The sequence below is a fragment of the Caretta caretta genome, chromosome 1 (assembly GCF_965140235.1).
Source record: "Caretta caretta isolate rCarCar2 chromosome 1, rCarCar1.hap1, whole genome shotgun sequence".
Lineage (NCBI taxonomy): Eukaryota > Metazoa > Chordata > Testudines > Cheloniidae > Caretta > Caretta caretta.
This window is the reverse complement of record NC_134206.1, coordinates 319,589,623-319,661,711: the sequence shown is the minus strand read 5'-3', so window position 1 is coordinate 319,661,711 and position 72,089 is coordinate 319,589,623.

The window sequence follows — 72,089 nt, the reverse complement described above, 5'->3', positions numbered from 1 at the left end:
TGTGATCTCATCTCTCCTCTTAATGTACTTCACTGTATAACAAACTGCAGGTTTTTAACCAAAGGAGCTCAGGATTGAATAAGCATGAGTGCTAAAATATCTCCTCATCTCATAGGAGATCTGCTCCTTCAGGACACATTGCCTTTCCACATTGTACTTTGCCTGTAGTTAATTTAGCTGTAGTCTCTAGTGCCTTGAGTCATTCAGTTTTCATGAAAATTCATATAAGGATGGTGAGGGAAAGAAGCCTTGGGATTTCTGTGACAATATCATTCAGATTTAATCAATGCATATAAATATCATTCTTGTTGAAAAACTATGTTTTCCTTTTCTTATTGGTTGCTGTTCCCTACATGTTATTCACTGAAAATTCAATTCAAAATCTGTAAAGTTTATAATACAAATAATGCTATATCTAGCAGAATATATATAGCAGAATAAGATAACCTTTTATATGTTTTTGAACCACCTTTCCATAATTTAATTAAGAATTGCATTCCTGCTGCAAAATTCTATTGAATGGTCTAAATAAAAGCTATGGAAATGGAGCTACTCTGATCTATACCAAATGAAGACCTGGCCTTCCATCTTTATATATTAAATACTATAGGTTTTTAAGGTACTTTCAATAGAACCCCATAGACCCCTACTGATTATTATTAATAATAATAATAATAACAACATTTAACATTTATATTGCAGTACCACAGAGAATTCTCAATAAGCTACTGGCCTTATTGTGCTAGGCACAGTACAATCATATACTCCCTGCTCCAAAGAACTTCCAATTCTTCATCTTCATTATGACAGCTGATCAGAAGGGTATTTTCCCCTCCTCCCTGGAAAATTTTGATGAAAACTTGACATTTTTAAAGTGTTCAGTTTAAAACCAAAAATTTCAATTCAAAATTGCTGCTTCAGTGCCTCATGGGAGTTGTATTTTGGGTGCCTAATACTCCAATTTTCTTCTATAGTCTGGGCTCCTTGGCTAGTGCTGACACAGACAGGAAAAAAGAAGACTATCTTTTGCCACCTGCATTACAAAATCTCCCAAGGTGCTTCACTGTCTCTCCTCTTGCTCTTAGGAGATGTAGTCTGGATGGAGAATTTGGCCCATAAACCAGGCTTACTTGTTATTTTCTATATGACTTTTCCATATGAGTATATCTGTATATAGATATATTTAGATATAGACATGATCAAACTCACTGGTTCTGACACAGAGAGAAAAAGAGGACAGCTTCTTTGCCACCTACATCCCCAAGTACAAGATAGATATTCCATCCCAGGAAGGAGTAGACAGTGTTACTTCGAGAAGATAACTTTAATTTATAGCAGTGGCACCATAGCAACAGCTGGGGGGTGTCCTAAATCAATGTATGGTCCAGCGGGCTTGACCATATCCAATCATGAGTCAGTAAAGCCACTTGACTCCTACACACACACACACCAGTAATTTTTCACCACTGAAGCCACTTCCCTGTGATTCTGAGCCAGGATCAATGTCAGTGTGGATCCTTCACTGAATCTGGCCTGTAGTCCATTTCTTTTCTTTTCTTTTCTTTTTTTTTTCTTTTCTTTTCAAGTGCTTTACAAACTGTATTTAGTTAATTTTTACAAAGCCCTCTGTTGTGCTTCCAGATGAAAAGAAATGAGGCAGAGAGGTCACATGACTAGCTCAAATCCACAGAGCTCAACAGTACAACTATTAAAAAAACAAAAACAAAAACAAAACAAAAAACAGGAAACCAATTCTGAATTTTTTCTGTCAAATTGCAGAGTTTGAAACGAACCCATTTTCTGTTTTTTTAAAAATCTTTTTATAGAAATTTCTATCAAAGATTATCAGATTTTTCCGTTCTTTGAGAAATTTATATTATAAAGGGAAGAATCTGGAAAAAAAACACCTTGTTTTGATTTTCAAAAATGAGAAGATATTTCTCTAGGTATTTCCCTACTCCACTGTGTACAGCCGTTTGAATCTGAAAGTCTGCCCAGACTATCTTTTAAGCCAATACCCTTAGTCGCTAGCGTGGGTTCATGCAGTAGTTGCCATTAAAAAACTCACCATTTTGCACACAGTCATCACAGTGGTATCAGACATACCACAGATTTTCCTTTGATAAAATAGGAAATAATAATGTTAACTGGTGGATAATAATATGCTATTTATTATCAAATGCTGTGTTGTAAATCCATTGTATTCCATCGGTCCCTTATTTGAACTGTGTAAATCATATCTGTGGAAATGGCATTGTAGAGGTTGAGAAAATTACACTTGCACACAGGCATCTGTCTTAGGGAAGGTTTGCCAATACCAACAGAGTCTGGCATTTTGTAGTGGTTTGCTTGTGACCCATATTGTACTTTTCCTATTTATAGTTAATTTGCTCTTCAAGCATGTACACTGTAGGGGATGAAGGGATGATGGTTTTTCGATGCAGGCAGCTGGCCATGCAGCAGAGACACAGATGGATTTTTTTTTACATCTATTTTTAAACTGAATTAAATGCAAAAAATGTTCTTCTTTATCAAAAATTTCTGCATAGCCATGACCCCTAATTCTTTTGGGCTTCTGGAAAGGGGGAAAAGTTAATAGTCTGACACTCTCAGTCTCTAGACTCTTATGGTAGGAATACATTTCAGAGACTAGTCCGTACATTTAACTATGCTGTTATATTACAAGGAATAATTATAAGAAAAATTATCTGTGACATGGGTCACTTCTTCCTATGTCTGTGGTACTCTGCAGTTAGACAGGTAGGTAGGTAGGTGCTGTTGTGTTTTGGGTTGTTTTTCAGTTACCCATTTTAATTGTATAATAAGGTTCTAGCAATACTTCTATTTTATTCATATCAGAATTCAGATCAGTTGCCCTGTGAGTAATAATTTTGAATTTTTTCAGAAAAAAAATAAGGAGCAAGAGCCAACATGTAGCTTTAAATTTCATACAATAATATGAGTGACTCTAGGGACTTGCTTTCGTATGTTACTGAGTCTTTCTCTTGTTGAAACAAAACACCAAAAAGTAGCAGATCAGATCAAGGTGACTTAAAGTTTGCTAAGAGTAAGAGTGCTTTTGCTGCCCGGCTACATGATGTTTTGTGCAAAGAGAATAATGTAATTAACACATTTCAGCTTGTGTCCCAGAAGAATGTTTGTGAATGTTTCCCTCACAGTTTCTTATGTATGTATTTTTTCACATCTCTATCTCAGATCTGAAAAAAACAGGAGAAATAACATACATAACAAGTGAATACAGAATATAAAAAACCCACATTATGTTGTAAGCAGACAGCTGTATGCCAAATGAAAAAAATGAATATGATTCTTCCTTCCTCCAGTTTAACAACAGTATGGCGTTTTGTTCCCTGAAATTTTCAGTTTGCTGCTTTAGTCAATCCACAGTTTTGACGGTGTGCAGAGAATAAAGAGGGGAGAAAAGGAGAAGCACATTTACAATGTCCATGTCCAGTCTTGATCCAGATGTCAACAGGATTTCATGTTTGATATTATCTCTAAGAACATAAGAACAACTATACTGGGTCAGATCAATAGTCTACCTAGCCCATTATCCTGTCTTCCAACTGTGGCCAATTCCAAGTGTTTCAGAGGGAATGAACAGAGCAGGAAATCATTAAGTGATCCATCCCCTCTTGTCCATTCCCAGATTCTGTAATCAGATGCTAGGGATACCCAGAGTGTGGGACTGCATCCCTTACTATTTTAGCTAACTCCATGACCATAACTAATTCTTTTTTGAGCACCATTATAGTTTTGGTCTTTACAACATTCCCTGGCAAAAAGTTCCACAAGTTTGACAGTGAGCTGTGTGAGAAAACACTTCCTTTTGTTTGCTTTAAACCTGCTGCCTATTGATTTTATTGGGTGACATCTGATTCTTGTTTTATGTGAAGGAGTAAATAACATTTCCTTATCACTTTTTCCACTCCTTTCATGATGTTGTAGACCTTCATCATATCCCCTCCTAGAAGTCTCTTTTCCAAGATGAAAGGGCCTAGTATTTTTAATCTCTCTTCATATGGAAGTTGTTCTATACACTTAATCATTTTCATTGCCCTTCTCTGTATCTTTTCCAATTCTAATATATCTTTTTTGAGGTGGGATGACCAGAACTGCACACAGTATTCAAGGAGTGGGAGTACCATGGATTTACATAGTAGAATTATGGTATTTTCTGTCATATTATATATCCCATTCCTAAGGGTTTCTAATCCTAATATTCTGTTAGCTTTTTTGACTGCCACTGCACATTGAGCAGATGTTTTCAGATAACTATCTACAATTACTCCAAGGTATTTTTCTTTAGTGGTAAGGGCTAATTTAGATCCCATCATTTTGTATGTATAATTGGGATTATGTTTTCCAATGTGCATTACTTTGCATTTATCAACATTGAATGTCATCTGCCATTTTGTTGCCCAGTCACCCAGTTTTGTGAGATCCTTGTGTAACTCTTCGCAGTCTGCTTTGGATTTAACTATCTTGAATTATTTGGTATCATCTGAAATTTTGCCACTGCACTGTTTACCTCTTTTTCTAGATCATTTATGAATATGTCGAACAGCACTGATGCCAGTATAGATCCTTGGGAAACACTGATTTTACCTGTCTCCATTTTGAAAACTAACTATTTATTCCTACCCTTTGTTTTCTGTCTTTTAACCAATTACTGATTCATGAGCAGATCTTCCCTTTTGTCCCATGACTGCTTAGTTTGCGTAAAAGCCTTTAGTGAGGGATCTTGTCAAAGGCTTTCAGAATGTTCAAGTACATTATATCCACTGGATCCCCCTTGTACACATATTTGTGAACCCCCTCAAAGAATTCTAATAGGTTAGCGAGGCATGATTTCCCTTTACAAAAGCCATGTTGACTTTTCCCCAACATATCATGTTCATCTGCGTGTCTGATAATTTTGTTCTTTACTGTAGTGTCAACTAATTTGTGTGGTACTGAAGTTGGTCTTACTGGCCTGTAATTGCCAGGATTGCCTCTGGAGCCTTTTAAAAAAAATTGATGTCACATTAGCTATCCTCCAGTCAACTGGTACAGAAGCAAATTTAAATAATAGGTTACATCATTCTGTTAGATGTTTGGCCACTTCATATTTGAGTTCCTTCCGAACTCTTGGGTGATTATTTCTTGTTCTACCCCAGTGGACATGGAGAACAATTGATCACTGTTCTGTATATGACGACCTTTTACCTATTTGAAGACAATTCACTTTCCCGCCATCTTCTCTTTTCTAGACGAAACTTGTCCAATTTTTTCAACCTTTCCTCATTTTTTCTAAACTTATTATGTGTATTGCTCTCCTTTGGACACTCTCTAATTTGTTCACATCTTTCTTAAAGTGTAGTGCCCAAAACTGAATAGAGCACTCCAGCAGAGGCCTCACCAATGCTGAGTAGAGTGGAACAAGAATCTCCCGTGACTTACATACAACACTCCTGTTAATACATCCCAGAATGACATTTGCCTTTCCCCAGCCGTGTCATATTGCTGACTTGTATCCAATTTATGATCCTCTGTAACCCTCAGAGCCTTTTCTACAGTACTACTGCTTATCCAGTTATAAACTGTACAGTTGTACATTTGATTTTCCTTCCTTCTGCACTTGTCTTTATTGAAAGATTGAAGAAAAGAGCCTCAAAATGACCAATAATAATAAAATCTGTTATTCAGATGTTGTTATGGACACTGTGCTATATAATCTGTGATATGCACCTCAGCAGTGAACCGTGTATAACAAAATACGTATAACAGGACCAGCTATATAAAGCAATCAGAGAGATAGGAATGGGTTTGATCAAAATGAGAAGAAGGCACTGTCATGACAAGAGAAGTATTTTCTTGACTAAACCCTTGCAGCATTTGTTGAGTATCAAGGGGAAAAAATAGCAACAGATTTTTTTAAAATATATAATTTACTATAAAACATTCTGCATAAAACTGTTTCATACTTATTGTGCCTCTAACACAGAATGGTGTAAGGAGATAAAAGAAGATAAAGTAATAGACAATCTTTATAGCATGCATTGGTCAGAACAATATTTAAAGAATTATAGTATACTTACTGTATCCCTGATACTTAGGGAGATAAAAATGATGAAGTAAAAGACAACTTTTATATAGCTGGCATTATAGAAAACATTCTTTTTGAAGTTTTATGGAACTCCCTCCAACCCTGATCATGGTATAGAGTCAAACTGTCTAAAAATATGAATTCATGGTCTAATTCTTTTTGAGATGATTCTTCTATCATCTCTGCTAGGGTTTTGTTTAGTGGCCTTTAAAATATATTCTTTTCTTCTGGACCCATGACCTGGAGACTTGGCATAAAAAAGGATTGCAGCTTCAAAATGTTTCCTAGTGTCCACCTTTTTGAGTGGTACTAAAGATTGCCAATTGACTTATATACCAGGATTTAAGAAGGGATAAAAGTAGCACTTGTTGGTATTTTTATAGCCAGGAGCTTTTTTGCTGATGCCAGTTATCTGAAAAGCCCATCATTTTGAAAACCATTGTCCTATGCTCCCGACTTCTTGATGTAAATAAAATTATCTGCAACATTTAGCTTCAAAACACTAGGCCCCAGCCCTCCAAGAGATTGATTAGATCCTCTTCTTCACCTTGGTGGTTGAGAGTTGAAAGGTTGTTGCTCTGTCCCATTATAAATCTACTGTTCCATCCACACCAGCACACGGGTAATAGATTACAGTAAAAATAGTTTGCATGCCAAGCCCATGCATATTTATCTATGGTTCACTGGCCTACCAAAAAAAAAAAAATGTGCTTATCTGAAGATCACACTGTGAACACATAAAAAAAAATGGCTAATGACATGTGTTATCTCACTGGTGACTTGCTTTCCAAAGTAGCTAATAACAAGATTGTACAATATGATTAGGGCTTTAGAAACATTACTTGAGTCAGATCATCAACTAGTATAAATCAATGTAGCTCCATTGACTAACTAGACTGCAGTGACCTTTTCTGAAGAGATTAAATTCTGGCTCTTTTTTGAGAACCTTGTAAACTGAGGCCTTGTCTACATTACAGAGTTAAGTCAACGTAAGTTACATTGATGATCATAAGCTGCTTTAATTATATTACTTGTGCACATCTACACAATGCTTCGTGTGTTGGCAGAACACGTCCATATTCGATGCTCTTGCATCAACAGAGAGAGTGTTGCTATCGTGGTTAGCTATCCCACTGTGCAACTCGCCACCCTCTGTCACCCTCTGCTGCTGGGAACTCTGGGAATGGATTGCAGTGCATCATGGGGGCATGCTCACCATCCCATGATGCAGTTCTTTTCCATCCCATCATTCCCTGATCTTCTGACTTTGTTTCACAATGTTTTTCAACAATCCTTGTAAACTGTGTGCTCTCCCTCTCTGCCTGACAGCATAGATAATGAACTGCTGGCCAGTCTGGTGATGAGCATTATGAACACAGCATAGCTGGTCTTGCAGTATTTCATGAGCTGTGAAACAGAGAATCATAGCATCATAAGACTAGAGGGGCTTCAAGAGGTCATCTAGTCTCGTCCCTTGGACTCATGGCAGGACTAAGTATTCTTTAGACCATCCCTGACAGGTGGGGGATGAATTTCCTCCCCCTTCTCTATTTTATTCTGAAATAGCATAAGTTTGTTAACCTTCACTGTGTACTCTAAGGTTCATCTCTTCTTGTATCTAGCTAAATGGCATGATGGAAAATATCAGAGATAGCTGAAGCTGAAAAGTGGGGTGGGAATAACTGGGTGGAGAGTCTCCCAGAAGAGGTTAAATGAAGTTTTTTGTCATAGTTTTGCTGTTGCTAGGGTTTTAATTTGGGAAGGTAGACTAGAGTTTCTTATTTAAATTTAGGATGATAGTGAAGTGCAATCTTTTATTTCAGACAGAATAAATATAAAAATAAAAGTAAAATATATAAATAACCTTAAATAATACCAGTAGCAGGGTGGTCTTCCCCTTTAAACACCTGCAGGGCCATGGAGCAGCTAGGCTTGGCCTAAGAAAAAACCCAGCTGGCAGGTGCTGGGAACCAGCTGATTCAGCTGAGCAGTAGCTAATGATTGGCTCTAATTCCCAGCTGGAAAATAGAACTCAGGACCCAGCTTTGTAAGGGTCGGTGGGAGAAACAAACATTTCCCTGAGCAGAAGCAAAGGCTGCAACAGGTCCCAAGGGTAAGGGAGGGTCATAAACCTTGAGCAACTCAGGAGTGGAGGACCCTGTAGTGTCAGTCCAGGTCAGGACTGTCACTTTTGATACTTTTTCATATTGCTTTCCTGTGTGTGGAAGAAGAATAAAAGAGCCTGCCTTGAAGTTTAAAACAGAGTTGGGCATGGCTGACTCTTTTGACTGCCAAGCTGGTACAGCCCTGCCAGACTACATGTTTTGGAGAGCATGGGCAACACCTGCCATTGCCCATGAAAAGCATGGCTCCCAAAGCCCTATTGAAATGGATGGGAGAAGAACAGCAGCTACAGCATCAACAGCTGCAGCAGATTCTGACCCAACAGCAGCTCCAGCTACAACCGTTCCAGCAAAAGCAGCAGGAGGAACCACAGCAGTCCATGCCTTGCATATTAACCCCAGAAAAATGGTGCTTACAGGTGGGTGTGGGGCTCAGATCACCTATGGGAGAGGGGAGAGTCTTCACCAAAATGGGGCCAGAAGACAACCCTGAGGCATTCTTAGGGACTTTTGAGCAGGTGACTGGCATGTACCAGTCACCCCAGGAGAAACAGGTCACTCAGTTCATACCTTACCTGACAGGAGATGCCCAAGCAGCATATTGTGCCATGGGGGTCGAGGCAGTAAAGGACTATGGGACATGCAAAGATGCCATATTAGACCACCTACAACTTAGTGAGAAGGGCTATCATCTGCAATTCTGATATGAATCATTTGTTCTAGATTCCCAGCTGAGGACTGTAGCCTGATGTCTCAGTGGCTGAAACCAGAGACTTATTCTCCAGTCCAAATTGTGAAATTAGTACAGTTTTACTGAATTCTTCCACCGGGCCCAACAGAGTGGATCAGTTGCCATCAGGTGACTCATATAGAGGAGGTGGTACGCCTTGTAGAGAACTTTCTGGAGGTTGAACTAGAGCTTGAGCCTCCACAAAACCCAGGAAATCTAACATCCATGGTCCAATATGGAAGACAGTCCAGGGTCCAAGAAACCCTTAGGGAAGGGCTGTATTGGGTCATGGGTGCACCCATTACCCCAGGGACTGAAACTCAGGCCCAGCCCCAGTGATGGACCAGCTGTAATGACTGAGGGACTAACCACTGAAGGCATCCCAGCTGGAATAAAGGGGGGGGGGGGGTTGTCCTAATTTGTTTTACCTCTAGGAAGCAAGGCCCTAGGTACAAAGACTGCCCCCTTATGCAGTGTGATAGCACCTATACCTGTGCCTCTGAAACGCATGAAGAACCCCTTGGGCTGAAGAACCCCTTGGGCTCATGTATTCCTGGGTTATAGTAGGTGGGACTGAGGTGCCGCACCTAGTTGACTCAGGTTCAGGGCAGACATGCATACAATAGCAATTAATAGCCCCTGAATCTCTAAAGGGGCCAATGGATATATAGGATGTATTCATGGGGATGTTCAGCCCTGTTAAAGTTGGTTAACACTGGGGAATCAAGAGATTAAAATTTCAGTGGCCAGGGCCAAACACCTAGCATATCCAGTAGTATTGGGCCAGAAATGGGAACATGTAACCAGTCTTCTGAGAACAGTCAGGAAGGCAGAGTTGGGACTCAACCTGTGGACTCAAGGAGAGGTTAAGCTGAAAGAAATTTTCTGCTTTTCTGACTCCAAGTGTTTTGGTCCCAAGCAAAAAGCTAGGAACAGTGTCAGGCCTGAAGGGAGGCATTTGAGGCACAAAGGGTCCCTGAAAAGATATTGGGGAAAGGCACTGGTGTGCAGTGTAATTTGGAGCTCTCTGAGGTACAGCCACGTGAACAGCCTCCCCCTAAGGACAACCCACCTGTCTTAGATAGGGGCCCAACTTCCTCCAAAGCCTGAGGGAGGACCCAATATTCAGGACCCACTATATGGCCAGTTGGCTAGAGCCAATGGGATGCTGGTTGACCTCACAGGGTGCCCAGTACCCACTTTGAACTAAAAGTGGATCTCTTGGTGAGGGTGGTCTGGGACAAGTACACTGGCACCCACCAAATCCAATTCCTGATCCCCAAGTTGTGTCGGAACCACATGTTAAAACTGGTCCTTGATGTGCTTGTCACTTGAGAGTGGAGAAAATCCAAGAGAGGACACTGGCCCAGTTCTTTTGTCCCAGGGCTTATCACGACATCAAAGATGATCATGCATCCTGTCCAGAATGCCAACTGGTGGTCCACCAGTCAGTCCACAGAACCTCCTTATAACAGAATTAGGGTAGAAGTCGTGTGGCCTTGGAACCAAGTACAGGTGAGTATTGGTTTATTCTGGTGGTTATTGATTATGCCACCTGGTACTCCGAAACCCTAGCCCTGCACTCAGCAACATCACAGGCAATAGCTACTGAATTAATGAAAGTATTCACTAGAGAGGGGCTTCCAAGAGTTATCCTGAGAGATCAGGCCACAGCCTTCACATCCCATTTAATACAAGAGATTTGGGTTCTCCTGAAAATTCCCTTGGTTCAAAGCTCTATCTCAGGCAATAGCTACTTGTTCACAATCGAGGAGTTCCCACAATCCTTCACCAGCTTTTTGCCCTTTCAATTGCTGTACACCAGACAGCCCTGGAGGGTACTTGTTCCTGCCAGGACTCCCATAAAAGATCCAGTACCCACTTTTGTATCCTTGATTGTGAACAAATAGGATAGAATTCTGTCCCAATTCCAGAATTGTTATAGCATTTTGCAATAACTCCTTTAATGTCTTTTTAAACTGCTCTTCTAGGCCATCTGTTTGTGGGTGATAGAGCTTCAAATCCAGGGAATTTTCAGGAGAACCCAAATCTCTTGTATTAAATGGGATGTGAAGGCTGTGGCCTGATCTCTCAGGATAACTCTTGGAAGCCCCTCTCTAGCAAATGTGATCCAGTATGTCCTCAAGTTGAGAGAGAGAGAGAGAGACTGGACTTGATAGGGGTCTTTTTCAGGGAGAACTTGTGAGTGGCACAGCACTCCCCGGAATGACAGTATAATAGAAGTACCTGTTTCCAGGTCTACCAGATGGGGGATAGTGTTTGCCTGCTGCTCTGCAGTGAAAACTGTTGGCAAAGTGGCAAGGGCCTTTTTAGATCCTCAGATGAGTCACAGAGATGTCCTATAAGGTTTGATTGGTGGGCAAGTGACACAAGTCCCAGGTATATCATGTCAACCTCTTGAAACCCTGGCCAAGAAGGTGTGTTTTGCCCATGGCCCAAAGCCAGAAGCAGATTTGATTTTGGGCCATGCGGGTCAAACACTGGGTCAAACATAAAGATATCTCCTGGGGAAAACCTTTCCCCGGTCCAATGGGAGGAGTCTAGAGAAATGGTCCAGCATTTCATGGATATCCTTAGTACTTATTCAGGGTAGACTCACCTAATTGAACACCACATACATCTGAAACCCAGGAGCAGTGTTTAGAAGAGCCACTTCCAAATACTGCAGCAGTTAAAGGACACGATCAAGAAGGAATTGCAAAGTATGTTACAATTGTCCGTTGCAGAGGAGTCAAATAGTGAATGGTGCAGCCAAATGTGCTGGTGCCAAAGCCAGACCACAACCTTTGCTTTTGCATTGATTTTTGCAAATATACTGCAGTGTTCAGATTTGATACCCATCCTATGCCCTGGATTGACAAGATGCTAGAAGGCCTGATACATCACCACTCTTGACCTTACTGGTAAATCTCATTGGCAGCAGATTCTAAGGTGTTAACTGTATTTGCTATGCCTCTTCTGAACCCTTCTGTTCAGGCTCTGTGGCTCTCATGCAACATTTCAGAGTCTTATGGACAAAGTATTTCTGCCCCACCAAGTGTATGCTGCCACATACCTCAATGACATAGTGGTCTACCCCACCATCTGGACAGAGCACCTCCAACTTGTCAAAGCGAGACTTAAGTCCCATAGGGTTGTGTGTCTTGTAGCAAACCTGATCAAGTGCCAGTTTGATTGCAAAGAGGTGAAGTATCTAGGATGTATACTGCGAATGGGAGGATAATGTTTCATACCCCACTTTTCCATGATTATGGCCTGCTAACACATCTACTGTACAACCAGGCACCACGAACGATGTGATGGAGCTCCATGTGTGTGGATGCATTTGGCAAAATAAAATAAATCTGATACAGTGCCTGGTACTTCACAGCCCAGACTTTAATAAACAATTCATCTTAAACAAATGGATGCATCCAAACAGAGGTTGGAGGAAGTCCTCTCAAAAGAATTTGAGGAGGGACAGCACCCCATTTAGTGCTTGAGAAAGAAGGTGCTGCCTCAAGAACAAAAATACAGTGAATGAGAAAGAATGCCTTGTGATAAATTGGTCCATCGAGGCCCTAAGATGCTATTACTAGGGTGCCTTTTACTCTCATCACGGAACATGACCCTTAAAATGGCTACATACCATGAAAGCAATAAACCCCAGACTGACCTGGGGGTACCTGGCTCTGCAGCCTTATGCGTGTACTGTTCTCCATCAAGCCAGTATCACACATACAAATGCAGACTTTTTTTTTCAGGAGAAAGTGGGGCCTGGGAAGAGTGCATCTCTGACTTTTGTGAGCGAGGCATGTAGCAGAGTAGTCTGCCCCTTTAAGGGCCTATAAAGCCAGGGCTCAGCAAGCTCTGGCCTAAGCAGAAGCCCAGAAGGCAAGTATTGGGAACCAGCTAATCCAACTAAGCAGCAGCTAATGATTGGTTCTGATTCCCAGCTGGAAAACATAACTGAGGACCCAGGTCTGTAAGACAGAAAAGGCCAGGAGAGACAGACACTTTCCTGAGCAGCAGTAGAAGGCTGCAGTAGGGCAGGAAGGACTTGAAGCTAAGTGAAGGCTGTGAAACTTAAGCTACTGGGGGAAGTAGGCCCTGCAGTATCAGTTCAGGGCAGGACTGTCACATTTGTTACTTTTCCATGTTTTTTGCTTTAGTGTGACTGAAGAATAAAATAACCTGCCTTGAATGGTAAAACAGAGTTGTATGTGGCTAACTGTTTCCCCCCCTGAGCTGGTGGACAGACCCAGCAGACTACAATACCTTAGATAACTTAATAAAGTTTTATCAGCAGAAGCTGAAGAAATACAGTGAATACTGTAGGTAGGTATATAGAAACACAGGGAATTATGGAGTACTGAGGTAACCATATCACTTTACCAAAGAAAAATTTGGCACATTTTTAAGGGTGTCCATTGTACCTTTTGTATATCCCAACCCAGGTTTGAGAAAGTTTCCTGAACTTGGGCAGATGCTATTTCAATAGCCTAATCCTATCTCATGTCTTCATCAGCCACCCTTTCACTACAAGTCATAGGACACCACTGTCATATTTTCAGGGCATAGTTGGGAGATGGTGGCATGCCTCTTTCCAAATCAGTTTGTGAAGTAAGTGGCCACTCCCATCTTCTCCTGATTCTTCAGGACATGTTGAGTGCTCACTTCTATCCATGCATCTGTCCAACCAGCCAGGCATGTATACCAGACAGATCACATGGTATCTGAGCACCTTACAATTTCTAAAAGTCATATAAATTGTGAACAGACCCTGACATAGTCTCCTGACTATCCAGGAACAAAAGGAGGACAAGCTGTGCCACCACATACCTTCCTAAGCCTGCCAGCTAGTTCTCTGCTACAATGATGCCATGTAAGCCATAGCAACTTCACACTAAGAAAGAAAAATGCCATAATACCTAGTGTGTCATCCACTGCCAACTCATGCAAATAGACCCTGCTGGAACTAGTTCATATCCTCTGTCAAGTCATCTTCATTCTTCACCAATTCAGTATATTCTTCAATGACTTAAGCAACAGAGCTTCCACTAGGAAAGTTCTCTACAGTCTAACAGACCTTATTGTCAGGACATTTTCCCTGCCAAAAATTTCAGTTCCATGTATTGTTGGTTTAACACCTCCTTGAAATGCCTTAAGTAATTCCTTTTCTCCCTTGATGTTGCACCATTTAAAGACTTAAAGAGTGTTACCAAATACCTAATTAGTTATTGTTTAGCCAAGTTACATATATTTATAGTAGTTCATTTAATTTTTCTTCTTAAATCAATCCTCCAATCCCTTAATCATTTAATTGCTCTTTGGTGGATTTTTATAGAAATATTTTATTACTAGCTATTGAGATCTAGTTTGTTATCCGCTATAACCACCAGGTCTTTTTTGGCATCATAGTCAGGTATCTCCAGTTCACCGAATGTTTATGTCATAGGGAATTCCTCACCCACTCCAGATGTGTTATTTTGTATTTCTAAGGGAACCCTTTTTTTCTGTAGTACTTCTAAATTTTTTAGGCCCCTTTGTATTTTTGTTGTTGATGCCTTTATTGTATTCACAATACCCCCTAATTTAGCATCATAAAAACAGTACTTGGTACCTGGTGCAGCATAACATTTTACATCCTTAAAGAGCTTTGCAAACATCCATTAATTATAAGAATAATTTATGAATGTAATTCATGTACTGTTCATTCCTTCTTCCAGCTCGTTAATAAAGCTGTTAAATAAAATGGGTGCTAACACTGATTCTTGCAGCACCCCGGTGTACACTTTACTCTGCAACTCAATATACTGTTACTTATCACACTATGTTTACAGATTTTTAGCCAGCTTTCAGTCCATGTAAAAGTGCTCACATCTTAAGTCAACATATATTAATATTTTCAACAATTATTGGATGAGACGTACCAAATGTTTTACAAGAGTCCAGATATATTGCTCCTGTTTCATCCAATAATCTTGTAAACCTTTGAAAAAAGTTATCAATTTTTTCTTGCATCTTTTGTTCTTTTTAAGTTGATGGGGTGAAATCCTGGCCTCACTGAAGTCAGCTGCAAAACTCCCATTGACTTCCACAGGGCCAGAATTTCACCTATTATATCATAGAATATCAGGGTTGGAAGGGACCTCAGGAGGTCATCTAGTCCAAAACCCTTCTCAAAGCAGGACCAATCCACAATTTTTGCCCCAGACCCCTAAATGGCCCCCTCAAGGATTGAACTCACAACCCAGGGTTTAGCAGGCCAATGCTCGAACCACTGAGCTATCCCTCCCCCCTCTTATTTCAAAAAACATTCATGTTCTTGCAGATCCTGTCCTTTTTCTGTAATCTTTATCACATTATTTTACTAGGGATTGAAACTGGTTTATTGGAAGTTATCAGGCTTGCACTTTTTTAAAGAACAGCAAGGCATTTGCATTGTGTTCTATTTATATCTATTGTATTTTATTTCTAATCCACTTCTATAAGATTTCAGTCTTATACAAAATCTTATCTCCTTGTGTGTCAATTACTTTCCAATAATAGGTTTCAAAGTAACAGCCGTGTTAGTCTGTATTCACAAAAAGAAAAGGGGTACTTGTGACACCTTAGAGACTAACCAATTTATTGCTCAAATAAATTGGTTAGTCTCTAAGGTGTCACAAGTACTCCTTTTCTTTTTCCAATAATAGTTACCTGTGGTTCAGTGAGTTAATATATTCAAAAGTTTTCAACGTATTTCTTATCAGTTCTTTGTCCACTGCTACTGTTTATTAATATTTTCATTATTTCTTTAGTTTTTCTTCATTTTTCTTCAGACAGATTTTTTGAACAGTCATTTTAGAATATTTTTTTTTATTTCATTTTCCTCCTTATTCCCTTCACTCTGCTCGAGAAATAGAACAGCTTCCTTGATGTCTTTATCACACTATAGCTTCCAGCCTCTTCCATATGGGCACATTCATACATCTTGAACTCACTCCTCCAGCCTTTGCCCTTCAAGGGAAACTCTGCATTTGATTTTAATGGGCATTGGAATCATCCTCAAGTTATTTTTTCTAAAAATTGAACAAACAGGAGGGGTGTTTATTTTTCAGCTCAGTTGTACTGTATGTTGTTACTTTCCAATGTTGCAAACTGATCAGGACAGGGGCTTTCTCTTCAGGCCTTTCTATATAGCACCTATATTTTATACCATTTTAAAGTAAGTGTTTTTAACACTGATGAAAGACCTAAAGACACAAGTGTTCCATTAAGACCCAGAATCAGTACAAAACAGATAGCAGCTATGTAGGATAATTCATAGAATAATTCCACTAATACATTTCAACTTTCACCTGGAGTAAACTTCTCAGGGGTGGGGTTGGAGGAGACAGTTCAGATCACTTTTACTTCGTATCTTCTTCTTAGCCTGTGTTTCAAGGCTTCCATAAAAGGTTTAAATTAATATAATTTGGGATTGACGTTTCTTGGGACACAGACACCTGCCTGGCAGCAACTGGTGTGAGAGCAGTTATTCCTTATGGACCACCAAACAACAATCAGATGGTACTGATTTCTGGTTATTATTGAACTGGGTTGGATCAGGACTGGCAAAGTAAAGATGAAAGGCTCTGTATCTAATATTACTTGATTTTAGCCTTGTTTGGTAATTTGTTCTAGATTCATTATTATTTTCAGAATATGTTTTTTTTATCCTGTGTATGAGCTTTAGTGAGACAAAGAGAGAAAAATGGTGATTAATTCTGATTCACAATATACACATGCGTACATAGGAAAACACAAAGAAAAACCTACACATAATTATCACTACTAGCGGACATTTTTCTGACTCAGCCCTACCTACAGAATAATTGTGTGGAGTGCAAGCAACAGGGAAAAAGGTTAGAAAGCCATTGTGGCCGAGACCAAATTTGGTCTGATCTTCTAGAATACATCAATACTCACAAGTGAGAAAACAAATCCTTGGTCATTCTAAGTGCACAGCCCATGTATATTTGATTCCATCTTGGACCATGAATAAAATAGCCATAGGTAACTGCATCAGCATATTTCACAGGTCTTTTTTTTTTTAATAACATAGTAGCATAATAGGTGTAGGTGAGTACATCTGCATGTATACCATGGTCCTTCTACTCTCTTCATCTTCCACACTATTTCTCATGTGAAAAGTTACAAGTGTTGTCCCCACTATCTTATATATGCTTTTGTTAGCCAGCCTTAGGACATATTAACACACTCGTATGATGGCACCTTTCTTCTGCATTGGACATGTTCTTCTCTGCAGGGAGCTATATTTTGTCTTGCTGTGTAGCCTTTTAGCAAAGGGGAATTTTTAAAATTGAATTGTATTTTTAGGCCAGATATGAAAAGAGACTATTATCCAAGGCAGCAGGCCTATTTCTTCTGTCTTTTAAACCAGTTTATCTCTACTGACTTCAAAGGAGTTAATCTTGATTTCTATCAGTATCAATGATGTGATAATTAGTTCCAGCATTTCTAAATATTCTAAATATTACCTTATTAGAGGTTGAAATGTATTTTATCTGTTATGAAAATGAGGACAGTTCAGGAAAGGGAAAGAAGTCTAGGAAAAAATATCCCAATAAAGCCCTTATTTATTTTCTTGGCGATTTCATTAATAACTTTAACAGTTCCTGCAGTTCATGAGTTGGGAGGTTCAGATTTTACATAGGATATAGCTATGTTAGGATACATCACATGAAATAGTGGCGTACGTTTTCATTCAAAAATCAAAAGGATCTTGCCAATTAGTTAATGAAGTGCACAAATTCTGAGTTCATTCAAAACATTTAAAACACAATGGTGACATATGATTAGGACTGAAGGTGAAATCTCCCAGACTCTGTAATGACATTGTATCCATCTACAGTTACCTGTATATACAAAAGTAACAAAATAATCCTTAATTAGCCAAAATCTATTAAAGTTCATTAATAATAGTTACATCATTACAATATATCCATAATTATCCATGTAGTTAGAAGCAATTACTAGCATCATCTGATACGTTTTGAATATTACAATTCAGCTTTGTCCTTATTATACAAAGACAAACACAGTATGTAAAATCTATGTTCTTCAACTTCACGTGTCACAGAAACATAATAATAATAATAAATAATAACAATAAAAGTATCTCACAAAATCTGTAATTATTTCTCTCTTTCCTCCAATCTAAAGGGATTGGACTTTGTTTTTATGTTTTCTATTTGTGTTGTTGTGAAAAAAGCTAAGTCAAAAAAGTAGGTTCTAATGTACCTCTAATATTTTTACTTTAATTACTATGCATGTCTATTACATATTTGAGGAAACAAGTAAAACTAGAATAGTCTTATATATGGAAGAAGGGTTTTTGAAAATTTATATTAAAAGAGGATTTTGCTCCTGCTACAAATGTGACCTTAATGTTTCATGTTTGCATAACTATAAATTACAATACCTCAAAAAGAGGATGGAATTTAATAATATTCCAGCATCAACCCCTGTCCTGAAGTGTTTTAATTTTTCTCAATGGTAAATCTTAAATGAGAAACTCTTTTATATTGTGACCTTGAATATTAAAGAGAATAGAGGGAATACAACTGGATTTTAAAATGAAAATATGTCATATTTAAGTGTCTGCAGTATTTGTAGGTGACAAAATATAATTTCGGTTAGTCATGTCAATAGAATGATACTTCAGAATGACCGGACAAAGCCAGGTGATGCAGCAGCATATGCCAAATGAACTTCAGTGTAGACAAGCACAAGGTAATTACACAGAAAAGAACAATTGAACTATATGTACATATTGCTGTGTTCTAAACTGTGACCCACTCAAGAAAAAGACCTCGGCATCATTGTGAGTTGCTAAATGAAAACATATGCTCAGTGCACAGCAGCAGATAAAAAGAAAACAAACACCACAATATATCTCCCTTTATTAGAAACAGATATACAATGCTACTGATAATATTTTAATACCATTATAAATTGAAATGTCCTCACTTTGAAAACCGTGTTCAATTTTGGTCACCCCATCTCATGCACAGATTCAGCAGATGGTTAATGGAAATTATTAGCAGAATGAGAGGACTTCAGTATTCAGTTTTTAGAGTAAAATACATAAAATAATATTGCTATAAAATAATAATGAATGGTAGATAATAGGTTTCTCAGGCATTCCTCCTCTCCCATAATACACAAATAAGGGCAGATCCACTGACATTAAGAAAATGCACTGTTAAATGAAAAGAGTAAATACTTTTTTCAAACAACATGTAGTTAACCTGTGGAACCCATTGCCACAAGAAAATACTGATGAAAAAGAGTTTAGGAGGATACAAACAAGGATTGGATATTTGCATAGGTGATAACAATATCAAATAAAGTGTGTAAGGGAAATCAACTATCATCTTTGTGTCATAAGGAAACCAACTAACTTCTTGCAGTTGAGAATATCCCCTAAAGGTATAGTGTTATGTAATTACCCATTAGGGGGATTTGACAAGATATCAGACAGATTTGACCAGTTGTCTGATGAAGTATGACAATTCCTATGTTCCTAAAACTAAGATAACTTCCAAACACAAACTAGAGAGACCCACTTACCTGTGAAGCATTCCCAAAGAAGGTAGACAATGTGAATGATGATAACTGGAAAGTGTAAATTACATAATATAAAGCATTTTAACTAAATGAAAAAGGCTGGTTTAAACAGATAAGGAAGAACATCAAGAGTTACTCTCTGAAGAAAGAAAAAAGCAGACTATCACTTAGAATTTGTCATGGAGCAGCACTGCAGCAGTGAATTTGCTGTGGTTTTTATAATACCATTAAACTATTTATTTAACTAAAGCTCTTAAAAAGTGATAGCTTAAAGAATCAGGCAAACTACTAAAGAAACAACTGTATTAGGGAAACTGCCAAACCTCACTGTTTTCACAGCAGAGTTGTGAAACTTTATGGGTAATTCTATGGGAATTGTCATGATGGCAGCTGGCAGCGAAGGTGGCGTCTTAGCAGTATCGATACACGCCAGCTAGCAGTTTTCAAATCTGTGCAAGTTTTGGTTTTCTGAAGCTGAAAACAACAGTCATGGAAACCTTCACTGTCTTTGGCTCACTAGTTCAATGCAGACACTGAGAAGAATCCTGTGCAGACTTATATCCAGTATAGGTACAGGACTTCAACAGGACTGATTGCACATAGTGTAGGTCCACACACAGGTTGGCCCAATGTATTGTTTCCACCAGAGGGGGAAAATAGCATTTTCATGTTTATGTTGTTGGCAGGCATCTTACAGAGACTACAGTGGCTCAAAAAGTGTATTTTATGTAAAATGTGCTAAGGGCTAAGATAAGTGCAGCATCTGAATTTAAATAAACCAAACTAACTAATATCTAAATAAAGATTCTGCTGGCAGACACAGGCTGTAGATGCTGGTGGCAAAACATCATCCTAGAATGGGGGTGCAGTTATACCAGATCACAAAGTGAGCAGGGCTAGCTGGGGAGTGCCCAGGGAAATATGCCAGTTCAGGGACAGCTTCTGCTGGTTGGGCTCTTTTGAAGCACTGGCTGAAGTTTACAGCTGCCTTCCCCTTTTAGACTGAGTCCTCACATTAAGAGATGATGCCCCAACTGGTTTCCTACTTCCCTGAACACAAGGAGGGATCACGACCACTACTATAAAGAAAGAACAGTATCCCTGGTCGAAAATCATATGAATTCACATCAAGGGCCAAATTATACCACTTGGGAAATGATTCTCAATTGGGTAACCATGTCCATTACAAAGACAGCATTACATTGTCTATGCATGCTGCACTGTCCATACTCCCTTAACATCTACACAGACCCACCTGTGCAGAATATTCCACATAGGATCATGAAAAAAAAATCTAATATGTGGTAGAGATATAGTTATAAGTTTCAGAGGTCACATGCACAGAAACATGTAGACTACACCTCTAACCCTTGAATCTTGATCTGGAATCCTCTCTTCTCTCCCATCCCCACCATAGCTCCTGTTGTCTGTGGAGGAACCTCTTAACAGATTATGACAGCAGCCAAAATTGAGGTAGAAAACTTTTACTCCATGCTCATATGCTGTTGTGTGTTTCCTGACATGTGTTCAGCAAGCAGCCACAATTTAGCCCCAAGGTGGTAACATTCTATGGAGGCAATATCATGGGTTAGCCATGTTAGTCTGTATTTACAAAAACAACAAGGAGTCTGGTGGCACCTTAAAGATTAACAGATTTATTTGGGCATAAGCTTTCATGGGTAGAACACCACTTCTACGGAGGGAACTTCACTGGGAATATGTTTTTACCCAAGGTTGTGTTCTCCATTAGAAAGTATATCCAGGCACACACATGGCTATTCGGATTAATACTTTTGAGATGAGCTCTATCTACAGGATTAATACTTTTGAGATGAGCTCTGTCAATCAACCTTCTTTAACATTCTCACAAAGAAATGAACTTGGGTCATCAGCTCACAACTATAACCACATGGTGGCAAGGTGCCACAAGTACTCCTCATTTTTTTACCATTACAAATGAATCCCTTCCTGATGGCCTGAGACAACTAACAATATCCTTAGACGTCCAATCTTTTAAAGATCGACAAGATCATAGTTTCTAATTCCATACAAGATACTCAATTTAGAGAAACAATAAGCATATTCTGGAAGACCACTTCCCACAGGTACATAAATCTAATCTACAGTCACAAGTTAAGATGCTGTTTGGGAATGATGATCTCAGAGTTGAGTTCCCGGACTTCAATTTTCAGCTCATCCAGATTTTTCCAGCAGTCTGTTTTACTAAACAGCTGTCACACAGCTAGTAGTATTAAGCCAGCTCTTGAGCTGTGATAGCTCTCCTCCATGGCCACAAATGGGTGATGGATGGATGGCTTTTGGTGTGACTTATGGATAATTGTGTATTAAAAAAGATAATTGCCTAAGTATTTGGGAACTCCTGCTTCCTCTTGGATAGACAGAGAAGGAACTCCTACTCTCTATCACTATGATGTGCTGGATGGGTATTTCTCTCTTCCATCCATCAGAGTTGCTTTGCAGGGGACTTTCCCAAAGCCTTCAATCATGGTATGTTTTCACAATATTCAGGATATCCTCACAGGATTCCTTGCTGATCACTGGAATGGTGCTATCTATTAGAGATCAGTTAATGCAGGTTGTGGTCCATTTGCACTTCTAAAAAAGATTCATATTCCATCAGCCAAGCCAACCTCATGTTAGAATATTGGGGTCTTCCTGACCACAGTACAAGGAATCCTCCAAACTCATTCCTATGAGCTTGACTGAATTACAAAGGAGCCCAAGCAACACATCTGTGTTGCTGCTGATAGATCTCTAGAGGTGAGGATGGCAATGATCAAGCATTATTAGTCCATCCTATAACAAATACAAATTCCACTGCTCTGAAATGTGTTTGTATGAAGGCCTTCTCATGTGGAAAAGATGCTTCACCACCCACATTGAGTAAATGATTCACAACAGCCACTTCAAACCCAAAGTTTAACTAGGTTCCCATTTAAAGCCTGCTTTGAATGCCTCCAAAGGCATGATATTTCATATATGTCCTTTGGCCATATATGAGAATTTTATTTCTAGCAAGAAGTTAGAGATAAAATGAACAAGCTTTTAGGAGAATTTATGAGATTTTACAACAATTTAAAACAGTGGAGGCAGTACGCCGTAGTAGATAAAGCGCTGGACTGGGACTCAGGAAAACTGGGTTGTATTTCTGGCTCTTCCACGGGCCTGCTGTGTGACCTGGACAATTCAGCTTCTTTCTGTGTGCCTCAGTTTCTGCATCTCAGAAACAGGGATATTTATACCAACCTACCTTGTAGATCTATTGATCAAAAGTGCTATTTAAGAGCTAATTATTATTATTTATTATTGAACAATTTCACAAGGGTGAAATTCTGGCCCTACTGAGGTCAATGGGAGTTTCAATGCAGTCAGGATTTTAGCCCTTAAGTTTGTCTAGTATATAAGTTCCTACAATGAGAGCTGCTCATTTTAATATACTGTCTTTTTTTTTTTTTTTTTTTGCGCCATTTAGACCGTTTGGCCTAGAAACTCCACATCTGCTTCATTCTGGTTTTTTGTCTTTTAATGAATACTGGTCCTGGATATTCACAACAAGCCTGTTCAAATATCTTGACATGTATATCTTGGCTCCTTTGGATGGAAATATCAGAATTAAAAAAAACAACAACAAAAACCAACTTCTGCAGGATAACAAAGACACTGGGAGACTGGCTCCAAACTCTACCAAATGCTATCAGGCAGCTCACTTAAAACATTTAATTTGATGGATGTCAGACACCACTCATAGAGATTCCTCTTGCTCTCAGGTAAGTCAATGGGAATTTTGCCATTGCTTTAATAGAAACAAGACCTAGCTACACACAAGTCTGTTTTACTCAGTTTCTTGGTGCTTTGTTATGACAATTTTTAAACTTTCTGTTTTTTCATTTTCGTTGACTTCACCAAGACCCAAGGTTATGGTCAAATCCAATTTTACCTCTTCTGTACTTCTTAGTCATCATTAGCTAACAGATTACATTTTGAATCACTCAATTTGTCAGTAACTCAGCATATTGATTCAGAGGGTGTTATGTGGCAGTTAATTCTGACTATGATTTCAAGAAACTGCATCCACTGATGTTTTTCCCACTAATTCCCACCACCAGCAAAGGCTTTTTTTTCAGAGCACAAGAAAGAGTTTTGTCTTTTAAATTTAACTCCTCACTAGATAAATAATGTTATTATATGGAAAGTGTTTAAGCATTTTGACAGTGGCTGACTTCTCCCCTTTAGGATAGATGTTTTAGATCTCTTGCAGATGCATTACCCTGTGTTCTACATACTTTTCACATTATATTTTCATATTAATAGGGTGTTAAGACATCTATTACACCTTGAAACTATTTTATTACTAATGGAGAAAATTCAATCAAGATACTTATCTTTAGAATATAAATGTGTTTTGATTGATAATAGCTGTTGAAGTATCTTATGAATGAATTCATTTTTGATTTGCTTTAAGGCAGCATGTTATTTTTCAGTACATCTAACACATATAAAAGACTTGACAATGACTTTAAAATTGTATGTGCTTTTTAAGTGCAATTCTATATCAGTTGTAACTGAAGGCTTGGAAAAAAAGGGAGGGGGGAGGCAGGGAAACAACAAAAACCATGATTTTATCTGTGCCTGTATTAAATTATCATAGTGTTGCTACTGTTAACAGTGTCTGAATCAAGATCTCATCTCACTCAAGCACAAAGGATTTCTGAGAGTGTGCAAAGTATGTAGGTTTCCTTTTCACCCTCCAATAACTAGAACATGTACTCCAGTCATTGTGAAATACAGAGGGGACACCACTTATAGTTATTGCTATCCCCTATGCTAGGTTGGACTGACTATTGTCAATCCTTTGAAGAGGAGGACAGTGATGTATGGCTTTTGGGTTGCACTGGGAGTTTTGCTTGAGTAAGAAACACAGGACGGGATGAGACCATGAACAAACGAACGACCATATGTATATACGTGTGTATGTGTCTAGTGGTTCGAGTGGCATCCCAGGTTTGGCAACATTTATCTGAGCTGTTGAAAGGTGTTAGAAATCATAAAACACCTAATTAAAAGCCAACATTTAATCTTTCAGATTAGAGCTAGCTCACACAATTTCCCCCTGTACTTTGTATATTCCTTTGTGATTCCATCATCATTACTGTGATCAGGTTTCATGTTTGACATATGTTATGACAAGCTAACGGGCAGCGTAAATGGTAAAAACCTGTTGCACATTAACCTTAATGGCACTGGGTTTAATATTCTGACTGATGGCATGAGGCAGATGCAGAGCCAAGTTAACATCAGTGCAAAGACAACAGGATAACATTTTATTTTAATGGTGTTTTAATTGATGTTTAATTATGTAATGGAATTGTGCATGGTGTCCAGTGGAAGTATAATGCTCCCTCTCAACAAGGCTATTGAAGTGTGCTATCACAGGGTATGTGTAAAATTGCATTTTCAGCCTCCTGCTGCTGCTATTGGTAGGAAAGTGCTACTGTGCAGGAGAAGCACAGGTACAATGGAAATGAATGAGCATTTTTCTTTTTTGCTGGAGCTATGAAAGGCGGAACTAAACTTGAATTCATTCCAAACCAGCCCAGATTTCAGCATCCCAGTACCTGAATCCAATAAGATCTGGAATGCCTCCTAGTCAATCCACATAGAATGCTACTTGGAAAGATGGCGTAAAATTGAAGGTACATCTATGTAAGTCAAATATTCGAGAATTGGACTTGTTTACATTTTGGCAAGGCAACCAAAGGAGTACCAAGATCAGTTACCTATGTAAAAAATAGGTTTCAAATGTCTGGGAAAAGAGGGTAAGAAATGGTAGGTTAGGTTTTGGGGAAAGGGATATATGTGTAAGAGGCAATTAAATACTATGTGGAGACAAATTCTATATATTTTACTTTAGGCACCAAAAAACTTCCATTAGCTTCAATAGCATAGCACAGGGGTTCTCAAACTTCCTTGCACTGCAACCCCCTTCTGACAACAAAAATTACTTCATGACCTCAGGAGGTGGGAATGAAGCCTGAGCCCGCCCAAGCCCCATTGCACTGGGGGAGAGAAAAAGCCTGATCCCCACCGCTCCAGACCATGGGGACAAAGCTGGAGCTCAAGGGCTTCAGCCCCAGGCAGGGGGCCTGAAACCAGGGGCCTGCCTCCTAGGGCTGAAGCCCTCGGGCTTTGGCTTCTGCCCTGGGTAGTGAGGTTCAGGCTTCAGTCCTGGGCCCCAGCAAGTCTAAGCCAGCCCTGGCAACCCCATTCAAAGGGGGTTGTGATCCACTTTGGGGTTCCAACCCACAGTTTGAGAACCACTGGGATAACATATTTACTTCCAGCTCATTGCTAAAATATTGAAGTGTTGGGCTTAATATCAATCCCTGCAGAAACCACTAGAAATACCCTCATCCAATGATGATTCCCCATTGACAACTACTTTGAGATCTGTAAATTAGCCTTTTCTTAATCCATTTATTGGTAGCTTTATTGATATTACATAGTGCTGGCTTTTTAATCAGAATGTCATGAGGTACTAGCACGTTTTTCCTTTGATGTAGTCCTAAACCAGTTGCATTAGGGTTACGGGTTTTGTTGTAGATTACTGGCTGTTGATAGTAATGATTGAAAATATACTAATTAGAAAATGCAACATGATAGGTAGAAATTGTTTTCTCTTTTTATTTAGATTGTTATATGTCTTTCCGGAACCCTAGTTCATAAATTATTACTAATCACTCATTTTTAAAGACAAAAATGTTGCTATGAATATTACAGTGGTTCTTCATCTCTTTTGGTGGACAGAGGGAGGATTGGAGCTGACATTATTTTGACATTCTACATCACTTCTATACCCAAAATGTAAAAAATATCCAAAGAAAGCAAGCAACCAAACCAAATGTGGTATACAGGTACACCATTCCTTTCTGTTATAGAATCTCAACACATTAAGTCAGTTCCTAAATAAAAGCCAGTTACTGCACTAATTTCACAGAAAAACAAATCAATATAATACTGCTTATAATGACTGTGCTTTTTTGTAAGTCAACAAATCTCCTATTAATTAACCAGTGATTAAATTCAGCTTGTGAAAATTAATCACAGCCTGGAAAGTCATTTGTCCTTGTGTGCTTCATTAGGACAGTGTTTGCCCTTCAGGCAAGAAAGCAGCAAGTAAATGCCAAAAGAATGAGCTGATTAAACTAGAGCTATAGTGAGCTGTTTGCCAGACATTCAAACTCTTGCAAACACTTCCCTGTCTAGCTTATGAGCTTTCTGAAGTCATTCTGTTGGGCTTGGGATAAAAAGTAAAGGAAAAGTTCTGGTGGATCGACTGTGAATTTTCAACTTAATTGACAACCTTGGAGCTGTTCAAATCATAAAGGGCAGGTAGAGCCAAAGAAGATCACATATTCATGATGATAACAATATGGCAAAAATTCCAAACTAATGTGCCAGAACACGATTCCATGTAATTAGATCAAATTCCACACACTTATTAGCATTTTTTTAGGTACTAAAATCCTAATGGACAAAAATTGGTTTCACTTATGAAAAAAAATAGTTTAAAAAAAGAAAAAGACATTTAGGGCCAGATTCATGCCTGTTGTCTTCAGTAGAGTTACACCAGGGATGAAATCTACCTAATGCAATTGTTTTTTAGTAGCTGAACAGTTACTTGGGTGGGGAATATGAGAGCTGAACTGCTCAGAGATCATTTGTTTATGCTTGCTAGATAGTGCAAGAGCAGAAAGAATTTTAAAAAGCGCAAAGGTATAATGAAAAGTAACATAAATCAAGGCTGTGTATTAATTAAACAGCTCTCTGTAGTGGTGATGATAATATTTCTTAATTTCTTATGTAATACAAATGCTGCATGACATCGAATAAAGAAAAGAACACTTCATTTGATTAATTAGAAGAAGGAATTCTCCTTTAATTAAGAAGTTAAAGCCTCCAACCCCTTTTTGGCAGGAAGAAGACCCTTCAAAAGGGATACAAATATGGACACTGGTGAAATAACCTTTACCCCATTTTATTTATAAGAACCAGGGTGAACTGCTAGAAGGCCAGCTAGATAGGCAGGACAGAATAGCCACAGTGTACCAGAGTAGAACCGGAGAAGCCCTGTCAGGTAGAACTGGTTTGCTCTGTAATGATTTATAAAGGCAACTTACAGGGAATCTAGAATCAAACCTCTGGGACTGCTCCTAATAAATATAGGTAGCTTACAAGGCACTGAACATCCAAGCACTAAGCAAGATCCCTAAAGTGTTTCTGAACAAACAAAAATATAAAGACATCAACCCAGGAATATTAGGACAGTAAGGGAATCAGATTTTTGAGTTTTTCTAGAGGTCCAAAAATTAGTCCGATTGGTATGAGCAACTGTACAACCCTGCTGAACATTGTACTGTCTATTACATTTCACCCAAAGATTTCAGGGTTCCTGCACACAGAGAGGTAACCAACTTGCCCATGGATTCTCAGTGGCTGGAGTGTAGAAAAGAACTCAAGTCTCCACACTCTCAGTCCCATGCACTAAAGGTTTCAGGAGTTTGTGTAGCTGGCTCATTAAGTATCATTCCAAAGTGACTAATCACTCGACTATGCTGTCTCAACTTCAAATTCTATTATGGACTTTTGAACTCCAGTATAAATGGTTCCTTTGGCTAATTATTTCCTCATGCATACATTAAGACTAATACCAAGACCGCAGCAAAATGTCCTAAGTACAATCCTGAAATAAATTAGGTTGAGTATAAAGGCTATGTCTACATTACAGAGGCACAGCTGTGCTTCTGTAAGGTCTCCTGTGTAGCCACTTTTATGCCGATGGGAGAGCTCTCTCCTGTCGGCATAATTAAACTACCTCCAATGAGCGGCAGTAGCTATGTCATCAGGAGAGCATCTCCCACTGATGTATCACTGTCCACACCAGTGCTTTTGCTGGAGAAACTTTGTCGGTCAAGGGTGTGTTTTTTCACACCCTGGCGTGACATTTTTACCAATAAAAGTGCTACTGTGGACATAACCTAAGTGTGCTCGGATGGTGAGAGCAGCGGATGAGGTATCAGGTGGTCTAGGCTGTATTCCTGATTCAGTCACTGACTTGCTGTATGATCTCAGGCAATCTCCTCAGTGTGCCTCAGTTTCCCTCTGTAAAATGGAGATATATACTCCAATGGCAGGGTGCCGGGACCAAATGACCTAATAGTTCTGTTGTACTTATAGTGCTTTCTGTGATTCCATTTTATGTTATTCTCTATTACAGAGGTTTGGGGTTACAGACCTTTAATTGATTAATGATGTGTTATCCCTAAGTGGTGACCCTTATTCCCAGAACGTGTACTAGAGACTTTGCACAGTTTGGGAACCAGTTCCATTTCAAATGGCTGTCATCAGTTTCTAAAATAACAGCAAAACGTATTGCGATGCAGAAACTTCATACAGGCCTCCCACGCTGAAACTGTCTTGAAATGACTGCATACTCACATACAAAAAGTAGGATAATAAATCCAGAGACATGGAGGGAAAAAATTCATAGCACCCCAGAAAATCTTGCTCTGTGTTTTAGTCTTTTGAAGCTTAATCCTTCTGGGTGGCGAACACTCATAAAAAGCATAAGTGACTCCTTAGACTGTTTATTTCACCCAAAACTCTTGTCAAAATCAGTGGGAGTTGAGGTTATTCAGCGCCTTGCTAGCAACTGTGGATCGTGCCTTTAATACTGACAAAAACAAACAAAACAAAAAAACCCAACAGTAAACTATATCATCTGTTAATGGACTGCCCTTCGCTGAATAATAGAAATTTCCTCACTCTACAGCACCATTTTTGAGTACACCTCATTGGAGACAAAGAAAATCAATGATTAAACTATGTTTTAATTACCTCTTAGTGGTTATTAATTAGTCATAAATGTCTTATGAGGAATGTATTGTGTGAAGATTTTTGTCTTTTTAGTTTTAGTGCTTGTTTCAACTCTTATAACTTCTGGGCCTTTCTTTTGATTGCTTAGATAGTGTGTCATAGATTACATCAAAGGCCCCAGTCCTGCAGTGAGGTGTGGATCCCTGTGCCAGCAGAACCCCAATCAAACCCAGAGGGCTCTGCCTGGGGGCAGGAACTGACCATGCAGTCGGGATTCTGTCAGTATTTCTAAGCCTCATTGCAGTCCCCTAGTAATGACAAATCCATTTAAAAAGCAATTTAAAACAATTATGATAGCCTTGTGTGTTTCATTGCATTTCATGAAAACTTTGCTGCCACCGCCTCTCTCCTGGTTTGAAAAATAAAATAATCTTGGAGAACAGAAAGGAAGACTTATAAAATTCAGAAGAGATCCCATTCTCCTCCCTCTACCCACTCTTCCCATGTCCTTTCTGATTGATGGATTCAATCTCTGGTGGGTGAGTGGGGTCCTGCACTGTCCTCATAGCTCTGTGTCCCATCTGTCACCCTTTACAAGTGCACTACAAACCTAATAGGTTTCTGCACCTATGGGAATGCTCCAGGTTCAGTAAAATGTCTTTTATTTAATAATAGATCATGAAGTATGGATAATTTAATCATGGAGATATCCCAAAGGCACAGAGAGAGCTTTATGCAGGGCAGTCGTAAAGAGACAGATTCAAGTGGATAGATGGCTGGGGGACATAGCCAAGAGCCCTGTAGTCCACAAGGGGATGGATAAACCAATCAGGTAGGGCTTTTGGGTAGCAAAATGTCCTCTGAGGGAACAAAGGACTTCTGAATGCTAGAGGTTTTAATCTTCATTTCCTCTGTTCATGACCTTGGTGTTTGTTTTTTTTCTTCCTTAAGGAGCGAGGGTGTGCACTGTGGATGTGAAAAACAGTTTTCAGCTATACATGCTGCTTCATACCACCATGAAGAAAGCGGACAGAAAATATTCCAAAGTCACACATTGCCAAACTGCTGATGGTCAAATAGATACCACAAGGCATATGACATACTACAGAACAGGCCTTATCACCTATCTTCATTGTAAACTGAACTCTGTTTATAATGGTAATGAATGAGTTACCAAATTGATTACTAAATTAGATAGATCAACCCAACCAAGAAACCTGGGCCTCATGTAGACAGGTCGATGAAAACCTCTGCTCGGTATGCAACTGCAGTGAAAAAAACAAACTGATATTAGAATACTTAAGGAATGGGATGGTGAATAATGCAGAAAATATTATAATGCCTTTAAATCTACTCTGATCTGGAATACTTTGTGCAGTACTGGTTACCCCCATCTCAAAACTGGAGGCAGTTCAAAGAAAAGTAATGAGACTTATCAAAGACCTAGAAAAGCTCTCATGTGAAGAGAGATTGAAAAGACTGTGGTTGTTTACCCTAGAAAAGAGATGAATAAAAAAAGGACATGGAAAAGTATATAAAATAATGAATTACCTCGAGAAGATAGAGTGAGAACTTTGGTTCTACCTGTCTTATAATACAAGAAAAAGGGGACATTCAATTAAATTAAGAAGTGGGAAATTCAAAACCAATAGCAGGAAATACTTTTTCACACAACGCCTGATTCAGCTGTGGAACTCATTGGAACGAGAAGTCTTTGAGGCAAATGACTTAACAAGATTCAAAAAATGGTTGATAGCTATATAAATATAAAGAATATTCAGTTACCATAATTAATGACAATAGAAATCTTGGAAGGGATATGAAGCCTTGTGCTTAGGTCTTAAACTAATCTCTAACTACTGGATTTTAGGATGAGGCCTATGTGGGAGACAGATTATCCCACATATGCCTACTATGCATGGTTCATACACTTTTCTCTATATGATGTAGTTCTGGCCACTCTCAGAGAAAGGACCCAAGACTAGATGGACCCCTGATGTCATCCAGCATGGCAGTTCCTGTGTTCCTTTGTTATCTTATCAGAACGTAGTGTGGTTTCTTCAGGGTGTCTCACAGGTTATGTCTGCACTGTGAGCTAGGAGCGTGAGTCCCATCTTGTGTAGATATACCCACGTTAGCTCTCATCTGAGCTAGCAAGCTAAAAAATGTAATGTAGCCACAGTTGCATGGGCAGCAGCAGCAGCAATGTGCCAGCTGCCCCAAGTTCAAAACTACCTGAACCCCATGGGTAAATCTCGGGACTTCTAGCTGGGCAGCTGCTGTCCATGCTCCCACGGCTCTGCTACTATTTTCAGTGCTAGTGCAGCTACATCTATGCGAGCTGGGAATCACACTTCTGGCTTATAGGGTAGATGTAATCACAATTCAGGTCTGTTCAGGACTAAATTTTAGGCCCGACCCAGACTGGAGCCCTCCAGACCTGATGTTGAGAGGGTCAAGTTATTTACTGATCCACCCTGACCCTCCTCCTTCCCACTGAACCTGAGTCAGTGCCACTCTCCTCCTCCTAACCCCCAGTAATTACAGGTTGACTTATGCCATGAAATATGAAGATTTACATCCCTTCAAAACTCTCATTTAATTTGGGGGGGTCTTCCTAAATGGATATTCTTTCTATCCACTTTCGGATTCCTGATAAGTTTTTGGGTTCAATTATACACCGTGGCAATTCCACAGATTAATTTTACATTGTGTCTTCCCTCTTATTCATTTCAAAGTTGTCACCTTCAGTTTCATTGAGTGCTCTCTTTGTTCTTTTATTGCATGATATGGGATATTTTGTGACCATTAGTAGGTAGGACCTCGGTTTTATATGTCAGCCGAAAGATGGAACTTCCTAGGGTAATGTACTGTAGCTCAGTGTATAGTTTTATACGCTGAAAATAGATGAGAGTGGCTAACATTTTGAAGGAGTTGCCTGTCATACTTCCTTAGTCATAGTGCTCCTAATAATGTGCCTTTTTAAAAAAGCAATTGACAACAATTTCTGTATACATTCTTTATTCATAATTTTTCCTCCATACACCTACCATTACACTCATGCATTGTCCAACATAATAGAACCAAACTAAAATACAAACTTAAAATTATCCTCCTGAAATTGAAACAAATCAAAACCAAACAAACAAGGGATCCAATATGAAAATGAGTCAGGAAGGAAAGGTAATAATTATGAGACCCAATAACAAAGTCACCATTAAAAATGAAATGGATTTTAGTCTTTTTAAAGGCCAGATTCTTCATACTTGTACATGCCATATTTCCAAGGATGTAGACCTATCTAAATTATGTAGGAGTTTGTCGTGTGCAAAAAGATGCAGGAACCAGTCTTAAAAAGTGGTAGAGAGATGGATTCCAATGGGAACCACATTCTATATCAAAAGGCACACCATGGCCAAGACACAATTGACTGTGATTGCCAATATCCATAAGAACAAGGCTCAATACATTAATGCCAGATAGTACTATTTACTTTCATTAAAAGTATTATAAACCTTTGCTATGGACATTAGTGAAACTTTATTTTTATGTGTATAAAAATATTTCTTATAGAAAGAGCCAAGCACCTAGACTCCTCCATACAAAACATTCTGTGATATTTCCTTTGAAACTACCGTCATCATTCCCATTCTGTGAGCAAAGAACTGCAATGGAAAAGGTAATCCTTTCACATTTCACTGATATAAACAAAAGGAAAAAAAACCTTTGTATAGCAACTTAATGACCTGTTTATGTATCTTCACTGGTTAGGTAATGACCAAAAAGAGTACTTACTACGCATGGCTTTTCCTAAGTTCATTAACTCTGGCAGACAGCCATTACCTGAACAGTAAAGATGTCTCCAAATGGCTCATTAATTCTTAAATAAAAACAGAGAAGTCAGGTTATTAATGAAAAGACCTAACTTCTGGTCTGGTCTAGCAGCACTGAGATAAAATTCTGACCAAACAAATGAGCTGAACAACTCAACTATCACAAGGAAGCATTTTATAGACAATTGGCACAGGTGTAAATAACTACATAAGGTAAAAGACAGTGGAGGCCCAGTTATTCCCACCATATTTGGGTGCAGTTCTCCATCAGATGACAGTCCTAATTTCCTTCAAATACAACCCCAAAATAGTGCTTTGTCTGCTGATTGACAGGTACAATAGGAGCAGTTCTATTTTTGATGACAAAACTCATGGGTGACAGATATAAGAGGCCAGGGGAGGCTAAGCCTCCCCAAACAGGATGCAGCGCACCTCCCTCTGGACGTGTGCTGGCCTGCCACATTTGGAGCACCACCGCCAAAAGAGCACCTGGGCAGTAGCCCTGCTTGTGCTCCACCCCAAGGCCCCGCTCGTATGTCTCGCTCCTATCCTGTGGCCACACCTGAGCTGCTTCTCTTCCTGACCCTTCTCTGCCTCTTCCCTCAAGGTCCCGCCCTCACTCCATCCCCTCCTTTGAGGTCCCCCCCATCTGCCAAAGAGCAGCGGGTGAGGAGACTTCAGGGGAGGGGGTGAAGAGGCCTCAGTGAAAGGGGTGGCCTTGGGGAGAGGGTGGAGAAGGGCAGGCAGGGAGAGCCTCGGGGGAGGGGGCTGAGTGGGGGTGGGCCTCAGGACAGAGCAGGGGGAATGGCCACCGTCTGGGTGACAGTGGCCCCCCACACTTCTAGGGAGCTTATGGCACTCACTCTCAGCCTCTCCAAATGCAGGAGTCACGCATCACCTATGATTAAACTATGTTTTAACAGATGATCAAGCAAGTAATGTGAGCAATTAAAAATGTTCTATGTTCACAGGGCTTAACCCAGCAAAACTGGCCTCACATCTGCCCTCAATGATCCATCGATCCCTCCAACATGTGCACAGATCTCAGGGATTTGTTAAAACCACAGAACAATGTGTACATTTGCACCAGTTCCACAGCCCCTTCCAGCCCTTCTTGGCTGCAGTGCTTTTTCAAACTAGTGGCTACTCCATTTACCGATTCTGATTGGATGTATTCCTGGAGATTTCATCACATGACATAATATTTAATTAAAATTAATCTTTAATTCCTGGAGACTCCAGGCCAATCCTGGAGGGTTGGCAACCTTAATGCCTACCCCAGGTGCTCTCCACAAAGGCAGGTTCAAAAGTGCAGAATTGGGGGAGGGGGACAAGACTGCAGCTATATTAAATTTAAGTTGTAAGGTATTGTGATGGCATGTGCTCCCCTCACTGGCCCTGCAAGAGCTGAATTGGGCCAGGACCAAAATAGCTAATTAGGCTGCAAACAGGGGCTCTTTAGGCTGGGAAAGGCTGCAGAAAGGCAGGCAGCAGTCACTCCCTGGGAAGAGGGAAAAGTGTTTTGGAGAAGGGGAACCAGAGTCGGAAAATGCCTATGGAAGCAACAATAAGGGTAGAGAGAGGAAGGGCAGAACTGATGAACTGAGGGCCCCTGGACTGGAACCCGAAGTAGAGCGCAGGTGTCATAAATGTAAAGGGAAGGGTAACAACCTTTATGTATGCAGTAATATAAAATCCCTCTTGGCCAGAGGTACAGAATCTCCTTACCTGTAAGGGGTTAATCAGTTCAATTAACCCAGTTGGCACCTGACCAGAAGGACCAATGGGGAAAGAAGATACTTTCAAATCTGGGGTGGGGGGAAGGCTTTGTTTTTGTGCTCTGTGGTTGTTCTCTCGGGAGACAAAGAGAGAAACCAAGCAAATAATCCAGCTCCTACTGCATGATATATCTAAATTACAGGAATCGTAAGTTATAGCAAGGAAATGCATTAAAGTATCTTTTGTTTTAGCTTGTGGATTTTCCCTATGCTTAGATGGAGGTTTATCCCTATTTTTTTGGTAACTTTAAATTTTTGCCTAGAGGGGAATCTTCTGTGTTTTGAATCTGATTACCCTGTAAAATTACCTTCCATCTTAATTTTACAGAAGTGCTTCTTTTACTTTTTTTTTCTTTATAATTAAGTTCTGGATTTTTTTAAGAATCTGATTGGTTTTAGTGTCCTAAAAACCCAGGGATTTGGACTGTGCTCACCTGTACCAATTGGTGAGGATATTATTCTCAAGCCTACCCAGGAAAGGGGGTGAAGGGGCTTGGGGGGGAATATTTTGCGGAACAGGAACGCCAAGTGGTTCTTTTCCTTGAATCTTTGTCTAACTCACTTGGTGGTGGCAGCAAATACCATCCAAGGACAAGAAGGGATTTGTGCCTTGGGGAAGTTTTAATCTAAGCTGGTAGATATAAGCTTAGGGGGTCTTTCATGTGGGTCCCCACATCTGTACCCCAGAGTTCAGAGTGGTGAGGGAACCCTGACAACAGGCCTGGATTACCCATCCAGCTACTGAGGGAGTGGCACCAGGGCAGTGATTGGGAAGACTGCCTAGGACTGATGATGGACTGAACCCCAGAAGAAGGAACACTGAGTGACCTCACCAGAGAGCTAAGTCACAAAGAGGATGCTGCAGTTCCTGGGATGAGAGAAGAACTGCAGACTTGTGCAAGAGACTGAGTGATGGTTTGTAAACTGTGGATGTGGGATACCTCAAAAGCTAATCCCCAGAGTGACCAAGAGGAGGCGCCAGATCAGCAGTGAATGGTGCACCCGTGACAGGGATCTATAGAACAGAGATGCTTTGAATGATTGATAACTTCTAATTGCTTCTGGCCCTCAAAAATTAGAAAAGTGAACCACTTCTGTTTATCCCAAAATAGGCTCCACCTGAGAAGTAGAGACAATAAGAAAACAGTTCACATCATGTGAGACACTTTGTCCAAGGACCCATAGAACAGCCGAAGTCTGGAATTCCTCTCCACAAGAATAGAAACTAAAATGACTAAATGAGAGTATTATTAATTACCTAGGCAAGAATCTCTCATAATTTGAATATAGATATAACCTCTTTCTCCCTTTCAACCTAGCCAACAAGAACTCCCCATTTCCCAGCAAAGGCCACACCTTGTTTTCCTATGCAAAGTGGTCCATTGTCAATGGATCAAGAGATGAGTGGGGCAAATGAAAGTTAAGCAAACTAGAAATGACTGACTGTAAGACTGAAGATCACACTGGGAAAATTGTTATCTTAACAAATCCAAATCACATGTTTTCACTCCAAATTAAAAGCTATGCATTATGTTCCTTGTAACTCAAATATACAACAAATAATCTTTCACCCCAAATTGGATTCTGCACATTTGTTTGCCTTGTAAGTTAGATCTATAGCTTTCTATATGTGGAACATATCTCTTGTTCTATTGTAACTCATAAATAATGTGAAATGCTTCAGTAGAAGGAAAGAATATACAGAGCATGCCCTCCAAAGTTAGAAAATCATAGGGGATTTTATTGGTTTTCATTATAAATAATTGTTGCATTTTAGAAGTAACAGGAATTGGCTGGCACAAGGAAGAAGGAATGTTGAAAGATATAAACCCGGGTATAACTTTGGAATATTAGAAGAAATTGTTTAAAGTGGGGGCGGGGGGGGGGAGAGGAATTCCAATTAATAGTATGGGCTGATAATGAAGTATAATGCTTGAAATGAATCAAACTTAAAAAGTCTCCAATAAGAAAAGTATTAAAGACATTTGTTATACACCAATGACATTTACTGGATACTGATAGAAACAACAGAGAAACTAAAGAAACTGATATCTGAGCAGTCACTTGGCACATGTCCAATACAAAGCAGAGGGTGGCCCCCTCCATCAAGCCCTGAAGCAAGGGAATATAAAACTGAGGTCACCATGTGTTAAAGAGTGTCGAGTGAAACCAACAAGAAGCTGGAGAATCCTAAGTGTGACTGATGCCCAGATCAACTGCGTGGAATGGACCAGAAGCACCAACTTTCTAATGTGCCGGGGGGGTGCTTGACTCCTGCTCTGCCCCAGGCCCCACCCCCATTCCACCCCTTCCCTCAAGGTCGCACTCCCACCCTGCCTCTTCTCACCCCCTTCCCGACCCCTCCTCCGAGAGTGCCATGCCCTAGCTCCTCCCCCTCCCCCCAGCACCTCCTGCAAGCCACTAAATAGCTGATCCACCGTGGGTGGGAGGCACTGGGAGGGAGGGTGAGGAGCTGATCAGTGAGGCCGCCAGCAGGTGGGAGGCCCTGGGGGGAGGAGCTGATCGCAGGGGCTGCCGGTGGGTGCTCAGCACCCACCATTTTTTCCAATGGGTGCTCCAGCCCCAGAGCACCCAAAGAGTTGGTGCCTATGGAATGGACTCTCCCCAATCCCAGTGTCAATAGGATAAGAGGAAATGGTCAGATTTCATTTCAAAGATTGTATTTCCCTTTATTTTATTTAATATATATATATATATATAAAAGTTATCTTGCTGAGTCTACACTTTCTAATGAGACTCAAGTAACCATATTTTAGATTCTATCTCATTTATAAATCCAAGCAAATTAGCCTAAGAGAAATTGAAAACCATGACTTTAAGCAATTGCTTTTCATATTCAAAACTTTATCCCTTTTGGACCAATTCATTCATCCTGTACTAACCAAACTCTTCAAAGTGCCTTAAAGACAAGTGCATCCTTGGAAGCGTGATAAAGGTGTTAGGAATTGAGAATTTATGATAAGTTAATGCAATAAGAAAACTTGGTAATTTGCATTGTTTCTTGATAAAACTTCTGAGCCTCAATTCCAGCCTGTGATAATGGCTTGTGATAAATTGCTGGTTCACTAAGAATAATTCAATGTCTTGATTTAAGAACTACTGTTCAAGTTAAAAGTTGACCTGAAAAGAGCCCAGCATTAAAATTAGTAATCTAGTGCTCGCTGGACTCAACAGAAAGGGGATAGTCTATTAACACTTATCCAATTGGAAAATCCAGTTTGTTAGATTTCGGCTTTAAAATCTAACTGGCACCAAGAAAAAATCATAAAAATTGACCCCTTTCACTCTTACACAGTCCCCAGGGGAAGACATGCATCATCTGAATTCAACTGTTTCCCTCATGTATTCTCTGCTCTTTTCTCCTTCTGCTTATATAGAGCTTCAAAAGTTGATCACTAGGCTGAGGTGCCCAGTGCTGTAAAGGTGGCAAAGTAAAGGTTCACTCTGCATACAGACACAGGGAGAACAAGCCCTTCTTAAGTATTTAATTATTCTCTGATTGTTTTCTGACTTCCTTTCTTGTTGCTTTTCCTTGAGCAATTTCAAGGATTTCATTTTCAGGTGAGCAGCACATATAAAATTGGCAGCAGTGGAAAAAGTTCTAAATTAATTAAAATTCAAAAGGTCAATGTGAATTTTTGTCCTTAATGAGTCTGAATTCTGTTTAATCATTTTGACTTGATTGATCTCTTTTGCCCTGAAACAGAAAGCAATATTCACTCTCCATCTTCAGCTACAGGTAAAGAGGAAAAATATTTTTTTGAAAGAAGAGTTTGGTGACATAAATCCATCACCAAAACTCCTTATTTACTGCAAAAAACTATCAAATACATTATTTTAAAAAATGGGATTTTTCCAAGTAATATTTAATTAACGGTATTTGACTAACTGTACCCCAAACATTGCTATTAGGAGAGAAGTCTCTCTTCATTTCAGTGAGAGTGAGAAGAATTGTTTATTTACTTTAAAAAGGATCCGAACCCACTTACACAGAGTGACTGCGAAGTGAGCTATGACCCAAGCTTCTCTTGCCATCTTACATCCCAACACATGCAGACCAAGGGCAGAATAAGGAGCTTTGACCCTTAGAGAGGGATTACTAATATAGGGCTATGAAGTAAATGGGTTGAGATTCCCACTCAGGGTCTCATTTTCAAACAAGCAGCCTCCTGCCTTACATTTGAAATTTACAAATGTAAATTTTGGGACAGATTGTCTCTGGCTTTTGCATAAGTGCATGGAGTGAGTTTGGAAAAGGAGGGAGCAAGGAACTCAGGGACAAAAACACAGAGTTTACCCTGGGAACAAATCATCTCAAAAGGAAAAAGGAGGAAATGTGACTATAATCTCCCTCCACATCAATATGGTGACTAGAAGTCCTGGAAAACCAGGGATATCCCAGCTTTTCAGCTGGGTTTAATTATCTAGTCAAATCCCCAGGGGGCAGTGACAATCTCTTTTAGGAGGAGCAATGTGATGGTGCAACTGGTGAAGGCAGGACTTACTTAGGGACCAGGAAGCTAATTTTATGGTGGTTGTTGAGAAGCAGGCTTGTGGGAGAGGCAGGGATGAGTTGTCCACCAAAGGAATCCCTCTGAGATTTCTAGAAGCAGTTCATGAGCCCTTAAAAGCACCAAGGCAGGAATCTTGGTGTAGAACCCCGTGCTTAGAAACAACAGCTGCTCCATTATCTGTTGCTTGAAGCTTTGTCCATCTAGCTGACCAGCCATCTGTATCCATATCACCTGTCTCAGACCCTTATTTACTCAGCACTTGCAGTGAATAGCTAGGGCCTAGGGAGTGGAGGCACCAAGAAGGAATCAGTTGGGGATTAAGGGATTGTCAGTGCAGTGGAAAGCAACAGAAGGACTGAACCTGGGAAGCTAGGTAAGCTATAGTGGTGGGTACAAGGAAGAATAGGGAGGCAGAGGAAGGAAGGAAGGGAGTTCTGGGGCTGAAGAAGCCAGAGGAGTAAGGAGGATTGGGGCAGTAAGGAGGAAACCAGTTATATGATCAGGAGAGCATGTGCAGAGTGGATTGGGGCAGGGAAAGGATTCCTGTGGCAGAAAGAGAGCAGGTGCAGGTAGGGCCTGGGCAGCTGGAGACAGAGAGAAGGACTGAATCCTTTTATAGAATTATATATCAGGAACTAAATATAAAGTATGTTAAAGTTGCAAAGTTGAGCACTCAAAAGCAGTGTATAAGTACTTATAGAGAAACAAAAATTAAATAATGGGCTCTTCAATCTAGCAGACAAAAGCATAACAAGCTCTGATGGCTTGAAGTTGAAGCTAGACAAATTCAGACTGAAAATAAGATGCACATTTTAGTGAGGAGAAAAGGAGTACTTGTGGCACCTTAGAGACTAACCAATTTATTTGAGCATGAGCTTCCGTGAGAAGCTCATGCTCAAATAAATTGGTTAGTCTCTAAGGTGCCACAAGTACTCCTTTTCTTTTTGCGAATACAGACTAACACGGCTGTTCCTCTGAAACCTGTCATTTTAGTGAGGGTAATTAACCATTTGAACTACTTACCAAGGTGTACGGGAAAACCGTGAGTGGAAATTTTAAAATCAAGATTTGATGGGTTTTTTTTCTGAAATATATATGCCCTAGTTCAAACAGGAATTAATTCAGGGAAGTCCTATGGCCTGTGCTATATAGACGATGATCACAATAAACCCTTCTGGCCTTGGAATCTATGTAAAAGCTAGAAAATGCCATAATTTAGGTTGTCTATGAAACTTTAATTTGCCACCCTTATGCATATGCATTACGATACAGGCTTTAATTACATAGAATCATAGAATATCAGGGTTGGAAGGGACCCCAGAAGGTCATCTAGTCCAACCCCCTGCTCAAAGCAGGACCAATTCCCAGTTAAATCATCCCAGCCAGGGCTTTGTCAAGCCTGACCTTAAAAACCTCTAAGGAAGGAGATTCTACCACCTCCCTAGGTAACGCATTCCAGTGTTTCACCACCCTCTTAGTGAAAAAGTTTTTCCTAATATCCAATCTAAACCTCCCCCACTGCAACTTGATCACATACTATTTTTTCACAGGACCCCAGCCTCATTCAGTGCACAGGATGGGCCTGTCATGGGACTGAATCATGTTTTTGTAGTGAAGAAAGGTGTTGTCTTTAGGAGAAACTGGAAGGTGTGTAGTGAATGAGGCAGGGAACTGTAGGAAAAGAAAGCCCCTCAGCTGCTCATTCCCATCCCTATCTGCCTCTCAAGATCCCTGCTCCAGTCTCCCCCACCTCCATCTCCTCCAAGGGCTCAGCTACTCACCGCTCTGTATTAGAGTCAGGCAGTTACCTCCACCTGGGCGCCAGCAGGGGTAACGTTGAAAGTCCAGGATAGAGAGTCTCCCTGCTCTCTTTTCCTGTGCCTGGTGCCAAAGCATCCCCTAGCAGCTATGAGGATCAATTGCAAAGAAAGTCTTCCTCAGCCCCCACTCCCCTGGGGTGGAACATGATCTACGCATGCACAATCTGGTCATAGTAGGAGCTGGGGTTGGAGGCTGAAGCATGCTCAGTGAAGATGGAATTCAGAGAATTTAGCTGCCAAGCTCCAACAAATATTCAAGTGTGGAGAGGAGATCCTGCTGAGGCTATTGTATGGACTGTCTCTCAATATGTGGAGTACTAAAGATGTACCACAAGACTTCAAAGATACCACCATTGTCACCATATAAAGGGAAAGTGTGAAATGCCTGGCTGTGGCAACTATCATGGAATCTCATTACTCTTCATCACTGGAAACATTCAGGCTAGAGTACTCTTGATCATCTGCTATGCAACATGGTGAATCTCATGCTATGTAAGTCACAATGAGGTTTCAGGCCAATGCGAGGAATGGCAGACATGATATTTATAGCTTATCTGCTGCAGAAGAAATGCATAGAACAACAACAGGACCTTTACACTGTCTTCTTTGATCTGGCTAAAGTATTTGACACTGTTAGTGCATGTGTACTTTGGCAAATATTATGTATATTTGTTGGTCCAGAAAAATCCACCAACATTGTGAGGCTATTTCTGATGGAATGTTTGGAGGACTCTGTGTTCTGCCTGACCCGTTTCCTATCACTAATGGTATTAAACAGGTCTGCATAATTGGTCCACTCTTGTTTAACCTCTTCTGTGCAGCAATGCTCAATGATGCTACAAGAATGCTGGTATCAGTATATGTTTCCAATCATCTGGAAAATGATTTAATCTGAACAGGCTGTGATCTTCTACAATATCCTTAGGCTATTGTTCATGAGCTTCTGTATGCTGATGACTGTGCTCTCGAGGCACATGCTCAAGAAGAGATACAGCTCATTACAGACAGATTTGCAGAGTCTGCAAAAGAGTATAGACTGACAATATGAAAAAGAGAGAAGGCATGCATCAACCTGCTACAGGTAAACCCAACACAAAACCAAAGTCACCATCAGCAGCACACAGCTGAAGGCTGTTACAGACTTCTGCTATCTTGGCAGCACATTGTCAAATGATGCTACTATAGACAAGGAGCTGACAAGTTGCATTAACAAAGCCAGTTCATAATTTGGCAGACTATCAGGCAGATTCTGGCAGCAACAAGGAATTAAGCTTCAAACAGAGCTAAAAGTCTATAAAGCAGTTGTGTTGTTCAATTTGTTGTATGGGTGTGAGACTTGAACCTGCTACAGGCATCACGTCAGACTTCTAAATAAGTTCTATTTATGACATCTGCATGCCATACTCTGCATCAAATGGCAGGATAAAATTACCAGTAATAAGGTCCTGGAATGCAGTCTCTCCATAGGGATTGAAGCTATGCTTAATGCATCACAGTTATGCTGGACTGGTCATGTGTTGAGGATGGATGGTACCAGAATGCCAAAGCCATTGCTGTATGGTGAACTGAAAGTGGGTAACCGCAAACAAGACCACCAGCAGAACTGCTTCAAGGACACACTGAAGCATAACTTAAAACAATGCAACATTGACATTGACAGTTGGGAGTCAGCAGCAACAGATAGATCATGCTGGCGAGCAGCAGTCAACAACTGGGCTACTTAGTTCGAGATTAATTGCCACTTGGCTCTTGAATCACAGTGCGTAAATCATAAACAGTGACAGATTTAGCAGACACAAACTAGAATCCCTTCCTCGCTATGGAGCTACATATGCATTCAACATGAAAAGTACTGCCACTTGTGGATCTGCTTTTTTAGCCACAAAGATATATTTCAAGATTTAATACTGTCATTAGTGTCATCTCTGGTCATGAAGGACAATAACAAGAACAACATTTTCTTCCCTCTGGAGGGTATATGATATCTGTGTGACAGAGGCAAACAATGTTTGCTGAAAAGGGTACGTAGAAAGGATAGGTTATACCTGTGGTACCTCATGACCCCTCCAAAATGTATCATATGTAAGTTCAAAAAGGAAATAGGATGAGATCGATCCATGTAGAACCCCACATTGAGGATTTTTGGAGAAGAGAAACATCAAATTTCTAGATTCCATCTGAGAGGAATGATCAAAACGATCCACTCCTGCTAAGTCTTGTATGTGGGTTGAAGTACCTTATAGTCCACTATGTGGAAGGCTTTGCATTGATCCAACAGCATGAGCAATGAAGTCTGTTCTTTATCCATAGTCATAGAAGGTTGTCCGTCTGTGCCACCAAAGCTGTCTCTGTACCAAGGCTCTATCCAGTGGCTGAAGCACTACCCCGCAAAGACAGTATCTATAGATGTAACCTTCCACCATATTCAACAAATATGGGAAGATACTCAAGAAATAACAGGCCTCTTGATATCTGCTGCTGAACTGTTCTACTTCTGCAGTTTGTTTTTGATTAACCACTGACAACAACTAGTAGAGCAAAGTTAATCATTTGCATACCCCTCTGCTGAACAGAGCTAAACCAAAAGTCTTCTCATACTCCAGCAAATTGTCCTGCTTTTTATAGGTGAAGGCAAATTAATATTTCCTTCCTCCTCAATAGCACTGTCAGCACATTAGAGCTACTGAAATGGGTTACCTTGTGCTATCTACCAAATGTAGATCTTGCTTAAGCATCAAGACTTGGACACAAATACAACTAGTACATATGCTTTTTATCTATTAAGCACCTGACTATAAACAGGCAGGTCTGTGACTGTCCTGGGATTCCTCTGAGCAGACGCTTGACCTTTGTCAGGAGACATCCATATGGTTAACTGTCACAGATCAGTGGACTGAATCTTTTCCAGTTAGTAACTGTGACATTTTTTCCCTTTTAAAAATAATTCTACACAGTTGGTCAAGCTAATTAAAAATATTAACTTGGTGTGCAACTAAGTCTTAGGAAGGGATTAACTCTTACAGGTATCCAAACAAATGTCACATTTGTGCGTTAGCATCATTAAAGCTGTGTCACACACACATAATGTAAGCATGGTACAGCAGGGACCTCGTCAGACCAAAGGTCTGGATACTCTTTAAATTTAGGTACTGAATGAATAACAGAGATCTAATATTCTGTATTTTTTGATTTCATATTTATGACATGAAATAAAAAAACAGCTGTGATCTTTCTTATGACATGATAAAAACCTAGCTTCATGAAATCATAAACAATTGCAGTTCTACAGTGGTAAACAGAAATGATGGAATAAAAACTAAACAAACTCCATATTAAGAAATATAAGCCCATTAATTATGTGAGGATCAAGGGCCCAGTTTCATGCAATCTTCACTCATGAGTGTAAACTTTATGGTACCATGGGACTTCTCATATGCTTAAGGTTAAGCATAGGATTAAGTGCTTTCCTGGATCAGTCCTTAAATGAATAGTCCCATTGATTTCAATTGACCTAGAAGAATAAGTATTAATCCCATGTGTAAGGGTTTTTGCAGTATTACAGTACAAGTACTATAGATCTGCTGATAAACTGAATAATATTTTTGTTTTATATTACAACTGATAAAAACTTTTAAAAGCATTACAGTACTACTGTATATTCAAAATAGGTATTTCTATGCAGTACACTAGAAGTGATGAATAAATTGGAAGATTCCTAGATTCAAAGAATGATTTCCAAAGGATCAAAGTCCATGAAATAGTGCAATGAAAAACTAATTTTCCAAGGATCTTGGGAACACCTGAAGCCTTTGGAAAAATAAGAGCTAGTCTGACAGATTTTGAAGACAGTATTCAAATTTCCCATCTGGCCTGTATTTTCATTTCACAGTGCTAATCAGCCCCTTAGCTCCTAGAAGGCAAGCTCTCTCCATCTCCATGAGGACTGCACACTAACCAACAACAATCAAAAGAGAGTGCACTATCAGGTTTAAAAAGGAAAACAGTTGGGATTGTGATCCAAATATTTCACATGAATGTACAGTAGTATATGACAGCCCAGTATAAAGCCTGAAAATTGAAGTCAGAGGAGGGTTTATTAAGAGTGGTGGGGTTGGTTTTTACATAGAAAGAATCATAGAATATCAGGGTTGGAAGGGACCTCAGGAGGTCATCTAGTCCAACCCCTTGCTCAAAGCAGGACCAATCCCCAACTAAATCATCCCAGCCAGGGCTTTCTCAAACCTGACCTTAAAAACTTCCAAGGAAGGAGATTCCACCAACTCCCTAGGTAACGCATTCCAGTGCTTCACCACCCTCCTTGTGAAAAAGTTTTTCTAATATCCAACCTAAACCTCCCCCACTACAACTTGAGACCATTACTCCTCATTCTGTCATCTGCTACCACTGAGAACAGTCTAGATCCATCCTCTCTGGAACTCCCTTTCAGGTAGTTGAAAGCAGCTATCAAATCCCCCCTCATTCTTCTCTTCCGCAGACTAAACAATCCCAGTTTCCTCAGCCTCTCCTCATAAGTCATGTGTTCCAGTCCCCTAATCATTTTTGTTGCCCTCTGCTGGACGTTTTCTAATTTTTCCACATCCTTCTTGTAGTGTGATCATTCATTTGGTTCATTAAAGCATCACTAAATTAGGATTCAGTTCTGATGAGTTTACCGATATGTATAGCAAAATCTGCACAGCAGAGTACTCCTCAAGAATACCCAACATATCACTAAATCTATCACCTCTGTTAAGAAACAGATTTTTGTAAGTTCCATAATGACTAACTTATGTATATGTTCTATGAAACACAGATGGTTCAATGTGTCTTTATGGTACAGTCCAGTGTTGGGGCAGTGTGAACCCATACTGCTCAGGAATGAGCTGAGAGGGGCATTCTGCTTCAGGGGAAGTCCCGAGAAGGCAATGATTATATGTCCACTGTATGTAGGGGTCAGAGAGCCATGGGCAGCAGGTATAATAGGCTAGGGGAGGTTAAGGCTCAGGTCATGGCCCCACCCTCGCTCTGCCCCGAGGCCCCACCCTCATTCCCCCTCTCCCCTGAAGCTGGCCGGGGCTCTGAGGCAGCCCAGTGCTCAGGCCAGCGTGGCTGGGGTGGAGAGCATTTCTTGCTCTTTCCAGGTTCTCAGATAACACCACCCACTTTGGGTGCACTGGAAGAATAGGGGTAGGGGAGGTTTGTCGCTGTTTTGTGCCACAATCACTTCCCCATTGGAGGACTTTCTTTTGGGCTCCTCCAATATGATCTATGTTGGGAAAAACTGACATAGACCTTGCACCAGGGGCGATGGAACCAGGAAAGAAGGAGGGACTAGCACCCACACAATGGAAATATTGTTGAGGCTGTGCTCTCATGTGAATTTACACACATCTGCAGATCGAGGGGTGACAGTGATAGAGGGACCCACAGAAGCTGAACCAGCCATGGTGGGGCCCAGGATCAGGCCAGGGAATAGGGAGCAGGGATAGAGAATGTGGCGCTGGGCCTGGGATCAGGTAGGATCCCCTGAGTACTCTTCCCCAGGCAGGAGCCAGCTTCCTCTCCTCCCACACTGAGTGTAAGAATCTCCCCTCACTCCCTCTCCTATCTCTATACTCCTCATTCACAGGGAGCTTCCCCGCCACAGCCCTGCACAGTTAATTTGGCCCTTCCTTTTCTGTTGGCTAGTTGGATTCACATGAGAGGAAAAAGAAAATCTGTGGTTCAAATATTTTTTTCTTACAAACTATGGGTAACATTTTCAATAGCACATAAGTGACTTAGGATCCTGTGACTTAGGATCCTAATGGGGACTGAGGATCTGAAGTCATGTTGGTGCTTTTGAAAATTGTACCCTACGTCCTTATCTTAACTGCCTGCAACTGATCTAGCTGGGTCTCACTTTTAAAACAAATACTAAACACACAAAACTCAAATGACAGAAAGATCTAGAAATATGCCAAAGAGGAGCTGTATTTGATCATGTCCTATATGTTCTAACACAGAGGTCATGGCTTGATGCAGAAATTATTGGATGATGTCCTTAGTTTTATGAAAGAGGTGAGACTAGGCGATGGTAATGGCCCCTTCTGCTCTTAAAAATCTATGAAAAGCCAAATATGTTCAAACTGAGGGAAATTAAATCATAAAACCAAATATGCCATATAAGTATGGAGAAACAGGAAACAGCAACCTATTTCTAAGGTTTCTCCATGTTCATCCGTATCTATCCATGTCATCCATCCATCCATCCCATTTCTAAGGTTTCTCCATGTCCATCCGTATCCATCCATGTCATCCACCCATCCCATTGCTAAGGTTTCTCCATGTTCATACAGAGATGGATGCCAGCTCACACCTGAGGACATAAGATTATCATTGTAGGGATTAGGAAGGAATTTTTATGATATATTGGCTAATTTTGTAAGGTAGAAGAGTACAATAATACTGCTATATACATAATGGCACTGGGCTTCTCTTTGCAAATAATGCTTTTGCTGTGGCCATTTGTGCAAAAAGCAGGTCCAGATCTTTCTGGCCAGATGGAATGACTAGCATTTTAATCTTATTTGAGCATCGATGAGTCTTTCTTAGCCCAATTTGCCTCTTTTTTGTTTCTTAACTGAGTCCTTTGCAGATCTGCATACTCATTGTTTTAAAATATTTTTATTTAATATTTAAAAAAGATGCCATCAAAAATCTCATACAGTTAATTTTACAAGTAATGTCTAAAAAAACCTCAAAACTGTCAGCTAAATCCTGTCTTACACTGAAATGAATGTCTTTGCCCAGAAATAAACATAGATGAAGCCACTGAGCATCCCAGATGGGAAAATAGCAACCAGATAACACAGAACAAAACAATCACATGAAATAAAGTGAGCATGAGAAATGTATCCACTTAAACAAGAACCAAACTAAAAGCTATTGCAATTCAAGCAGAGGCAGATGAGAGGACCAGCAGGACAAAGGGAATGGGGGAAGTTAATACATTCAGAAGTAGTTTCTTGGATCCAAACTCATTTGCTCTCAAAAAACAAAGAATGGTGTCAATTCTTGTAGTCAAGAGACCAAGAGTTGAACACCAGCTAATCACTAGAATCATCTGGGAAATCAGTAAATGGGAACTGTACTACATCTGTAAATTGACAACTTATTTTTGAAATTGCACATTTTCCCCCTATTTTCTGTCAGTTTCTTAGTGTCCATCTCTAAAGATTTCCAAATTCCCTCATAAAGGTCCTGAGCTTTAGGGCACAACTTGCTAGTTCACACTAGAATATATACCCGACCTAGTGCAGAGTAATGTACCATGCAGACAAGCCCTCAGGCTGCCTTGATATACCCTAGTTTGAGCTTCAGATTCCGAGATCATATTTTATGCAAAACATCTGGAACACAGATTACAAAAGAAAAAAATATGAACTGTCCTGCTTGCAGAAGCATACAAACACTCCTACTTGGTTTCATACAAGGCTCCACCCGCTATTCTAAAGATAAAAAAATCCTTAACACTAGTAATTTAATCAAAAAATAATGACAGGTTTCAGAGTAGCAGCGTGTTAGTCTGTATTCGCAAAAAGACAGGCCCAGCAAAGAAAATAACAGAGCGCCACTAGCCATCACCTTCAGCCCCCAACTAAAACCTCTCCAACACATCATCAAGGATCTACAACCTATCCTAAGGACAACCCATCACTCTCACAGATCTTGGGAGACAGGCCAGGCCGTGCTTACAGACAGCCCCTCAACCTGAAGCAAATACTCACCAGCAACCACACACCACACAACAGAACCACTAACCCAGGAACCTATCCTTGCAACAAAGCCCGTTGCCAACTGTGTCCACATATCTATTCAGGGGACACCATCATAGGGCCTAATCACATCAGCCACACTATCAGAGGCTCGTTTAGCTGCACCAATGTGATATACACCATCATGTGCCAGCAATGCCCCTCTGCCATGTACATTGGCCAAACCGGACAGTCTCTATGTAAAAGAATAAATGGACACAAATCAGATGTCAAGAATTATAACATTCAAAAACCAGTCGGAGAACACTTCAATCTATTTGGTCACTCTATTACAGACCTAAAAGTGGCAATTCTTCAGCAAAAAAACTTGAGAAACAGACTCCAATGAGAGACTGCTGAATTGGAATTAATTTGCAAACTGGAAACAATTAACTTAGGCTTGAATAGAGACTGGGAGTGGATGGGTCATTACACAAAGTAAACTATTTCCCCTTGTTTATTCCCCTCCTCCCCTCACTGTTCCTCAGATGTTCTTGTCAACTGCTGGCAATGGCCCACCTTGATTATCACTACAAAAGGTTTTCCTCTCCTGCTGGTAATACCTCACCTTAAGTGATCACTCTCATTACAGTGTGTATAGTAACACCCATTGTTTCATGTTCTCTATGTATATAAATCTCCCCACTGTATTTTCCACTGAATGCAGCCAGTGAAGTGAGCTGTAGCTCACGAAAGTTTATGCTCAAATAAATTTGTTAGTCTCTAACGTGCCACAAGTACTCTTTTTCTTTTTTCAAAAAATAATGTTATTCTAGGGGAAATATGGATTTTTACAGTGTCTTGTGTGCAAACAAGGAGCTTAGTTTTGGACAGATTACCATGAGGGGTAAAATCTCCAATCCAATATTTACGCCAAAAAATGAAATCCTGCCTCACTTAAAGTCAATGGGAATTTTGCTATTGACTTAATTGGTGCTGGGATTTTACCCAGAGTGTCTACATTTGCATACAGTGCATGGATACTACCAGGCTGGACTCTAGAGCACTTGAGTAGACATGTTGTTAGATCAGTACACTATGTGTCATCTTGGGCAAAGGATTTTAAAACTGTGGGTGGAATTTCAGTGCAGGCATTGGACGGCCATAAACAAGAACTTACAGAATGAGCTGCCGTAACTTAAAGCAGCCCTCAGAGGGTCTTTTTGACCCCTAGATCAGATCAGAATAAGGAGAGCACAAAGGTAGTTTCAAGCCACCTTTGCCTTCCCTTCCTCCCAATTCAGTACTGTGCCTTGTAGAATTCCACCCCTGCTTTATTATTTTTAAAGTAATTCAAACCAAAAAAAGTCATTAAAATCAAAATGAAAATTGAGAGTTTTACATTTGAAAACTTTAATCGCTTTTTAGATCTCTAGCCAATATACTGGCAGGATCCTCCATTGCCGTGTAACTTGTGTAGTTGTTTTCACCCATGCAAAGTGGCTGTAAAAACATCATGATATGAAGTAGCAATTAGCCAAATTCTGATATACCAGCGTAAACCTGCATAATACTCCACTGACTTCACAATGTAACTCACTGACTGGAAAAGTATTTAATTTCTTGGTCTGAGGACAATGAGAATAAAGTTTCTTTAAAAAAGACATCCTTCAGAAAACTTGAGCTCACATTTATAACCAATAAAGACTTGTTTATTTATTACACCATTAGCTTTTAGTCTTTAATTAGACCATTCTGATTAAACTTAAGTAATTGAATCTGAGACAAGTCAGTTCATAATGTTTGTTTTTCTTTGTTAGCAAGGCTGCAAATTACTCATGGTAAATATGAAGGCATGAATTAGTAAGTAGGACTAGGACAATTAACGGTAATAGAAGAATTGTATCTACTTGCAAAAATATATCAACACTTGCTCTACATTCAGGGCTGTCAGCTTCTGAATTACAATAACGTAAAACAAAAAGTTATGTCTGCTTTTTTAGGCCTCAGGATGCTTGACCTGTCCAGTCCTGTTAACACTCTTGTTATTTGCATGGCATACCTGGTGGATGATTTGTTTTTATGTCCATGCACTGATTGTCATTGAGCTCAATCCTTCATTCCTTATTCAGGTAAAATTCTCATTAACATTGATTTTTAAACCTCCTTATTTAAAAACAAGAAAAAAAACAAAACCAAACATAAAATCTACTGCTTTTGATATAGTTTCGAGTAAAGTCATGCCCTTTTGATACTGGGTAAAAAGACGTTCTCAAGCTCAGGAAAAGCTAGAACTGTTCTGGCATGCACACCATACAACAGGCATCCTGGCTATTTTATAAGAGTAGGTTGCATCAGTTTCTTGGACTACCTGGGATGAGATCTTTAGCTCTGGTCCAGGTGGAATGGTGCAGGCTATAACACTTTCAATCTAGTAACAATGGTAAGCCACAGGTTTTGCAGCTGTATGAATCCAGTCACTCCTGTCTTCTTCACATAATAAGGTACCTTGGATTTTGCAATCCACACCATGTACAATGGTCCCACAGCACTCTCTCGTCCATGCATCAGGTATCCCATGAGACAATCTGGCCTATAGTAAGTAAGGAAGTTCTATACTGGTACATAATGCCCAGCATCCACTTCTGTCAGATAACAAGAATGTAGTTATCTAGCTACCAGGTGCTTCTGTTTCTGAAAATGTCTGCTCCAGTAACAATCTTCAAGCTAGCTGTTGACTGATATGTGGGAGATGCTAGAATTGCAAAGAAGTGATCCAACTGGAGTTCTCCTCTTACAGTCTGCAGTTAGCATGTGTACAGCATGGTATTGTGGAGGTTCATGGAATTAGTTAATAAACACAGTGATAAGTAATTGCAGAACAAAAAAAGGGACTGGTGATCATCTGGTACAATACTATCCAGGACACTATCTGTGTTCCCAGCCTGTAGCAATGCATGGGATTCTTTTGTCTTAAGTGCAGGACTCTTGTCCTTGTTGAACCTCATCAGATTTCTTCTGGGCCAATCTTCCAATTTGTCCAGGTCACTCAGGACCCTATCCCTACCCTCCAGCATATCTACCTCTCCCCCCAGCTTAGTGTCATCCGCGAACTTGCTGAGGGTGCAATCCATCCCATCATCCAGATCATTAATTAAGATGTTCAACAAAACTGGCCCCAGGACCGATCCTCTGCTTGATACCGGCTGCCAACTAGACATCAAACTGTTGATCACTACCCGTAGACCTGGACAATCTAGCCAGCTTTCTGTCCACCTTATAGTCCATTCATCCAATCCATACTTTTTTAAACTTGCTGGCAAGGATACTGTGGGAGACTATCAAAAGCTTTGATTAAGTCAAGATATATCATGTCCACTGCTTTCCCCATATCCACGGAGCCAGTTATCTCATCATAGAAGGCAGTCAGGTTGGTCAGGCATGACTTGCCCTTGGTGAAACCATGTTGACTGTTCCTGATCACCTTCCTCTCCTCCAAGTGCTTCAAAATGGATTCCTTGATGACCTGCTTCATGATTTTTCCAGGGATTGAGGTGAGGCTGACCAGTCTGTAGTTCCCTGGATTCTCCTTCTTCCCTTTTTTAAAGATGGGCACTATATTTACCTTTTTCCAATCGTTCGGGACCTCCCCTGATCACCATGAGTTTTAAAAAATAATGGCCAATGGATCTGCAATCACATCATCTAACTCCCTCAACACCCTCAGACACATTGGATACAGCCCCATCCAGATTTTCTAAATAGTCCTTAACCTGTTCTTTCACCATTGTGGGCTGCTCACCTCTTCCCCATACTATGCTGCCCAGTGCAGCAGTCTGGGAGCTGACCTTGTCTGTGAAGGCTGAGGCAAAAAAAGCATTGAGTATTCAGCTTTTTCCACATAATCTGTCAGTAGGTTATCCCCCCATTCAATAAAGATGCCACGCTTTCTGTGAGCTTCTTCTTGTTGCTAACCTACTTGTAGAAACCCTTCTTGTTACCCTTCACATCCCTTGCTACCTGCAACTCCAATTGTGCTTTGGCCTTCTTGATTACACCCCTGCATGCTCGAGAAATATTTTATACTCCTCCCTAGTCATCTGTCCAAGTTTCCACTTTTTGTAAGCTTCCTTTCTGTGCTTAAGATCACCAAAGATTTCTCCATTAAGCCAAACTGGTCGCCTGCCATATTTGCTATTCTTTCTGCACATTGGGATGGTTCGTTCCTGCCCCCACAATAAAGCTTCTTTAAAATACAGCCAGCTCTCCTGGACTACGTTCTCCCTCATATTAGCCTCCTAGGGGATCCTGCCCATCAGTTCCCTGAGGGAGTCAAAGTCTGCTTTTCTAAAGTCCAGGGTCTGTATTCTGCTGCTCTCCTTTCTTCCTTTTGTCAGGATCCTGAACTTGACCATCTTATGGTCAATGCAGCCCAGATTACCACCCACTTCTACTTCCCCTACCAATTCTTCCCTGTTTGTGAGCAGCAGGTCAAGAGGAGCATGGCCCCTAGTTAGTTCCTCCAGCACTTGTACCAGGAATTTGTCCCCAACACTCTTCAAAAACTTCCTGGATTGTCTGTGTACTGCTGTATTTCTCTCCTAGCAGATGTCAGGGTGATTGAAGTCCTCCATGAGATCCAGGGCCTGTGATCTGGAAACTTCTGTTAGTTGTCCGAAGAAAGCCTTGTCTACCTCATTCTCTTGGTCTGGTGGTCTATAGCAGGTGTCCACCACAACATCACACTTGTTGCTCTTGCCTCTAAACTTAATCCAAAGACTCTCAATAGGCTTTTATCCAGTTTCATCCCCTACTACGTACACATCAACCATAAGTTTCCCCATTGAAAAAGATGCATAGAAAACCAATGAAAAGTTGGGAAACGTTAAGTCTCTATCATGTAATAGGATCCATGCAAAGGTAATGAGGCTTCATATGGGCACAAGCGTTCTCCTATGTATATCCAACTTCATGGTTAATACTTAGGGCTCATTTGTGTCCCACTGCTTTTGGAGATCCAGAAATTCAAGGACTGTAATTGTACCCAGCCTCTTTACAGGGACATAGGGGAAAAGATGAAGCCTTGAGCCTCTCCCCACGTTGCATATCTATGTTCAGGTGGTCAGAAATTGACCCTTCATTTTTTATTTCATTTACCAAAGGTTTGGCACAACTAGCCTACACTGCAATTCATAGACTTGTCATATGAGGTATAATGGTTAAAACTTAATTTAGTCATCCTGAACATAGAGAATCACTATCATTTCTTCACCCAACAGGTAATGTACCACAAATAGTAGCTCTGTTTTATGAATCTAGCTCATCTCTGGGACATAGGTTAGTGAGTATCAGGGCATGTTCCATACACCATCAGGCCTGTTCATTACACTTCTGGGGCCTGATGCTGCACCAATTTCCCTGGCAGAATTTGCTTGGGTGCACAAGGACCCAGTTACCTGTTGGTACCACTTAGGCTGTACGGCAAGGGCCTTGCCCGTGGAGAGGCTATGTATCAGCAATCAGCCTTCTTTTCACCTAAATGGGGATAGTTTTTGGCCAGGGATGATGGTAGAAGAATTACCTAATTACATTTCAGCTTGGAAAAGAAACAACTAAGGAGAGATATGAGGGAGGTCTATAAAATCTTGGTGTGGAGAAAGCGAATAAAGAAGTGTTATTTACAAGAACCAGGGGTCACCAAATGAAATTAATAGGAAGCAGGTTTAAAACAAACAAAAGGAAATATTTCTTTACACAGCACAAAATCAACCTGTGGAACTCTTTGCCAGAGGATGTTGTGAAGGCCAAGACTATAAAAGGATTCAAAAAAGAACTAGATAATTTCATGGAAGATAGGTCCATCAATGGTTATTACCCAGGATGGTCAGGGATGGTGTCTCTAGCCTCTATTTGCCAGCAGCTGAGGACAGTCAATAGGGAACTGATCACTTGATGATTACCTGTTCTGTTCATTCCCTCTGAAACAACTGGCATTGGCCGTTGTTGGAAGACAGGATACTGGGTTAGATGGACCTTTGTTCAGACCCAGTAAGTTCTTATGTTCTTAATCACTACATTGATCGCTGGCACTAGATGCTTCACATAGGCTTGTGACCCTAACAATGCCATTGCACTAACCAACCCTAGCTACTAGGTCCACAGTAAAGACCTCAGCAGTTTTTTGATGGATGAGAGAGTTACACTGTAAAACAGCATAGCAAGTGGATGCAGGCATAGCAATTTTCTATTACTATAAAGGGCACACAGAATGATTCCATATCTATGGCTATAGACTGCACCCTGACCCCTGCCAGTCGTCTTGTGAAAGCCCATCACTGGAGCACAGGTGAACAGGCAAGAGAGCATGTATAATGTGGTGCAAGCCATCACTACAAAAAACAATTCACGCATGTGTTCTGATGATGGAGAAAAATCTTACAATGATCGGTTAGCGGCAAAGCAATGGGCATGGGGCAGCCGGTGGTCATAGCTGCAGATCTGTATGTAGGTAGCTCATGACACAAATTATAATAGTTTCATGGAACGTTAGAAGTTTATGCAACCTGAAAAAAGACAGAGGTCCTTTATAAACCGGATGGAGGGAAATACAAAACAAAACAAAAAGTCACCATCAGCACCACACAGCTGAATGCTGTTACATACTTCTGCTGTCTCAGTAGAACATTGTCAAACAATATGACTAAACCCAAGCAGCTGACAAGTCATATCTACAAAGCTAGTTCATCATTTAGAGACTATTAAGCAGAGTCTGGTAGCAAAATGGTATTAAGTTTCAAACCAAGATAAACATTTATAAAGTGATTTTGCTGTCCAACTTGCTATATGGCTGTCAGACCTGGACCTGCTACAGGCATCACATTAAGCTTCTACATACGTCCCATTTAGGATATCTTCAGGCCATACTCTAAATCAAATGACATGATAAAGTTATCAATAATGAGGTTCTGAAATGTAGTCATTCCACAGGGATTGAAGCCATGTTTATCGTATCACAGTTATGCTGGGCCTGTCATATATTAAGCATGGAAAATACCAGAATGCCAAAGCAGTATAGCAAATTGAAAGTGGGCAACCACATATGAGGAGGCCAAAAGAAATTCTTCAAAGACACACTGAAGCATAACTTGAAACACTGATAGCTTGGAGTCAACGATGGGATTATCCAGTTCAAGATTAACTACTGTGTGGATCTTGATGCACAGAGGCTGAGTTGTAAACAGCAGCAGGCAAAGATTGTAATTTCTTCCTCAGCATCAAGCTACCTGTGCATTTCTTTCTGAAAGGACTGCCACTTGCACGTCAGCCTTTTTAGCCGTAACTGTACTTCCAAGATGTAATACCATTGTCAGCACCATCTTCGGTCATGAAAATCATAATAGATGTAGCTATAATGTCTTGATTCATTTTCTGTTTTTTTTTTTACATCCAGAAAAAAATTGTGACTTGTTTTTAGAGACCCCAATTCACAAAGTACATAGGTTAAGTCTCACTAAAGTCATGAAACAACATCGACTACTTCTTGTTTGCATTATCCTTTTTCAGGAATTTACAGAGACTTTTCTTTGACTGTACTCACTACTATTTCAAGTTTCAGTGATTTCAAATTTAGCATAAAAGTCTCTTTTGTAGAAAAGTGGCAGGACTTGTTTCATTCCCTTTGAGAACAGCAGAAGATCATGTAAAATGATTAATACTAAAAGACAAAATGTTCAGCTTGAGTTTTACAGTAAGACAACTCCATATTTAGACCACTGAAGAACTGCTCTGATTTTTGGAGAAGCTACCTCAAGAGCTCCCATTCACCTTAGTGAGAGCTGAATGTGGCCAATACTTCTGAAAGTCTGACCGTTTTTGTAGGTGCTTCAATAAGATTTAGGTGCCTAATGTCAGGTGGCCATCTATGAATATTTTGGCCCAAATCTATAGCTTGACAATTTAAGCTCTGTGTGTGTGTGTATAGATAGATTTTTCTACATAAAAATAGTAATTGCAATGAAAATCTTATTGTTCATTTCTAAAGATTTCAAATGTTTCCACATGCGCCTTGAAGTTAGACTGATATTAAGATAGACTGCATATCATTTAATGTTCTGTCCAAAAATGTTTTTAGGCAGTTAGTCATTAACACCTTAGGTTTGAACACCAACAAGGCCTAGAAAGCAACACCTGGACAGCTCTGAGAACTTCTACTGCAGTGTTCATCTTATACACTGTAGAGGAAGATTGACTTCCCCCACATCATGTTATTTCAAATACCCATAGCTCCACTGGAAAGATCCAGTGGGATGAACAGAATGCAACCATATCAGAAGCAGTAATGTCATTTAATTAATATTCATGTTACAATTAATGTTTTCACAGCAGGACTCTGTTCACAGATGCAGCGGCACTAAAGAGATTAATGTGGACTTGTGGCTTTTAGTAGTTTGAAAAAAAAAAAACAGTTTTCAAATGGCCAGAGTATCTACTTTATATTTGAAAATAGGAATGGGCATCCTCAGTATTTAAAATGTATAGTATGTTCATGTAGCACTGAGGAAAGTGTTGAGGAAATTACTTACAGCAAATATTTAATTCATTGAATTGCTGCTATTTTCTGTTGATGATTTGCTCAAGAGCAGATTATTCAGTTTATTAATTATTGAAAATGATTTGCAAATTTATTTAGAAAACTTATCGCCCCTCTGTGAACAGCTTGGCAGCAGTTTGTTGTAAATATTTGCTATTTCAATAATTTTGAAATTCAAAGGGTACTGGTTAATTACATACGTTGCAAGGTACAACTTTTTTCCTGTGCCTGCATCACTTAAAAAATAATTGGCAAATTAGCATAAAATTCAGATTTCACTTTCTATAAGTATTCCAGTGTTCAAGCTAAAAAATCCCAAACATTCTGTGAAGATTCTTCCTGGTAAAGCAGAAACTCGCAGGAAGAGAACATTAGCAGATTGCAAAAATGGGCAAGCAGAAATTCACTTTTGAATTCAAACAATATTTGGGAAAAAATTCTCCTTTGTTTGCTCAACTCTAAGTAATTCTCACAATATTCCTGTGAGGTATGTGTTGGACATTTAGACAAATATTTCAAAATTTGGATGCCTAGAGCTAGACATATTTATTTAGGCGTCTATCCTTAGCTATCCAAATTTGGAATGTTGGCCTAAATGACTTTCCAAGACTAATGCTATTTACATAAAATAATAATGTATATTTAAAATCCCACCAAAATGCAGTCATAGCCACAATCCCATCTTTGTGAAATTTGTCTTCCTTTCCCTCTGAACACTCTCTCTGTGTATATTTTAATTATGTTTATATAGAGCCAAATTCTAACACCCATGACTTCACTGGGGCTAGTGGCAGAATAAGGTACTACATGACATGAGCACCTCACGCATTTGAGGGCACCTTATAATAAAAAAGAAAAAAATACAACATGAAAAGGCTTATGATGCCTCCCTCTTCTGACTGAAAGCATAATGAACATATTTATCTATGTGGTTGTTGCTCTGGTCAGAATATTTGATTTCAAGGGAGACAGTCTAATTTTTTTAAATGACTGGACTAATTATTTATGGCTATTTTTATACAAACAAGACTCCTGTCAGAGGGCATGCCTGCTTTGTAGCACCCCTTGCTGGCAGAATGCTGCACTGGGATCAATGCTGTTCAACATATTCATAAATTATCTGGAAAAGGAAGTAAACAGGGAGGTAGCAACGCTTATAGATAATATTAAATTACTCAAGATAGGTAAGTCCAAAGCAGACTGTGAAGAATTACAAAGGAATCTCACAAAATGGGGTGACTGGGCAACAAAATGGTAGATGAACTTCAGTGCTGATAAATACAAAGTAAAACATACAAAAATGATGGGATCTAAATTAGCTGTTACCATTCTTGAAGGAGATCTTGGAATTGTTGTGGGCAATTTTCTGAAAAAATCTCCTCAATGTACAGTAGCAATCAAAAAAGTTAACAGAATGATGGTATTCCATAACCTCCCTAGGTAAACTGTTTCAGTGATTTACTATTCTTATAGAACCTTAGTGTTACAAAAACCAGAGTCATGAACTTGACGAGTCAACCATCACCTCATTTGGAAGGGGAAGTATACTATCAAGCAGTAGCAGAGACAAAAAAAAGTAGTAAAAAGGCAAATACTATACAGTGCTATATTAAATGTAAACTATTAAATAAAAGGGAAATTTAAAAAAAAATAATTTATAAGGTAAGAAAACTGTTTCTGTGCTTGTTTCATTTATGTTAAGATGGTTAAAAGCAGAGTTTTTCTTCTGCATAGTAAAGTTTCAAAGCTGTATTAAGTCAAAGTTCAGTTGTATATTTAAGAACATATGAACATAAGAACGGCCATACTGGGTCAGACCAAAGGTCCATCTAGCCCAGTATCCTGTCTTCTGACAGCGGCCAATACCAGGTGCCCCAGAGGGAATGAACAGAACAGGTAATCATCAAGTGATCCATCCCGTCGCTCATTCCCAGCTTCTTGCAAACAGATTCCAGGGACACCATCCCTGCCCATCCTGGCTAACAGCCATTGATGGACATATCCTCCATGAATGTATCTAGCTCTTTTTTGAGACCTGTTATAGTCTTGGCCTTCACAACATCCTCTGGCAAGGAGTTCCACAGTGGATTGTGTGAAAAAAATACTTCCTTTTGTTTGTTTTTAACCTTCTGCCTATTAATTTCTTGTGATGACCTCTAGTTCTTGTGTTAAGATAAGGAGTAAATAACACTTCCTTATTTACTTTCTCCACACCTATCATGATTTTATAGACCTCTATCATATCCCCCCTTAGTCGTCTCTTTTCCAAGCTGAAAAACCCCAATCTTATTTATCTCTTGTCATATGGCAGACGCTCCATACCCCTAATCATTTTTGTTGCCCTTTTCTGAACCTTTTACAATTCCAATATATCTTTTTTGAGATGGGGCGACCAGATCTGCAGGCAGTATTCATGATGTGGGCATACCATGGATTTATATAGAGTCAATAAGATATTTTATGTCTTATTACCTTTCTTAATGATTCCCAACATTCTGTTCACTTTTTTGACTGCTGCTGCAGATTGAATAAATGTTTTCAAATGACTAGCCACAATGACGCCAAGATCTTTCTTGAGTGGTAACTGCTAATTTAGACACCATTGTTGTATATGTATAGTTGGGATTATGTTTTCCAATGTGCATTACTTTGTATTTATCAACATTGAATTTCATCTGTCATTTTTTTGCCCAGTCACCCAGTTTTGAGAGATCCTTTTGTAGCTCTTCACAGTCTGCCTGGATTTAACTATCTTGAATAGTTTTGTATCATCTGCAAATTTTGCCGCCTCACTGTTTACCCCTTTTTCCCAATCATTTGTGAATATGTTGAATAGGACTGGGCCCAGTAGAGACCCTGAAAACTGATAATTTATTCCTACCCTTTGATTCCTATCTTTTAACCACTTACCAATACATGAGAGGACCTTCCCTCTGATCCCATGACTGCTTACTTTGCTTAATAGCCTTTGGTGAGGGACTTTCTCAAAGGCTTCTTGGAAATCTAAATACACTATATCCACTGGATCCCCCTTGTCCACATGCTTGTTGACCCCCTCAAAGAATTCTAGTAGATTGGGGAGGCATGATTTTCCTTTACAAAAAACATGTTGACTGTTCCCTACAAATTATGTTTATCTATGTGTCTGACAATTCTGTTCTTTACTATAGTTTCAACCAGTTTGACCAGTACTGAAGTCAGGCTTACTGACCTGTAATTGCCGGGGTCACATCTGGAGCCCTTTTTTAAAAATTGGTATCACATTAGCTATCCTCCAGGCATTTGGTACAGAAGCTGATTTAAATGATAGGTTACAGATGACAGTTAATAGTCCTGCAATTTCACATTTGAGTTCTTTCAGAACTTATTACTGTCTAGTTTATCAATTTGTTGCAAAACCTCCTCTAATGACACCCCAATCTGGGACAGTTCATCAGATTTGGCACCTAAAAAGAATGGCTCAGGTTTGGGAATCTCCCTCACATCCTCAACCATGAAGAACAATGCAAAGAATTCATTTAGTATCTCCATGATGGCCTTACCGTCCTTGAGTGTCCTTCAGCATCTTCATCGTTCAATGGCCCCACTGGTTGTTTAGCAGTCTTCCTGTTTCTGATACACTTAAAAATGTTTTGCTATTACTTTTTGAGTCTTTGGCTATCTGTTCTTCAAATTCTTTTTTAGCTTAATTATATGTTTACACTTCATTTGCCAGAGTTTATGTTCTTTTCTATTCTATTTTCTTCATGAGGATTTAACTTCAACTATTTAAAGGATGCTTTTTTCCTCTCACTGCTTCTTTTACTTTGTTATTTAGCCATCGTGGCTCTTTTTTTGTTTTCTTACTATGCTTTTTAATTTGGGATATACATTTAAGGTGAGCCTCTATTATGGTGTCTTCAAACATTTTCCGTTCAGCTTGCAGGGATTTTACCTGTACCTTTTAATTTCTGTTTAACTAACCTCCTCATTTTTATTTAGTTCCCCTTTCTGAAATTAAATGCTACAGTATTGGGCCCTGTGATGTTTTCCCCACCACCGAGATGTTAAATTTAATTATATTATGGTCACTATTACCAAGCGGTCCAGCTATATTCACCTCTTGGACCAAATTATGTGCTCCGCTTAGGACTAAATCAAAAATTGCCTCTCCTCTTGTGGATAAAAGAAGCAGTCATTTAAGGTGTCAAGAAACTTTCTCTCTGCATCCCGTCCTGAGGTGATATGTCCGCAGTTAATATGGGGATAGTCGGAATCCCCCATTATTATTGAGGTTTTTTTTTATTTTAATTCCCTCTCTAATCTTTTGAAACAACAACCATAATGTTTTGTTCAGAGTTACGAAAATTTCAGAGTTACAAACAATCTGCATTCCCAAGATGTTCGTAAATCTGAGGTTCTACTGTAGTTACAAAAAATGTCTTATATCTAACCTAAATCTCCCTTGCTACATATTAAGCTGATTACTTTTTGTCCTATCCTCAGTGGACATGGAGAACAATTAATAATTGTCCTCTTTATGACAACCGTTTTCATATTTGAAGACTGTTGTAATGTTCCCCCTTTAATCTTCTCTTCTTTAGACTAAAAACTCTTTCAGTCTTTCCTCACAGATTTTGTTTTCTAAACCTCTTATTTTTGTTGCTCTCCTCTTTTTAGCGTGTGATGCTCAGAGATGGACACAGTACTCCAACTGAGTTCTCACCAGTGCCAAGTAGAGTGGAACAATTACCTCCTTTGTCTTACATATGACACTCCTGTTAATACATCCCCAAATTTTATTCGTCTTTTTCTGCAATAATTTCTGATTGTTGTCTCATATACAATTTGTAATATACTATAACCGCCAGATCCTTTTCTGCGCCACTGCTACCTAGCCAGCTATTCCCCATTTTTCCTTCCTAATTGCAGTACTATACACTTGTCTTTATTGAATTTCATCTTACTGATTTCAGACCAATTCTCCAATTTATTCAGATCCTTTTGAATTCTAATCTTGTCCTCCAAGCACTTGCAACCCCTGCTAGCAATGTAATCAACAAGTTTGATAAGTGTATTCTCTTTTCCATCATCCAAGTCATTAATAAAAATATTAAACAGTACTGACATAGACAGATCCCTTATATATCCACCAAGTTTCACAGCAAGCCACTGATAGCTAGTTTTGAGTAGTTTTTCAAGCAGTTGTGCACAACCTTGAAACAGATCCATGAATCAAATTTATATAAAAAAGTAATTATAAATAAATTGTTCCCATTTGATTTGGAGCTTCCTGCACTAATACTTTATTTCACTCATGTTGATTTTTGATCTCATAATTTGTCCCCAAATTTTTGGCTTTGGCAAGTTAAAAGGCATGTACATAGTAGAATTCTGATTGCTACAAATGTCAAACTTAGTTACATGCTCTATATTCAGCTAATGTTTTGTTGCAAAAATCATTAACATTCTTTACTTTTTCAGTTTAATTGGAGTTGCTTTATTTTCTAGTCAGTCACTTTAGTGGGTAGTCTACCCTTTCACAAAGTGTTAGCCCTGTAAACCACAATTTAATTTAAAGTCTTACTCAGCAGAATAATTTAGTATCACCTAACCAGACGTCATTAGGAAAGTATATTGAACACTCATTCCCTCTTCATCTTAAATTGTAGGCTTGGGAAGAAAAGTCTGTTAGAAAAAAAACAGCAGTACAGGTAACTAGATGATGCCCCAGATAGTTTATTGACTAACTGACCCCTGCATTCTCTCCGGTTTTCACATTTTTAAATTAAAATTTACAGAGCTTAGCAAGGTGACCCTTGTGAACTTAAACAGGCAAAGGCATAAAGCATGCAAGCCATTGTAAATCAGGTAGAAGAGAAGATATAAAAATAAAGCTTTGTAAAGGCTGTAAAAGTACTCATTTTCTTTTTGCTGTAAAGCACCTTATCCCGTAAAAATAACTCACACAGCAGTTTTTGGGGTCGGAATGAGGAAATATTCTGTGGTTTAGTCAAATACGACACCAGGAGGTATGTTACAACTCTGTGATAGTCCTACTAATATTCAAGGCTATTTCACACACAGCCTGATACAGAATTATATAAGTCTTTGGCACACAAGTTCCACTTAACTTTCAACCCACTCAACAACCAGAAATATATATGTTTAGTAGCAGAGTTGTGGGAAAGTAAAGATTCTGTCAGCTAAGGCTATCAGCTGAGCTGCTGGAAATACCACCACAGCTTCAGACCAAACTGGAGGGATAGGCTCTTTGGACAGACAAAGGGTCTAGACCAGTGGTTCCCAAGTTTGTTCCACCGCTTGTGCAGGGAAAGCTCCTGGTGGGCTGGACCGGTTTGTTTACCTGCCATGTTCACAGGTTCTGTCAATAGCAGCTCCCAGTGGCCGCTGTTCACTGCTCCAGGCCAATGGGAGCTGCTGGAAGCGGTGCGGGTCGAGGGACATACTGGCTGCCACTTCCAGAAGCTCCCATTGGCCTGGAGCAGTGAACCACAGCCATTGGGAGCCACGATCGGCCAAACCTATGGACATAGCAGGTAAACAAACTGGCCCGGCCAGCCTGGGACTTTCACCTCACAAGTGGCGGACCAAGTTTGGGAACCACTGGTCTAGACCAAGGCAACTCAGTAGTGACAACCAGAGGTATATCCACACTGAATCTGGGAGCAAGCCTCCCAGTCTGGGTCCAAAGACTTGTTTTATCAGGGGCTCACGCTAGCCCACTAAAAGTAGCTGGGTAGACATTGTGGCTCAGGCTGGAGCTTGGGCTCTGAATCCTGGAGCATGGGAGAGTTGTGACAGCTACACAGCTATTTTTAGCATAATAATGTGATCCCTCCAACACAATGGACCTGAGCTGGGAGGTTCGCTCCCAGATGCAATGCAGACATTCTCTTAAAGAACGGGGAGGTTCTAGGGCTTTTGTGGTTGTGCACCCATGAAAACATGATTATAGGGGTTTACAAACAGTGGAGAGCTGACCCACAGCTTCAGTGAGGAGAGATGATTCAGGCACCTGGGCAGGATCAAGGCCAGTGATAGTTGATTTTTATGTGGGAGTGTACATCCACACATGTAATGCTATTGTTTGTACCTCTAGACTGCAGAAAATTAAGTCCATAAAACCGAGCTCACAATCCCTGTACAAGTGAATTACACTGGAAATCAGGCTCTGATAGACTCTATTACCAAACTCTAGTCTGAGAAAAACCTGAAGATCTCTCTACACACTGAGGTAATCCACACAGAGCACAACCATGAAGTACTAGGCCAGGCCCAGCTGCCAAGGTACGGTTGACTTTTGGGAAGCACAGTATGTCTCTAACTCTAGAACTGGCTAAGACATTACCATAATCACTTGTCTCCTGGGCTCCAGGAGATTGTGAGGTTGTCAGGCCATGGACAGAAAAATACCACAATGCTATTCTTTCCTGAAAAAGAGCGGGATGTAACAATCAATAGACATGCCTATTGTAGAGGAAAAGAGATTGTGAACTCTTTGGGGTAGGAGTTCTATTTATTTATTTCAAGCACCACGCAAAGTTGCAGTGCTGTAAAAATATTTACTAGTACAGCCTACAAATACTTGAATTTTTGCCATGTTTATTAATACTTATACTGTACAGTAACCATATTTTTCAATACAGACTGCAACTGATGCATGTATTTTTATCCATAAAATTAAAATTCTTTATATTAAAAACGATATTTGAAGTGCTATGCTGTTATTTAGCCACATATGGAAACTATACTGATGTGTTTATGAATGTGCTGATCATTCATAAGACTCAGAGAACATAAAATCTAGAATGTGTTGGCATGCCTTATTGCATAAATAGCCTTAAGAGAATGACAGCAAATCCCAAATCACTTCATATTAGCTAACACTGATTTGCTTCTCTCCAAATGTGGTATAGAAAGTAAGTATGGTATACAATGTAGCATGCATATTGTAGTGAACTATATGCATGCCACCAAAGACCAGTAGATTAAATGTTGTCTAAAATAAATGAAGTGATTTAAAAATATACTATTTCATTTTAGTAGACAAAATGTAAAGTGCAAAAAATGTAAGCTGATGTCACAAAGGCAGCGTGGTCTCAGGAAAAAAGAACTGCAATTTGGAACTGTGGTATATTTCTGGTGTACAAGTCATACAATAGTAGATATCAGAGAATTTGTGATATACCACACAATTACTATAGCAGATATATCCACATTCAACAGCACAATTAATAATTTTCCTACAATTATGAATCTTTATAAAATGGATGAAAAACAGGAAAAATGGGGGGAATCATAGAATATCAGGGTTGGAAGGGACCTCAGGAGGTCATCTAGTCCAACCCCCTGCTCAAAGCAGGACCAATCCCCAAATAAATCATCCCAGCCAGGGCTTTGTCAAGCCTGACCTTAAAAACCTCTAAGGAAGGAGATTCTACCACCTCCCTAGGTAACGCAGTCCAGTGTTTCACCACCCTCCTAGTGAAAAAGTTTGTCCTAAAATCCAACCTAAACCTTCCCCACTGCAACTTGAGACCATTACTCCTTGTTCTGTCATCTGCTACCACTGAGAACAGTCTAGCTCCATCCTCTTTGGAATCCCCTTTCAGGTAGTTGAAAGCAGCTATCAAATCCCCCCTCATTCTTCTCTTCTGCAGACTAAACAATCCCAGTTCCCCCAGCCTCTCCTCATAAGTCATGTGTTCCAGTCCCCTAATCATTTTTGTTGCCCTCCGCTGGATGCTTTCCAATTTTTCCACATCCTTGTAGTGTGGGGCCCAAAGCTGGACACAGTACTCCAGACGAGGCCTCACCAATGTCAAATAGAAGGGAACGATCATGTCCCTCGATCTGCTGGCAATGCCCCTACTTTTACAGCCCAAAATGCCACTAGCCTTCTTGGCAACAAGGGCACACTGCTGACTTATATCCAGGTTCTCGTCCACTGTAACCCCTAGGTCCTTTTCTGCAGAAAACTCATAGTATTATCCACAAATTTCATCATCATCATACACAAACTTAATAGGGATGATTAGATAAGGAGAAAACAATAATATCCTGGAGGATAGAAAGGAGTATTATGATTATAAATGACCAAGTTACTAAGGAGAATAAGTTAATTTGGACTCAAAGGGTCGACAGGGCTAGTGTACAGCCTTCATAGATTCCAAGGCCAGAAGAGATAATTGTGATTATCTAGTCTGACCTCCTGTATATCACAGGCCACAGAATTCCCCCAAAATAATTTCCTGATCATATATTTTAGAAAAAAAAATGTAATCTCAATTTTAAAATTGCCAGTAATGGAGGCTCCACAGGCACCCTTGTTAAACTGTTCCAATGGTTAATTACCCGCACTGTTTAAAATGTACACATTATCTCCAGTTTGAATTTGTCTAGCTTCAACTTCCAGCCATTCCAGCCAAATATTAAATATTTGTTCCCTATGTAGGTTCTTATAGACTGTAATCAAGTCACCCCTTAGCCTTTTCTTTGTTAAGCTAAATAGATTGAACTCCTTGAGTCTATCACTTTCTAATCTTACGGCTCTTCTCTGAACCCTCTACAATCAAACACTCATTTTGAATTCTGGGCATCAGAACCGAACCCAGTATTCCAGCAGTGGTCGTACCAGTGCCAAACGCAGAGGTAAAATGACCTCTGCTCATACTCGACATTCCCCTGTTTATGCATCCAAGGATCGTGTTAGTCCTTTTGGCCACAGTGTTGCACTGGGAGCTCATGTTCAGCTGATTATCCATGTTCAGTTGATTATGACCCCCAAATCCTTTTCAGAGTCACTACTTCCCAGGATAAAATTCCCCCATCCTGGAAGTACGGCCAACATTGTTTGTTCCTAAATGTATACATTTAGCCATATCAAAGTGCACCTTGTTTGCTTGCGCCCAGTTTACCAACGAATCCAGCTTGCTCTGAATCAGTAACCTATTGTCTTCATTATTGACCAGTCCATGAGTTTTAGTGTCATCTGCAAACTTTACTAGTGATGATTTTATGTTTTTTTCCATGTGATTGATACAAATAATAAATAGTGCAGGGCCAAGAACAGATCCCTGAGAGACATGATTGGAAATACACCTGCTCTATGATGAATCCCCAATTATATTTTGAACCCTATAGTATGCCATTTTTTAATCTATTTAATATATGCCATGTTAATTTTATGTTATTCTAGCTTTTAATGAAAACTTCACAAAGCACCAATTCATATGCCTTACAGAATTTTAAGTATGTTGTACCAACACTGTTACTTTTATCCACCAAACTTGTAATATAATAAAAAAAAAGATATCAAGTTATTTTGACAGGATCTATTTTCCACAAACCTAAGTTGATTGGCATTAATTATATTACCCTCCTTTAATTCTTTATTAATCAAGTCCCATATAAACTGCATCCTGGTTACCCTTTTAAAATATCGTATCTATGTTAGCTTTCTTCCAATCTTCTGGAACTTCCCTAGTTTTCCAACATGTATTGAAAATCAACATTAACAGTCCATGAGCTCCTCAATCACCTCTTTTAAAACTTGAATGCAAGTTATCTGGACCCGCTGATTTAAATATGTCTAACTTTAGTAGCTGCTGTTCAACATCCCCCTGAGATACTAGGGGAATGGATGGAGTTTTATCATAGGATATGACTATATCTTAGGTTTTTTTCCCCAAATACAGAGTGAAAATATATATTAAACCTTTCTGCCTTATCTGCTTTATTATGGATAATTCTACCATATCCATCTAATAATGGACCAATACCATTGTTAGGATTCTTTTTGTTCCTAACATACTTTTAAAAAACCCTTCCTTCTTAATGTCCTTAACTCTGTGGCCCTAGATTTCCCCTTGTGTCCCTTCATTTTCCTTATCAATTTTCTACAACTCCTAACTTCTCATTTATATTCATTACTGTCAATTTCCCCTTTCTTCCATTTGGCATATTATTATTTTAGTATTATTATTATTTTAAAGCTGTCTTCGCTTCCCCTGTAAACCAGCTCAGGTTGTTTTTTTTTTTTTAACCTAATATGGCCTTCCTCCTCTAGTGTGGCTTTTGGGGCATCTCGTAAAGTGGTCTTAAACAATTCCCAATTATCACTCACATTTTTCTCATTAAATTCTGCCACACAGCTAATTTGGCTCACAATTGTTTTCATCTTTGTGAAACTGTCCCTATTAAAACATCAAGTGTGTGTGTGTGTGTGTATGTGTGTTACTAGTTTTGACTTTATTTTGTTTGGACATTTAAGTCTGATCATGGTCACTTGTACCTAAGCTACAATTAATTTTTGGTTCTGTGATCCATTCCTTTTTATCTGCCAAGACTAGGTCTAATATACAATTCATTCATGTTGGTTGTGACACTTTTTGAGTTAGGAAATTGTCAGCTATAATATTAAGAAATTCCCACAATGTTTTAGTACTGGCAACATAAGGCCTTGACAGAAAACAAATATAATTAAGAGCTAGAATGACCTTTCACCTGTTGCAAATGGAAGAGACTGTGATCTAGCAGATCTCTCTTGTAATGAAGTAACCAAGATATGTGTCATAATACCCCCTCTCTTGGACTTTACAGAATTGCCTCTGCCAGAACTTTTAGTGTTGCTTTGGTGGCATGGTCAGGGATGGAAGGGATTATCCATTCCATGAAGCATTGTTCCCAGTCATTTCCCATGGGATATTTAAGCATATATTTAAGTGTTTGCTTGAATCAGCAGTAATTTCTACTCAGGACCTCCACAGCTGCACAGTGGCCATTCAGATGCTCAGCCAGTAAAAACATGGATCCTGTGGTGAAAGATGGGGAGAAACAGAGCAGAGTGCAGAGAATGATGTGGTTGCCTCTGGATCTGCAACAGCACTGAGCTCTAAAGTGTTGGGACTCCACAACTGCTGGTCATTCCCACTTCTTCAATTCTCTCCCATTCAAAGGGTTGTTCATTTGGTAAATCTCTACAGATTACATGGTGGAATTTCCTGTCCCTATTCCCCACCCCCTTTCCCCTGCCCTTTTCCAGAGTTTCTCCATAGGCGGGAGTAATCTCTCTTTAGGTTATTAAGGGTAAATAAGAGAGAAATAAGATGTTCTGAGTTGTATTGATGTGGGATTGCAGTACTTCAATAGGAAGCACAATAGACAATCCACACTGTAAACTACTGACCTGGTTAATCATGTCTCTATTCTGCTCCTATTGAAATTATGTCTCAGGCTCATTTGGAAAAAAATGTGATAAAGCATCAGAAGAATTCTGGAATTTGCATTCTAGTTCAATAGACCAAAGAAAGAGTAACCCAGTTTCGAGGGATTATGTTGCATATATTCATAAGCATTTCAGTGATGTTTGTTGACCAGTGAGTATTATGATAATACTTTGCACTTCTTTAATGCCTTCCATCCGAGGCTCCCAAAGCACTTTACACACATTAATGAAGTTTCCCCTACCATTACTCAACTCTCAAAATCATCTTCAGTTAGTTTGGCACATCTGTCACATATGCATTCCCATTCCTCTGGCAAATAAGTACTGTGAAACACATTACAGCAAAATCAAAAATGCTTTTACAGATACCACAGGTATACTTGCAAATAGGTAGCTTTAAACTGTTTTCTTTCATGGCATCATCTGTACCTGATCAAAACAAATATTTTCCCCATAATTTGTGATTTGTTAGAATAGATTTTTCTGTTGTAGTGTTATTTGAATTATTCTCTTAATTTTCTTTCATGTCCCAGATTTCTTTAGAAATCTTAACCAATAAGGTCCCTATCCAGAAAAGCACTAAGGATCATATTTAACTTTTAAAGTCAATGGGTCTAGTCATGTGCTTAAGTTTTGCACATGCATATTTAATTGTTTCGCTGGATCAGGCCCTAAGTCAAGAATGCCTTCACATCAAATAAAACATTTAGAATTTAAAATAAATCAAAACTAACCAAACAAACAAAAACAACCCACCACTGTGTATCAACAAATACCAGTATTATTTTGGTGATTCCTGTGTAATAATTCATGCGTAACCAATGAACCAGAGTAATACTGCTAATAAAGCAATGGGTAGGTGATTCTATGGGATTCAAGATAATATAATCATATCCAAATAAGGATAGTATTAGGTAGCCACAGATTTCAATTGCATTGCCTGGAGATGCTGTGGTTGCTAAAACTCATCAAATGAATTAGATACTTAATAAATCCCTACTACTGGTTTCATAATGCATTTGATTTCATTAAATTATCTTTTATATGTTTACCTTATTTATACACTATTGCTTCATATTATACCTCTTGCTTGAATCATTCTCGCCCTCTCTCGTTGCGTGTTATAGATTTTATGCCTCTTTTAAAACAAATATTCTGCAGTCAGCCACTAACCCACACTGAGATTGGGGTGTTTGCATTGGATTTGCCAATGGAAAAAGTGAATACTTGACTAAAACTAACTTATATTTAGAAAATCCAGAATTTATTATAAATGAAAAGCCCAATAACAAAACAAACGTGTGTCCATTTAGCATAATCCCATTTAAAATATAAAATATAATAGTCACCTGTTGAAAAATATTCTACTACTGTGCAAATAATTAAATATTCATTGATCCAAATGGAGAGAAATTTACTCTGTAGCCCAGTGGTTAGGGTATTCACCTTGGAAGTGGGAGACCCAAGCTCCAGTCCCCCTGCTCCAGTAAATATGTATTTTTGCATATACAGTGAACAGCTTCAATGGGGAAGACTGCAAAAGACCAATCCCAGAATGTCGCATGATCCAAGGGTTAAGTGAGATACCCAAATTCAAGTCCCTGCTCCACATGGTATAGAAGGGTGAATTGAGCCTTCATCTCCCACAAGCTGGCTCAATACTCTAAAGCAGCGTTTCTCAAACTGGGGTCACTGGACACCTGGGGGTTCCCAAGGGTACTCCAGGGAGTCCACGGGCCCCGCTAATCAGCTTCTCCTCCTCTCTGTCTCCTGGAGGCTACTGAAGCCAAACCGGTAGATTTTAGGCACTAAAAGTCCAGCGGTGCAGCAGGGCTAAAGCAGGCTCCCTGCCTGCCCTGGTTCCACGCTGCTCCTGGAAGCGGCCAATATGTCCATGCAGCATGTCCCTGTCGCCCCCAGGAACTCGCCAATGGGAGCTGCGGGGACGGTGCCTGTGGGCAGCAGTGCGCGGAGACTCCCTGACTCGGAGTCGCTGCCAGACAGATGTGCTGGTCACTTTCAGGAGCTGCCCAAGGTAAGTGACATCCAGCCAGAGCCCATACCCCCCTCATCCCCTCCCACATCCCAACCCCCT